General features: G+C 53.6%; 5 protein-coding genes across 18 annotated transcripts in view; 2 read left to right on the top strand and 3 right to left on the bottom strand.

The window, feature by feature from the left end:
* HSPB6 (heat shock protein family B (small) member 6) overlaps positions 1 to 867 on the bottom strand; it is a 2,438-nt gene extending 1,571 nt beyond the window's left edge. Inside the window, exon 1 of the mRNA XM_032249543.1 lies at positions 641 to 867. Coding sequence (XP_032105434.1) covers positions 641 to 838 — 198 coding nt within the window. The 5' untranslated portion in view covers positions 839 to 867. The remainder of the gene's footprint in view (positions 1 to 640) is intronic.
* Positions 868 to 1,877: 1,010 nt separating this feature from the next.
* Positions 1,878 to 12,672, top strand: PROSER3 (proline and serine rich 3). Of its 6 annotated transcripts, XM_032249493.1 has the most exons (12): positions 1,880 to 2,031; positions 2,813 to 2,909; positions 3,214 to 3,416; positions 6,324 to 6,448; positions 6,555 to 6,658; positions 8,630 to 8,712; positions 8,818 to 8,960; positions 10,521 to 10,708; positions 10,824 to 11,441; positions 11,553 to 11,721; positions 11,818 to 11,899; positions 12,072 to 12,672. In XM_032249493.1, the coding sequence occupies exons 1-12, from the start codon at positions 2,021 to 2,023 to the stop codon at positions 12,211 to 12,213; spliced, it is 1,965 nt and encodes a 654-aa protein (XP_032105384.1). In that variant the 5' UTR covers positions 1,880 to 2,020; the 3' UTR covers positions 12,214 to 12,672. The 6 variants fall into 6 exon arrangements, with proteins under 6 accessions (XP_032105387.1, XP_032105384.1, XP_032105386.1 ...); XM_032249490.1 differs by having other exon boundaries at positions 1,882 to 2,031; positions 10,824 to 11,721; XM_032249491.1 differs by having other exon boundaries at positions 1,883 to 2,031; positions 6,558 to 6,658; positions 10,824 to 11,721.
* Positions 12,673 to 18,371: 5,699 nt separating this feature from the next.
* On the top strand, positions 18,372 to 31,876 carry ARHGAP33 (Rho GTPase activating protein 33). 6 transcript variants are annotated; one of them, XM_032249480.1, is made up of 23 exons: positions 19,002 to 19,770; positions 19,905 to 20,071; positions 20,529 to 20,626; positions 20,707 to 20,791; positions 21,165 to 21,245; positions 21,349 to 21,486; positions 21,921 to 22,013; positions 23,268 to 23,390; positions 23,481 to 23,558; positions 23,642 to 23,708; positions 23,806 to 23,865; positions 23,962 to 24,114; positions 24,195 to 24,297; positions 25,040 to 25,184; positions 25,259 to 25,341; positions 25,425 to 25,532; positions 27,109 to 27,254; positions 27,916 to 28,069; positions 28,159 to 28,304; positions 28,378 to 28,452; positions 29,392 to 30,042; positions 30,151 to 30,542; positions 30,705 to 31,876. In XM_032249480.1, exons 2-23 carry the CDS (start codon positions 20,054 to 20,056, stop codon positions 31,491 to 31,493), a joined length of 3,786 nt encoding a protein of 1,261 aa, XP_032105371.1. In that variant the 5' UTR covers positions 19,002 to 19,770; positions 19,905 to 20,053; the 3' UTR covers positions 31,494 to 31,876. The 6 variants fall into 6 exon arrangements, with proteins under 6 accessions (XP_032105372.1, XP_032105371.1, XP_032105370.1 ...); XM_032249481.1 differs by lacking the exons at positions 19,002 to 19,770; positions 19,905 to 20,071 and adding an exon at positions 18,372 to 18,518; XM_032249479.1 differs by having other exon boundaries at positions 19,002 to 20,071.
* Positions 31,877 to 31,890: 14 nt separating this feature from the next.
* Positions 31,891 to 34,745, bottom strand: LOC116530827 (inactive serine/threonine-protein kinase TEX14-like). The gene is made up of 9 exons (XM_032249210.1): positions 34,672 to 34,745; positions 34,284 to 34,414; positions 33,640 to 34,131; positions 33,374 to 33,567; positions 33,216 to 33,288; positions 33,039 to 33,127; positions 32,794 to 32,949; positions 32,218 to 32,267; positions 31,891 to 32,126 (listed from the first exon to the last, which is right to left on the bottom strand). Exons 1-9 carry the CDS (start codon positions 34,743 to 34,745, stop codon positions 31,976 to 31,978), a joined length of 1,410 nt encoding a protein of 469 aa, XP_032105101.1. The 3' UTR covers positions 31,891 to 31,975.
* Positions 34,746 to 42,144: 7,399 nt separating this feature from the next.
* PRODH2 (proline dehydrogenase 2) lies at positions 42,145 to 65,569 on the bottom strand. 4 transcript variants are annotated; one of them, XM_032249514.1, is made up of 11 exons: positions 65,479 to 65,569; positions 62,260 to 62,367; positions 54,462 to 54,658; positions 54,243 to 54,375; positions 54,072 to 54,158; positions 48,343 to 48,423; positions 48,104 to 48,259; positions 47,859 to 48,025; positions 46,457 to 46,567; positions 45,154 to 45,239; positions 42,145 to 42,378 (listed from the first exon to the last, which is right to left on the bottom strand). In XM_032249514.1, the coding sequence occupies exons 2-11, from the start codon at positions 62,332 to 62,334 to the stop codon at positions 42,194 to 42,196; spliced, it is 1,278 nt and encodes a 425-aa protein (XP_032105405.1). In that variant the 5' UTR covers positions 62,335 to 62,367; positions 65,479 to 65,569; the 3' UTR covers positions 42,145 to 42,193. The 4 variants fall into 4 exon arrangements, with proteins under 4 accessions (XP_032105405.1, XP_032105406.1, XP_032105404.1 ...); XM_032249515.1 differs by lacking the exon at positions 65,479 to 65,569 and adding an exon at positions 63,148 to 63,240; XM_032249513.1 differs by lacking the exons at positions 62,260 to 62,367; positions 65,479 to 65,569 and adding an exon at positions 54,733 to 55,030.
* Between the last annotated feature and the right edge of the window lie 484 nt (positions 65,570 to 66,053).

The raw sequence follows: 66,053 nt of genomic DNA, 5'->3' as shown, positions 1-66,053 counted from the left end.
AATCCGAAATCACCATGCATCCCAGGGCACTGATTCCCCAGCTCCCTCTTCAGAGCCTCAGGTCCCTTCTCCCCAGCCCCGACAAACTCCCCGAGATGCCCCTTCCTCCGTCTCCAGAATCCTCTGCCTGCTTTCCCACTAGGGTCAAGGGACTTCGGCAGCGACTGGTAGCCTTCTCCCACTTCATAGTGGCCAGGACCCCTTCCTCAAGTCTCAGGGCTTTCCCCTTCTCTTCTGGAGACATGGAACCACCGCATACAGTCTCTCAACTCTTCCCCAGACTAGTAACATTCCTTCCCCTCAGGCGACCTTTAACGCCTCCTTTTACCCAGATTTCCCGGGTCACCAGCCTCCTTCAGATTCAGCAAAATTCCCCTTAGAGCGACCCAGGCCTTTCACTCCCTGGGAAGCTAATGAGACCCCCCCCGATGCACATACACCTAAGAGCGACCGGGACCTCCCACCCGATGCAGTGAGCTGGCCTCCGAGATTCCCAGGAACTCCGGAAGCCCCTCGGAGCTGCCGGACTCCCCACCCTGCCCAAGGCCAAAGAACATTCTGTCACACGCCCCCACCCCAGGCTGACCCAGACGCCCCCCCCACGGCATTGCTCGAGTTCGCCCCTCCCCAGGCCTGGCACCTGGGCGACCGGCAGAGCCACGCTGGGTGCGCGCAGGTAGTAGGGGGCGAGCGTGGTGGGGCAGAGCGCAGCCAGTTCGGCCTCCAGCAGCCCCTCGCCGAAGCGCTGGTCAAAGAGACGTCCGGGCGCCGAAAGTCCGGGCAGTGGGGCCGAGGCGCGGCGCAGCCAAGACGGCTGCACAGGTACCGGGATCTCCATCCTGCTCCTCGCGTTGCAGTGCCCCTGCGTGCGCAGCCGCCGATTTATAGTGAGCCCTGTGCCGGCCCCTCGGAGGGCTGCCCAGGGACACTGGGACCGTGGCCAGACTCAGCCATTAGGAAAGCCTTATTTAGAAACCCAAACAATGACTTTGCCATTTATTAAGCGCCTGCTGAATGCCTGGCAAGGCTGTCAAGAAGGTGTCATGAAGATTCCCCAATTTCCAGGGGGGAAACTAAGGCTGAGGTGGGGGGGGCTGCCGGTGTGGGGAGCACAGCGCTGTCATTGGGGCCCAGGGCCCAAGAGGCCCATGGAAGAGTTTCCAGTCCCTTTAATCCACTGTCGCCGCCCTGGCAACTCTGAGGATGACGCAGATGGAGGTCTTAGGAGCAGATTCCTGGAGAATGCGGTAGCCTGGCCAGGATGTCAGGAGGACATAGAACAGGCCCTCCCTACTCTCATCCTCAGCCGGGCTTTGGGCCCAGTCTCCCAGCAGGCCGGGCCTAAATCTGTGCCTCTGACTCAGCCTCAGGTGCGCAGCGGCCAGGGGGCGCGAGCATGAACAGTTTAGGCTGGCCCCCCGGGGCCGCGCCCTGGGGCTCGAAATAGCTCATTTTGATCCTGCTACCTCGGCCAGGAGCCCAGACCTGGCAACTGATGCAACCAGCTGCTCCTGCAGCAAGAAGGAAGTGGTTAGATGACAATCGGGATGAACTGATTGGCCCAACTGATGGAAGAATGGCGGTCAGAGAGGGGGAAGAGTCCCCGCATTGTCCCTGCAACTGAAAGAACGGTAACTAGACCGGAATCGGGACAGGACTTCTGCAACAAGGTCTTAAAAAGCCGGACTCTTAGGTGAAGATACTTTAGATCACCTCTTAACTGCAAGCCCAGCCTCAAATCCTTCCCATTGGTGCACGGTCTTGCCAATTACTACTACACGCCGCAGATTCTCCAATCAAACGCGCTCTATCGGGCAGGCAGGCGTTCCAACCAATCGTGAGACACCTCCTTCCGGTTACTTTTATTTTCTCTCTTTCATTGGTGGCCTTGGAGGCCGCTCGCTTCCTGCGCGGGCACTAAGAGGGGCGGGCTGATAGGGCGTTGCTAAGCGACGGAGATGCGCACGGGGCCTGTTTGGTGACTGCGCAGAGCAGGAGGAAGTGCAGTAGGAGCCGCGGGATGGACCGCAGGTGAGGTCGATCCCTCTTAGCAGCACAGCCTGGGGGGCGGGCCAGGTAGGGTCTGGAGTCGCTAGGGCTCCAACGCACTGAAACTACAGCTCCCAACAGCCTTTGGACGTTCCAGCCGTAGCCTTCAGCATCCCGGGGATCCCTTAGAGTCTTAGGTTCCTCTTTAAGGGGCCCCAAGGGATTATTTCCTCTAAAGGTGTCCAAGGAGAGCTTGAGATCTGAATTTTTAAATTTTGAAATGGCCCCCAAACACGCCTGGGCGTTGTCTTTGAACTTTCTCTCGGAGGCGGAGCCCAGTGGATCCTGGGGCTTGTAGTCCATCTACCCTTCGCCTTCGTGTCCCCAGGAATTTATGGGAAATGCTCGGTGACAGAGTCCAGCCGCGGTTCTTAACCTGAGCTCCACCTCACAGTCACCTGGGACGCTGCGGAAAAGACCCGGAGGCTGAGCCCCCACTAACAGATATTCTGATTCTGTTGGTCTGGAATGGGAACCGCGCGTCTGTAACGTAGAAAAGCCCCTCCTAGACTGCATCCAGGGTTGGGAACCACCGGCTGCCAGTTCCTGAGTTGCTCCCTGTTAAGACTCCTCCAAGGGCCGTCTCCCAGGACTCACGCTTCCACTGTTGCTATCCTGAACGTGCAGCGGTGCTTCATGGGAATAACAGTCCCTCTCCTCCAGGAATCTATGGGAATTGTCTGGTTCTGCCCTCCTCTAGTGTTCCCCTCCCCAAGGCTGCAGCGAAACCACTTGCTGCCTGAACCCCACTTTCCTCTTGCAGCCTGCCAGTTTTCTCCATTCAAGAGAATCCCTTTGGAGGTGCGCCCTTGGGTAGAAGCCACTACTGGCCATCCCGGAGTCAGACCTCGTGTCCCAAGGTGAGGACACCCCTCAAAGAGTGCTGAGTGCCAGCCCAGTAGCAAGAGAATGACCTCTAGAGGGTAGGAAGACATGTGATGAGAGATTTAAGAGACAGGCCCTTCTCCCCTCCCTATGGCCCTGGCCTTGTCTGCCTCTCTACCACCTGGATTCCCTTCTGAGCCCCCATCACTCTAGGTCATTATCATTATTGGATGAGTTTCCTCCCCTCTGGACTGAGAATTCTTGTGTGTCTTGGCTTCCCTGTAGGGATGACCCATCAGACCTCACACTTTTTCTTCTTCTGCTCTTCTCCCATCTTAGACCCTGAGCCCATCCAGGTCTCAGAGATCCAGGCTCCCACAAGCTCCCAAGCCTCCAGCCACAAGTCCCAACTCCCCTGAGCTGTCTGAGGAGTCCTGGCCATCCAGTTCAGGGACCCCTTCCCCATCCAGCACCACTGAGGGACAGATGGGGGCCTCCCCATCACCCACCCTAATTGACAGTGGGGACTCCGTGGTGGCCAAGTAAGTACCAGCAGCCCTGGGGAAAAGGAGAGTTTGGGTTAGAGGGAGGGAGAAGACACACAGCAATAATCATCGTGGCCAGAGCTGTTTTCATGCAGCGCTTTTTTAGGACCAGGCACTTTATGTGTGTTATTTTTTTTATTTTTATTTTTTTGTTGTTTTTTTTTGTTTATTTCTTTGTGTGTGTTATTAAGAACTCTGGAACTAGACTGCCTGAGTTCAAATCCCAGCTCTGTCACTTACTCTCTGTATGATCTTGGCCTCAGTTTATTTATTTCTTTTTATTTATTTATTTAGAGACAGGGTCTCACTCTGTCACTCAGGCTAGAGGTCAGTGTTGCAATCACAGCTCACTATAACTTCAAGCTTCTGGGCTCACGTCATCCTCCCACCTCAGCTCCCTCAGTCTCTGAGGTTACAGGCGCATATCACCACACCCAGCAATCCTCCCACCTTGGCCTCCAAAAAGTGCTGTGATTACAGGCCGGACCTACCATGCCCTGCCTCTGTTTCTGTTTTTTTTTTTTTTTTTTTTTTTTCCTGAGACGGAGTTTCGCCCTTGTTACCCAGGCTGGAGTGCAATGGCGCCATCTCGGCTCACCGCAACCTCCGCCTCCTGGGTTCAGGCAATTCTCCTGCCTCAGCCTCCTGAGTAGCTGGGATTACAGGCACGCACCACCATGCCCAGCTAATTTTTTGTAGTTTTAGTAGAGACGGGGTTTCACCATGTTGACCAGGATGGTCTCGATCTCTTGACCTCATGATCCACCCGCCTCGGCCTCCCAAAGTGCTGGGATTACAGGCGTGAGCCACCGCGCCCGGCGCCTCTGTTTCTTTATCTCTAAATTGGTTTGTTTGTTTTTTTTTTGGACGGAGTTTCATTCTTGTTGTCCAGGCTGTAGTGCAGTGGTGTGATCTTGGCTCACTGTAACCTCTTCCTCCTGGGTTCAAGTGATTCTCCTGCCTCAACCTCCTGTGTAGCTGGGATTATAGGTACTCACCACCATGCCTGGCTAATTTTTTTGTAGTTTAGTAGAGATGGGGTTTCACCATGTTGGCCAGGCTGGTCTCGAGCTCCTGGCTTCAGGTGATCCACCCCCCTCAGCCTCCAGAAGTGCTGGAACTACAGGTGTGAGCCACTGTACCTGACCTAAATCGGGCATATGAATAGTATATATCTCCTAGGGCTGTTTTGAGCTTTCTTTTTTTTTTTTTTTTTTTTTTTTTTTTGAGATGAAATCTCTGTTAGCCAAGGCTGGAGTGTAATGGCAAGGTCTCAGCTCACTGCAACCTCTGCCTCCCAGGTTCAAGCAATTCTTCTGCCTCAGCCTCCTGAGTAGCTGGGATTATAGGTCCCCACCACCATGCCCAGCTCATTTTTTGTTTTTTAAATAGAGACCATGTTGGCCAGGCTGGTCTCAAACTCCTGATCTCCTTGGCCTCCCAAAGTATTGGGATTATAGGTGTGAGCAACCGTGCCCAGCCTGTTTCCAGCTTTCAGTGAGTTACTCTATGTAATGATCTCTAGCAATGCCCCTCACATGGTGAGCACTTAGATTTGTAGAATACAGGTTCAGGTGCTGTAATAAAGAGTCCCAAGTTAATTATGGCTGAAACAAGATAGCATTTATTCTTCCCTCATCTGCAGTCCAGGCAGAAGCCACCAGGGATGATGTGGCACCCGGTAGTTGTGTCAGGGACACAGGTTTCTTCTGTCTTGTTGCTGTCCTTTCCTTCCTGGTGCAAAATGGCTTTCAACCACATCAGCTTTCCAGAATCACATTTCATACCCTGTTTGTCAAGAGCCTAGTCACGTGGCAACAAGGCTATAAGGGTACTGGTAAATATAGTCCATAGAAGAGCGGCTGTGTGCCCAGCTAAACGTTACTCCTGGGCGGGCACAGTGGCTCATGCCTGTAATCCCAGCACTTTCGGAAGCCCAAGTGGGAGGATCACTTGAACCCAGGAGTTTCCAGACCAGCCTGGGCAACATGCCAAGACCTCGTTTCTACAAAAAATACAAAAATACCACTGTTCGGCCAGGCATGGTGGCGCACGCCTGGGAGACTGAAGTGGGTGGATCACCTGAGGTCAGGAGTTCGAAGCCAGCCTGATCAACATGGTGAAACTCCATCTCTACTGAATTAGCCAGGCGTGGTGTTACACACCTGTAATCCCAGCTACTTGGGAGGCTGAGGCAGGAGAATCGCTTGAACTCCAGAGGCAGAGGTTGCAGTGAGCCGAAATTGCACCATTGCATTCTAGCCTGGGCAACAAGAGCAAAAGTCCATCTCAAAAATAAATAAAACAAAAATTAGCCAAGTGTGGTGGAATACACCTGTGGTCCCAGCTACTCAGGAGGCTGAGGAGGGAGGATTTCTTGAGCCCAGGAGTTGGGGGCTGCAGTGAGCTATGATTGCACAACTGCCCTCCAGCCTGGGTGACAGAGCAAGACCCTATTTCAAAAACAGTTATGTGACTGTAAAAGAAAGAAAAGCTGATATTAAGGGATAGCTACCAGGCTTTGCCATGGTGCTTGGTAAATGGTGGCTGCCAAGATTATTATTTTTTTCTTTTTTTAAGATGGAGTCTTGCTGTGTCACCAGGCTGGAGTACAGTGGCCCGATCTCGGCTCACTGCAACCTCCGCCTCCCAGGTTCAAGCGATTTCCTGCCTCAGCCTCCCAAGGAGCTGGGACTACAGGCGTGTACCACCATGCTCAGCTAATTTTTGTATTTTTAGTAGTGACAGGGTTTCACCATGTTGGCCAGGATGGTCTCAATCTCTTCACCTCGTGATCCACCCGCCTCAGCCTCCCAAAGTGCATAAGCCACTGTGTCTGGCCCAATGATTATTATTATTTGGCTCTCCTCACTCCACTCACCTCGTATCCTCTGATGTTCACAGGTATATAAACAGGTTCCGCCAGGCTCAGCCCACCAGCCGAGAGGAGCGCCAGCCTGCAGGTCCGACCACAGCTGCGGTGGTGCTGCGGCCTGACTCTCCAGACTCCAGCAGTCAAAATGCAGCAGGTACCTCCTTCAGTGCCATCCACCGCCCCCACCCCTAAACCTTTGCGGGTCAGTGCCCCCAGCAGTCACTCCTCCTGGCCCTCATACCTCAACTGGGGCTTCTCAGCAGGAGCCAACAAACCAGAAAGAAGACCCCATACAGCTGTCCCTACTGCGGTCAAGGTGACCAGTGCATCCCAGGCTGTGGCTCCCCTTCAGGAAATAAAGCAGGTGACATCACCATTCACTCCCTCCCTGGTGTGCCTGAACTGACAGCACCAGCCCTGGGATAGAATTAGAAGATCAGGAGCAGTGGCTCACACCTGTAATCCCAGCACTTTGGGAGGCCAAGGTGGGAGGATTGCTTGAGGCCAGTTCAAGACCAGCTTGGGCAACGTGGTGAGATCCTGCCTCCACTAAAAAAAAAAAGGCCGGGCACGGTGGCTCATGCCTGTAAACACTTTGGGAGGCTGAGGCGGGCCAATTATGATGTCAGGAGTTCAAGACCAGCCTGGCCAACATTGTGAAACCCCGTCTTTACTAAAGATACAGAAAATGAGCCAGGCACGGTGGCCGCTTGAACCTAGGAGGCGGAGGTTGCAGTGAGCTGAGAACGCGCTATTGCGCTCCAGCTCGGGCGACAGGGTGAGACTCTGCCTCAAAAAAAAAAAAAAAAAAAAATTAGAGCTGATCCCCATTTCAAGGAAGCTAAAACAGAAAAGGAGGATTTGCTGGCTAATGTAATTGAGAAATCCAAAAGTAGATGTTTCCAGAAATGCCTGGATCCAGGTGTTTGAATAACGTTGGGAGAGATCCAATTCTCTCTGGGCTCCATGCTCTTTTTTTTTTTTTAACTTAGAGACGGAGTCTTGCTCTGTTACTCAGGCTGGAGTGCAGTGGCACCATCTCGGCTCACTACAACCTCCACCTCCTGGGTTCAAGCAATTCTCCTGCCTCAGCTTCCCCAGTAGCTGGTACTACAGGCGCATGCCACCACACCCGGCTAACTTTTTGTATTTTTTTAGTAGAGATGGGGTTTTACTGTATTGCATAGGCTGCTCCCAAACTCCTGAGCTCAGGCAATCTGCCCACCTTGGCCTCCCAAAGTGCTGGGATTACAGGTGTGAGCCTCTGCGCCTGGCCTTTTTTTTTTTTTTTTTAATTATTAGACAAGGTCTTACTCTGTCACCCAGGCTGGAGTGCAGTGGCACAATCATGGCTCACTGCAGCCTTAAATTCTTTGCAGCCTTCACCTCCTGTGTATCTGGGACTACAGGCATGTACCACCGTGCCCAGCTAATTTTTTGTTTTTTTTGTAGAGATGGGGTCTTACTTTGTTGTCCAGGCTGGTCTCAAATTCCTGGACTCAAGCAATTCTCCTGGCTCAGCCTCCTAAAGTGCTGGGATTGCAGGCATGAGCCCTGGCACCCACACCTCTGTGCTCCTCTCTTGGGCTCAGTCCTAGGTGGGCTTTCTCCTCACAGTAGCCAGGGTGGCCCTCGGGTCTCTAGGCACCCATGGTCCTAGCTCAGTGACTCCACTGGAAAGTGAGGGCTTTTCTGATTGCTCCATCCAAAGTCCCAGGGCTCACTGCGATTCACTCATCCTTGAGCCAACCACTGTGAACCAGAAGACAGAATGCTCTGATGAATCAGCTCTGATCTAGAAGGTGGGATCCATCCTACTCCAACTGTGATTTGTCCATGAAAGATACTGATCCACCAGGCGCAGTGTCTCATGCCTGTAATCCCAGTACTTTGAGAGGCCAAGGCAGGCGGATCATATGAGGCCGGGAGTTTGAGACCAGCCTGGCCAACATGGAGAAACCCTGTCTCTACCAAAAATACAAAATTAGCCAGGTATGGTGGTGCATGCCTGTAATCCCAGCTACTCGGGAGGCTGAGGCAGGAGAAACCCTTGAACCTGGGAGGCAGAGGTTGCAGTGAGCTGAGATCCCACTGTTGCAGTCCAGCCTGGGCAACAAGAGCAAAACTCTGCGTCTCAATTAAAAAAAAAAAAAAAAAAAAGGTGTTGATCCAAAGGGGAGAACTGGGTCTCTCCTCCCTGAGGAGGAGGAGCAGATTCTAAGCCGGCACATGAGGTTACCAAGGGCGGTACATCTGCACTCCAGGCCCTCTGTTTAAAACCCCTTTCCCAGCAGCCTTTGGGTGGGGGCTGGCCTCTGACCCTCTCACCCTGCAGAACCTCAACACATGGAACTCATCCCTGCTGGACCTGGAGACGCTGAGCCTACAGAGCAAAGCTGCCAGGCTGCTCAAACGCAGGTGCCTGCACCCCGCCACCAGCACCCTTCCCACCCTTCCCACTGCAGCTCCACCTGGCCCAGGTCTTGAGACCTCCATTGCCTCACTCCTGCCTTCTCCTTGCAGCAAAGCCTCCATCTCCTCCTCCTCCTCCCTCAGCCCCAGAGATGCCAGCATTTCCTCATTCCCCACCAGCTCCTACGAACTCTCTCCCTTCTCAGAGACCTTCATCCCTGACTCAAGCAAGGGCCCTGGCCCCAGGGCACCTGGTAAGGGCTGGGAAGCAAGGGCTGAGGGAAGCCTGGGTGCAAATCCCAGCTCTGCCACTGACCATCTGTGGGACTATGGGGCTCTCTGGGCCTTGTTTCTCCAGCTGTGAAACAGGGATAATAAGGCCGGGTGCAGTGGCTCACGCCTGTAATCTCAGCACTTTGGGAGGCCGAGGTAGGTGGATCACCTGAGGTCAGGAGTTCGAGACCAGCCTGGCCAACATGGGGAAACCCCGTCTCTACTAAAAGAATAACAAGTAGCTGGGCATGGTGGCAGGCAAATGTAATTCCAGCAATTTGGGAGGCTGAGGCAGGAGAATCACTTGAACCCAGGAGGCAGAGGTTACAGTGAGCTGAGATCTCGCCACTGCACTTCAGCCTGGGTGACAGAGCAAGAGTCCATCTCAAAAAAAAAGTGGTGCCATCAGAGTCCAATTCCTGGGCTCAAGCGATCCTCCCACCTCAGCCTCCCAAGTAGCTGGGACTACAGGTATGCACCTCTATGCCTAGCTAATTGTTTTAATTTTTTTATTTGTTGAGATAGGGTCTCACTATGTTGCCCAGGCTGATCTGGAACTCCTGGGCTCAAACGATCCCCCAGCCTTGGCTCCCCAAAGCACTGGGATTACAAGAATGAGCCATTCATTAGGCCCAGCTGGTTGCAGTTTTGAATAGGGAAGCCCGGGAAGGTGCCCAAGATCTGAGGATGTGAGAGAATCCACCATGTGATACATGAAGGAAGAGTGTTCCAGGCAGAGGGAGCCACAGGTGTAAAAGGCAAAGCCTTTGCCTTTCACCAGGAGAGAGGTGCAGCCACGGGAGGGTTCTTAAGCATTGAGGGGCCTGATCCAACTCAAGTATTCACAGGCTCCCTCTGGCTGAGAGTAGGGAACAGATTCAGAGGAGAGGAGAGAGACCAGGGAGGCTGCTTGAGAGTCCAGGTGGAGTGAGTGGGGCTGGAGCAGGGCAAGGGCTATAGGGGGTGGTGAAGTGGGTGGATTCGGGGAGTATGTCGTCTGCTCACTGCTGTAACTCCAGCGTCCAGAACAGCTCAATAAATATTTGTTGAATGAGATCAGGCACTGTGGCTCACACCTGTAATCCCAGCACTTTGGGAGGCCCAGGTGGAACGAAGGCTTGAGCCCAGGAGTTTGAGACCAGCTTGGGCAACAAAGCAAGACCCTTTCTCTACAAAAAACGTAAAAATTACTCCTGTGTGGTGGCGCATGCCTGTAGTCCCAGCTACTCAGTAGGTTAAGGCAGGAGAATCACCTGAGCCCAGGAGGTTGAGCTGGGTGACAGAATAAGACCATATATATATATATATACATAATGAAGAAAGACTTGAACGATGACAGGTGGAGAAACCCAGGAGCGCTCACTCCCCAGACTTTGACCCCTTCCCCTCTTCCCACTCTAGAGTGGAGCTTGGACAGTATCTGGAGAGCCTGTCTGAGTAACCCCTGCACATTCGGTGGGCATGTGTGCAGGCTGTCACAGGGCTGCTGATCTCCCTGGCCCCTGCCTCACCGTCTCCTCTCTACCTCCCTTCCCCTACAGCATCCCCAGCACCAGCCCAGGCACAGACCCCCACCCCTGCTCCAGCCCCAGCCTCCTCCCGAGCACCCCTTCGGCCAGAGGATGACATTCTGTACCAGTGGCGGCAGCGGCGGAAGCTTGAACAGGCTCGGGGAAGCAAGGGTGGTGGAGCCTGGGTGCTGCCTGGGACCCCTGCCCTCCAGACTCTGGTGAGTCGGGGGAAGGAGGAGCCTGGGGGGAGCTGGAGGAGAGGCTGGGTCTGAGGGGAACGAAGGACCCTTGGCCGTCTCTCCATCTCGGATCTCTCTTCCTATCTGTCCACAGACCTGTCCTGCTCCAGCGGAGACCCTTGGTTCTCTGGGAAACCAGCCTAACCACATCCCACCGTGGAGCAGTGTGGTGCAGCCTGGTCCACCTGAGGTCTTCTATGTGGAGAGGCCTCCCTTTCCCTCTGTGTCCTCTCCACATATCTTTTGGGCCCCTAGCCCCCATGGGTTCTGGGCCCCACAATCTGGGCCTTGGGTATCCCTCGGGGCTGTTCCTCCCATGCATCTGGCCTCCACCCTAGTGCCTCTGGCCTCCACCCTCCAATCCCCAGCCTCCACCCCGGCTCCTCTGGTCTCTACCCCAGCACCTCCAACCTCCACCCTCACACCCCCAGCCGTCCCCCAAGGCTTTCCCATCCCTGAGCCAAGCAGCTCCGCCCAACCTAAAAGCCTGGGGCCCAAGTCTAGGAGGAGCAGAGCCCTTCCCCAGGAGGCTGCCAAGCCGGTCACTGAAGCTGGCCAGGGGCCTGGCCCTCAGCTCAGGGGTGTCCTGGGCCAGGTAGTGGCAGCTCGGCTGTTCCCTGACAGCCTGGAGGACCCGCCTCCTCACCTCAAGGCCCCACTTCCACCCGAGGCTGGATCTCCGAAAGTCAAGACCACACAACCCCAAACCAAGGTCACTCCCCCTCCATCAGAATCCCAGCGTCGGGCTGAGGCCATGCCACCCGCAGCAGGGTCAGTGACCTGGAAGGCCGAAGCCACTCCTTCCCTTGGAGCATGCCCACAGGCCGAGGTCCCACCCACTGCAGCAGAGCTGACATCCACAGTCAAGGCCACGCTGCCAGCCTTCCAGGCTGGGTCTCCGGAGGCCCTGGCCCAGCCCCCGCCTGCTGCTCACCATCCCCCCTCGGAGGCCCTGCTCGCCCAGGCAGCCCGGCTGCTGGAGGCTGCAGAAGGTGATGCCCACGCCCTCCGGGATGTTAGTGGTGGGCCAACCTGTGAAGTGGCCGGCCCCCTTGAGCTCATTCTTCTCCCTGCGACCGCCCCCTCAGACTCTGATGGCAGCGAGTTCCAGGACGATCCTGTGCTCCAGGTGCTAAGAGCACAGAGGGCAGAGCTGAGCCGGCAGAAAAGGTGACCGACCCGACCCTCCCTCCCCAGAGTCTATGACACTGGGCCCCTGAGTCCTCCGAGACCCAGTTAGGCGCCCACCCTTCCTCATCCCCTGTCCCAGCACTCCATCCACAGCCCCAGATCCTAAGCCCGAGCACCTACTCCAGTCTCTGCTCTCCCGGCTTTTCTCCAGGGAAGCAGACGCCCTATTATCGTTCCTGTTGGACCAGGCCAAAGACCCGGGATCTTGGTGCCCTCCAGCCAGGTCACCCCCCAGATCCCCAGGGAGGCTGCTGCAAAGGGAAGGAGCTTCCCTGGATGCCAGACGACTTTGAATTGTACAGATTCTAGATTCTATTTTACCCAGTGAGGTCTTTTTTTGTTGTTGTTGTTACTGATTATCTGTGAGAAAGGGTTTGTTTTGGAAAGGCCAAGGGGTCGTACCAATTTAAGGAAATGCCCCCTGCCCTCTGCTGCCCTGTGGCTCTGTCCTCCCCCATCCCTACTCTCTTTCTTGACCACGGAAACAAGATCTCCCTTCTGGTTTTATCCTCCTTGGGGGAGAGGTTTCAGGCAAGACTTCGGGCAAGACTGGGACTCACCTTATCTGACTTCACTTAGGATTCCTGGCTCAAATGGGACCAAAGGACTGTCCTCTGGCGAAGAAGCTACTAGGGTCATCGGAGTGTTGGATGATGGTCAGTCCGCAGCCCACACCAGCTTGAGCAGCAGTAGTATCTACTGCAGCTCACCCCTCCCTCCTTGAAGCACTTTCTCTCTTACTTCCAGAACTTCCGTGCACCCCTCTGGTTGGGCCTCGTCACTGGCCCAGCGTGTCAACTTTGCCATGACCCAGAGCCACGGTGCTGACTTCTCATCTATACCCACCTGTAGATTCTCCTGCCTATTTTCATGACTCTAAACCCCATCTCCATTCTGATGGTCCCCAAATTTCTATCTGTAACCTAGAGCTGGCCATGGAATCTTGGGCTCCTACCTCATCACCATTTCTACCCAAGGGCTTGAAAGACATCTCCAATTCCATAGGTCCTAAATGGAGCCAGTCTTTCCCCCTAAGCATGGCCCTCCCAACTTACTTCAGCTCTGTCCTTTGCCATTAGAGTTGCCTTTGGCTTCTGTCTTTCCCTTCCACCCACAGTTAACCTGCAAATCCTGCCATCTCCAACTTTATCTTGTTTTATTTTGAGACAGTGTCACTCATGTTGCCCGGGCTGGAGTGCAGTGGCGCAATCTTGGCTCACTTCAATTTCCACTTCCCAGGTTCAAGCGAGTCTCCTGCCTCAGCCTTCTGAGTAGCTGGGATTACAGGCTCCCACCATGCCTGGCTGATTTTTTTTTTTTTTTTTTTTTTTTTTTTTTTTTTTGAGAGGAAGTCTCGCTCTGTCACCCAGGCTGGAGTGCAGTGGCTCAATCTCAGCTTACTGCAACCTCCGCCTCCCAGGTTGAAGCGATTCTTCTGCCTCAGTCAAAAGGGAGAAGCAGTTGAATTCTGGATAGATTTTAAAGGTGGAGGCCAGGCATGGTGGCTCACACCTATAATCCCAGCACTTTGAAAGGCCGAGGCTGGTGGATCACCTGAGGTCAGGAGTTCGAGACCAGCCTGGCCAACATGGTGAAACCCCGTTTCTACTAAAAATACAAAACAAAAACAAATACTGGGCAGGGTGGCTCACGCCTGTAATCCCAGTACTTTGCGAGGCTGAAGTGGGCAGATTACTTGAGGTCAGGAGTTCAAGACCAGCCTGGCCAACATGGTAAAACCTTGTCTCTACTAAAAATACAAAAATTAGCTGGGCATGGTGGTGGGTGCCTGTAATCCCAGCTACTCAGGAGGCTGAGGCAGGAGAATCTCTTGAACTCAGGAGGCAGAGGTTGCGGTGAGCTGAGATTGCACCACTGCACTCCAGCCTAGGTGACAGAATGAGACTCCACCTAAAAAAAAAAAATTAAGTTTTCTCTCTCTCTCTCTCTCTTTCTCTCTCTTTGTCTGTCTCTGACACTTTAGAGGCCACGTTTAAAAAACTAGTTGCCATGCTGGGGAGAGGTTTGGGTTACACAGGTGTATGCACTTATCAAACTTAGTGAAGTGTGTGAATTTCATTGTATGTAAAGTTTACCTCAAAAGCAAATATTGAACTCCAGTTAAAGATAATGCCTGTAATCCCACTTCTTTGGGAGGCTGAGGCAGGAGGATCACTTAAGGACCACCCTGGGCAACACAGCAAGACCCCATCTCTACAAAAATAAATTAGTAAATAAATAGGTTTGGGGGCACATGATGTGTAGTCCCAGCTACTTGGGGTCGAGGCGGGGCATGCTGAGGTGAGAGGTTTACTTGAGCCCAGGAGTTAGGGCTGCATTGTACTGAGCTTAAGATTAGGCAACTGCACTCCAGGCTGAGCTATAGAACTACACCCTGTCTTTAAAAAAAAAAAAAAGTATGTACACTGAAATATTTAGGGAGCAATGTACCAATGTCTGCAATGTATGTTGAAATGTATCCAGAGATGAGTTGGGTTGATAGACAAATAGGGTAATAGGAAGGTGTGAGATAATGTAACTGTAGCAAAATGCTCATGGCAGAACCTAAGTAGTAGATAAGCGGGTGTCCACTGTAAAACTTTTCAACTTCGCTGTATGTTAGAAACGTTTCATAGTAAAATGACGGGGAATATATGACTGGGGTTGTTTGATATCTGCATTTACAAAACGGAGGGGTAAGATGGATTTCTAGTAACTTCTGTATGGCACAGACATGGTAGATATCTGTTTGTAACCTTTCTTTTTTTTTGGAGACAGAGTCTCTGTCACCCAGGCTGGAATGCAGTGGTGTGATCTCGGCTCACTGCAACATACGCCTCCCAGGTTCAAGTGATTCTCCTGCTTCAGCCTCCTGAGTAGCTGGGATTACAGGCACACGCCACCATCCCCAGCTAATTTTGTGTGTGTGTGTGTGTATTTTTAGTAGAGACAGTGTTTTACCACGTTGGTGAGGCTGGTCTCAAACTCCTGACCTTGTGATCCGCTTACCTCAGCCTCCCAAAGTGTTGGGATTACAGGTGTGAGCCACCACACCCGGCCTGTTTCCAACCTTTCTAAACAAACCATACATTTTTTTTTTTTTTTTTTCAAATATATCCATAGTCACCTTTATTCTGAATTAACCATTTATCAAGAGTGCACCTTTGGCGGGGGGGGGGGGGGGGGGGGGGGCGCGTGGTGGCTCACGTCTGTAATCTCAGCACCTTGGGAGGCTGAGGTGGGCAGATCACAAGGTCAGGAGATCGAGACCATCCTAGCCAACATGGTGAAACCCCGTCTCTACTCAAAATGCAAAAAGTAGTCAGGCATGGTGGCACACGCCTGTAATCCCAGCTACTGGGGAAGCTGAGGCAGGAGAATCACTTGAACCCAGGAGGTGAAGGTTACAGTGAGCCGAGATCATGCCACTGCACTCCAGCCTGGCAACCGAGCAAGACTCCGTCTCAAAAAAAAAAAAAAAAAAAGTGCACCTGAAAAGAGTAGAAAAAATAAAGGAGCACTACAGCCGTGGGTTGCTAAAGGAGCCTTGACCAAGGCTGCCAGCTAGTCCACGTAGTAGAACGCTGGCCCTTCATGCTCATCATAGCCAGCCAGGAGGAGGTTCACATGATATGGGGTCCGACTCCAAGGACAGCCAGGTTTGTGTGTGTGAAGTTAGTTGCTGCTGTGGGAGACAGTTCATACCCATTTCGCATCTTATAAAGTAGCACTTTTTTCTGAATATATTCTGCAAACTGTGAAAATATTACACAGGAGTAATATTTTCTCACTCATCTTAAACATCTTGTCATGATTGTCCTTCATCTGGACAATATTGCTGGCAGCCACCCGGTCGGAGGTGACAAGAGCATGGTCGGGGCCTTGGATACAGATGAGGTACTCCACAGTGGCAGGAGGCCAGGGGCTGCTGGTCAGACAGAGTGCGACACTCGCCAACTTCCTGGTCTCACCAGTGAGACATCACCTCTGAGTGAAGCTTGGTGGGCCACATGACTTACAAATGATACATTTAAATGAAAGCAGGGTGGTCACAGTGGCTCACACCTGTAATCTCAGCACTTTCAGAGGCTGAGGTGGGCAGGTCACTTGAGGTCAGGAGTTCGAGACCAGCCTGGGTAACATAGTGAAACTTTGTGTCTACTAAAAATACAAAAATTAGCTGGGCGTGGTGGTGGGTGCCTGTAGTCCCAGATACTCGAGAGGCTGAGGCACGAGGAGGATCGCTTGAACCCGGGAGGTGGAGGTTGCAGTGAGCCAAGATTGCTCCACTGCACTCCAGCCTGGGTGACAGAGTGAGATTCTGTCTCAAAAAAAAAAAGCAGTCATAGATTCCATGTCTTAATAAGAAGAGTGTCAGAGAATTTGCAAATTTTTAAAATCACTGCAGGACCCCATTCTCCATGATGTGATCATTACACATTGCATGCCTATATCAAAACATCTCATGTACCCCCACAATATATATTCCTAAATATACCTATTATGTACACTGAAAAATTAAAAAATAGAAAATCATTGCAGCGGTGGATGGGGAAACACTGCAGGCAGAGGGAAGATCATGTGGGAAATCCCTGTGATGGGAGTGAGGTCAGCAAATTCAGTATATAAGTAACTGCACATTCACGCCTCCAGCACTCCCTTTCCCCAGCCCCTGCTTAGTTATTCTCCAAAGAATGACTCATCTTCTTCTTTTTTTTTTTTCCCCATTTATTTATTTTATTGCATTTTAGGTTTTGGAGAATGACTCATCTTCTAATATTCCTTTTTTTTTTTTTTTTTTTTAGATGAAGCCTTGCTCTGTCACTGGAGTGCAGTGGCATGACTTTGGCCCACTGCAACCTCTGCTCCTGGGTTCAAGCGATTCACCTGCCTCAACCTCCCAAGTAGCTGGGACTACAGGCTCCTGCCACCATGCCAGGCTAATTTTTGTATTTTTAGTAGAGAAGGGGTTTTATCATGCTGACCGGGCTGGTATTGAACTCCTGACCTCAAGTGATCTGCCTGCCTCGGCCTCCCAAAGTGTTGGGATTACAGGCGTGAGCCACCATGCCTGGCCTGATATTCTACATTTTTTAATGTTAATTTTGTTCATTGTCTTCTTTCAGTAGCTTTTGAGCTCCACTGTGGGCAGGGCATGTTTTTTCCTGCTTTGGTGTATCTACAAATTGATCGGAGTTTGAGTGAGTGAATGAATGAATGAATGAACAGACCAAGACCCTCTGAGGTGAGAGTCTTGTGGAGGGCATGACCAAGAAGAGACCCTCTTGTGAAGGGCATTTTTGCAGTGTTATCTGAGCATGCTTAGTAATATTAGGATCCACTGGGATTGGCTTTATGGGGGCATAACCATGCTGTGGCATTTCTCCCTAAACCTTTTCTTAGGAAAAAAAAAACCATCAAGGCTGGAGGCTGGCCCATAATAAACAGTAGGAGACAAGAAAATGTCCAGTGGGCAGGGGGAGGCCAAGTCGCAGAAACCCTAGGTTTATGTCCCAGGCAAGGTGTCTGAGGCCATGAGAAACGTCCATGGGCAGAGCGTCCTCGGGATGATGTGAGCAGGGTTGGGATCAGGACTGAAAAGGTGGGACTTCGGACTGGGACTTTGAAAAGCCAATTGAGGAATGGATCACTGCTCTGAGGCCGTGGGAGAACCCAATTAAGAATATCAGGGCCTGGTGTGGTGGTTCATGCCTGTCATCTCAGGGCTTTGAAAGGAGGCTGAGGCAGAAGGATCTCTTGAGCCCCGGAGATCAAGACCAGCCTGGGTAACATAGTGAGACCCCATGTCTAGAAAAATTAGCCAGGCGTGGTGGCGTGCGCCTGTAGTCCCAGCTACTTGGGAGGTATCGCTTGAGCCCAGGAGACTGAAGCTGCAGTAAGCCACGATTGCAAGACTGCTCTCCAGCCTGAGCGACAGAGCGACACTATGTCTCTAAAAAAAAAAAAAAAAAAAAGGCAAAAAGTCTGGGCGCAGTGGCTCACGCCTGTAATCCCAGCACTTTGGGAGGCCGAGATGGGCGGATCACCTGAGGTCAGGAGTTCGAGACCAGCCTGGCCAACATGGTGACACCCCATCTCTATTTATAAAATTTAAAAATAAAAATTAATAAAAAAAAGAAGAATGGCCACTGTGAGTGGACGAAGGGAAGGGTCCATTGCGTGTTGGAAGTGTCGGAAGCAAAGCATAAAGAACCTGGGGGCGTGTCTCAGAAGGGCGATGACAGCCAATGAAAAGCAGTCATAGGCGTCGCGCTGTCAAACTTCGGGGGGTGGGACTGAAGATACCGAGCCAGGGCGGAGACCAAGGAGAAGCCAATGAGAAGCCGCCTGGTGGGCGGGGCATTGACCTAAGGCCAAGGGCAGAGCCAATGAGAAGCAGCGTCGCGCCCCCTCTGCCCCCCGCCCCCGTGGGGCGCGCGCCGGAGCCTCGGGTAGCCGTTAGGGGCGGGGCCTGCAGCCGCCCGCGCGCGGCTCGCGCCCTCCCTTTTGTGTCGCCATGGCGGCGGCAGCGGCGACGAGAACGGCGAGCAAGGGGTCGAGCGCGGCCGGGGCCTGAGGAGGCTACGCGACCATGGTGGTGAGGGGCCCACGCGGCCGTCAGCCTGTCCGTCCGCGTGTCAGTCTGTCCGCGCGCAGCCCCGCCCCGCGCGCCCCGCCCCCGGCCCCGCCCGAGCCCTCGGCCTTTGCCTCCGTCTTGGTCCTTCCAGTCCAGCGGCCGCGTCCCGGGTCCCAGTCCGTACCTCGACCCCGCCCCCTCGACGCTCATCCCCTTCTTCCACGCCCTGGATGGGGTGACAGGGGCCGAGGACCCGGGCTGGGAGGAGGCGGGGCTGGTCCAGAAGGGACCCGCGCCACCCGAGCGGCCCCCGCTGGGGCCTCCAGAGGCTCCTGGGTCCTTCCCCAGCCCCCATCCCAGCACCTTCCTGGGCATCCTTCTCCCAGCCCTTAGCCTTCCCGGTCCGAGCCCCCTCCTCCCCACAGCCCCTTTCTCATTCCTGAGCCCCACCCCCACCCGCTCCATCCCCAGCCTGACCCTTTTCTTCTCCTTCTCCCTCATTTTCACCCCATCCCGCTTACTATCAGTGCCCCCCCTGCATCAGTCTGAGCCTCTGCCTTGTCTCTCCAGCCACTCCCTCCTTACTCCACCCCAACAGGCCAGCACTGTACCTCCCTTGATCCTCGGATCCTCTCCATCTCCTTTTCCTCATCCCCTTCCCCCACCATCTCCCTCTCCCACCATGCTGCTCTGGCTTATTCATCCATTCATTCCCTCACTTAGCAGACATTGACTGAGACCGCCTCTGTGCAGGCCCCATGCTCCAGGCACAGAGAGTCAGCTCTCATCCTGCCTTGTGAAGCCTCATGGGCTGGAGGGGGACAGACCCTGAGGGTGAGACCCAGGGGTGCCTCAGGATTGCAGGGACCTGGAGGAGGGAGATGCTATAGCCAAGTCTGGCAAATCCGTCTGGCCGCTGGTTAATTTATTCAGATTTTACCCAGCCCCTGCTGTGTGACTGGGCTGGCACTAGGCACTGGGGACCCAGAAAAGAATCAGGAACAATCCTGTCTTCGAACACCAACTCAGTGCCCAGCTCTGAGCTGGGGAGCTCAGCCTGGGGCTCTCCTCTGGGGGGGCCAGTCATAGTCCAGTGAGAGAGATGAATTTGTCACCACCAGTGGCATCTCAGAGTGATCAGAGCTGTGAAGGGAGAAGCTCAGGTTGAGGCATGGAGCCTGAGATGGGGTAACCTCAGGGGTTGGAGAGAGTCCAGAAGAGATGCCAGGCACAGCCTGAAGGGTCAGGGAGAACTTCCTGGAGGAGGGCACATGTGAGTTGAGACCTGAGGGGTGGGAGGGAGGATGAATGAACCCAGGGAAAGGTGGGGCGAGTGTTCCAGGCTGAGGAAACAGCCTTTGCAAAGGCATAGAAGGAAATGAGAAGGTGTGTTTTTTTGACTGTTAGAAGTTCAAGAGCTCTGAGAGTGGGGGCAATGGAAAGAGATGGGACTGGAGAGGTAAATAGAAATCAGCTCAGGGAAGCCTCGGATATCAGACCAGAGAATTCAGACTTCATCATGAAGACAACAGGGAGTCATTGAAGGCCCAGGATCTATGGAGAAACAGAGCCAGATCTGTGTTTTGTGAAAATGATCCAGGCTCTTTCGGAAAAGCTGGTAGGAGGGGAGAGGTTGGAAGCAGGAAGGCTGATGAGATGGGAGCTGTGATTGTCTAGACGGTGGTAGGAGGTGACTGTACGCTGCAGGGTCTACGGAAGGGTTTTCATCAGGGAGACATGGGACCAGCATGCTGTCCGTCCTGCTGCCCGCCCTGCCTCATGCCTGGCCCCTGCTTCCCCAGTCCCCTGCTCTCCCAGTCCCCCACCCCAGACCACACACGAAGAAGCAGGCCTGTCCTCAGCCCAGCCCTCACCACCCCCGACGTTCCCTCCTACTTCATGCTCAGGGCGGTGTGTGGTGTGTGGAGCACCAGGGCCTCTGGGCCCGAGCTGCGCTGACAGATAACAATGCTCTCGTTGTCTGTTTGCTCCCATCTCTGGGGGCCTCTGATTCTTCTCTCTGCTCTACAGGCACGCAGCACTGACAGCCTGGATGGCCCAGGGGAGGGCTCAGTGCAGCCCCTACCCACTGCTGGGGGGCCCAGTGTGAAGGGGAAGCCTGGGAAGAGGTGAGGGTGAGGGAGGAAAGGGCTCAGCTTAGTAGCTGGGGAGGCTCAAGGGGTTGCTGGTGACATCCCTTGTCTCCCAGGCTCTCAGCTCCTCGAGGCCCCTTCCCCCGGCTGGCTGACTGTGCCCATTTCCACTATGAGAATGTCGACTTTGGCCACATTCAGGTATGGGGGCTTTGCACCCAGGAGGAAAGACAATATCCTACCCAACCTTGCAATGATATCAGCTGCGTTGCTTCAGAAACCTGTCCCTGTGACTGGCTGCTGCACGCATCTGAGCAGTAAGCAGCTAAAGTTGCAGGAGAGAGCAGATGGGGAGAGCTGCTCATTCATTCATCCGTTTGTTCTTTTATTCATTAAACGACAACTTTTGTTAGGTATGTGCTCTGTGCCAGGGTCCTTTACTGTGACCAGCACATCACCAGGCCCTGTCCTTGGAGAGGTCCATTAGGGGACACAAGCCCATCCCTAGTAGTGCCATCCCGGGGAGGTCAGGACTGGGACAAAAGTCCACCTGGGCCTTGCTTTCCCTCTGCAGCTCCTGCTGTCTCCAGACCGTGAAGGGCCCAGCCTCTCTGGAGAGAACGAGCTGGTGTTCGGGGTGCAGGTGACCTGTCAGGTGAGGCCACACCGCCTCTCATCTAGCCTGAGAGACTCGCCACCATAGTCTTCAGCTCAGTGTCATGGGGCCCCTGCTCCCTTCTGTCCCTCTGCTCCCACAGGGCCGTTCCTGGCCAGTTCTCCGGAGTTACGATGACTTTCGTTCCCTGGACGCCCACCTCCACCGGTGCATATTTGACCGAAGGTTCTCCTGCCTTCCTGAGCTTCCCCCGCCCCCCGAGGGTGCCAGGGCTGCCCAGGTAATCTGCTTGTTGTCTCAGCCCCTGCCTCATGAGTGTGTCTTCATTCGCAGTGCGTGAAATCACCAAGGCAGGGAGACAAAGAAATATTTAAATACTGGCATGGCCCAAGTCCCAACCAATCTGAGTGAATGAAGAAGCCTTGGAAACGTAGTAGGCTTCTGCTTCTGCTACATTCCACTTTGATAAGTTTTAGGATCATGGGAGGTCCAGGGTCCCATGGGAGGGTCACCATGGCCATACCAACCAGGGCACTGAAGAGCCTGGCCCAGCCTATTATTCATTCACATGCCAATAGCTCAGTGCCTAACAGCTGAGCAGCACCCATGGGTTCAGGATGAACTTCAGCCCAGAGATGAGCTACGACCGTGTGGGAGGGCAGTGGGCTCTCTCACTGCCACTCACAGAGGCCCACCCTGACAACCTGCCCCCAGATGCTGGTGCCACTGCTGCTGCAGTACCTGGAGACGCTGTCAGGACTGGTGGACAGTAACCTCAACTGCGGGCCTGTGCTCACCTGGATGGAGGTGGGCTTGGGCAGAGGGCTTGGAGTTCAGAGTGGGCAAGGGGTATCTGAGGGGCAAGAACCAGCCTGGGAGCATGTGTGGGCACAGAAAAGAAAGAAGCCAGAGTGGAGGAGGCATTGATATTTTAGTGTCTGTGTGGGCGCATGCCTGTGAGAGAATATGTGTGAGTGTGTTAGCAGGTGTTTGGCTGTGAGGATACAAAGATTTAAATGTATGTCAATTAGAAATGGTTGGGCTGTAACTCACAGAACACCTGCCTAGGAGTGGCTTAAACCAGAGAGGTTTTTTGGTTTTGGTTTTGTTTTATAAGGGACAGGATCTTGCTCTGTCACTCAGGCTGGAATGCAGTGGTGCCATCATTGCTCACTGCAGCCTTTAACTCCTGGGCTTGAGCTATGCTCCCACGTCAACCTCTTGAGTAGCTAGAATGACAGACATGTGTCACCATGCCCAGCTAATTTTTTATCTTATTTCATTTATGTATTTATGTATTTATTTATTTATTTTGAGACAGAATCTTGCTCTGTTGCCCAGGCTAGAGTGCAGTGGTACAATCTTGGCTCACTGCAACCTCTGCCTCCCGGGTTCAAACGATTCTCCTGCCTCAGCCTCCTGAGTAGTTGGGATTAGAGGCACCTGCCACCATGCCTGGCTGATTTTTATATTTTTAGTAGAGACAGGGTTTCACCATGTTGGCCAGGCGGGTCTCAAACTCCTGACCTCAGGTGATCCGCCCTACTTGCCTCCTAAAGTGCTGGGATAACAGGCGTGAGCCACTGCGCCCAGCCTCTGGCTAATTAAAAAAAAAAATGTTTTGTAGAGACAGTTTTGCTATGTTGGCCAGGCTGGCCTCAAACTCCTGGACTCAAGCAATTCTCCAGCCTCAGCCTCCCAAAGTGCTGGGATTACAGGTGTGTGCCACCACGCCCAGCACAGAGAGTTTTTAGATGGTATCCATGCAGTATCTGCTGTGGAGGATGAAGGTGCAGAGGTGGATGGGGAAGCTTTGGGTGGGAGAATCCTGGGATATGTGAGGGAAATAAAGGGGTTTGTCTTAGAGGTTTCCCCACCCCCAAAGGGTGCCAAGGCTGCACCCCTACAAACAGGAATTTAGGTGTTTGACCAATAGCTCTGAGTGACAGGAGGTCTTAGGTGGGGGACAGGCAGTGGCCTCACTGGGCGCGGAGCAGCCTGGTATGCCTGTACTAACACCATCTTCTGACCTCTCCTTGCCACATCCTGCCTCCATTTCAGCTGGACAATCACGGCCGGCGACTGCTCCTCAGTGAGGAGGCGTCGCTCAATATCCCTGCAGTGGCAGCCGCCCACGTGATCAAACGGTACACGGCCCAGGCACCAGATGAGCTGTCCTTTGAGGTGAGGCTGTGGTTCGGAAGCAGACTCCAGCTGGGCTCCCCATGCCCCCTGCTCCTTCTGACCCTTCTCCTCCCGTCCGCTCACTCCCAGGTGGGAGACATTGTCTCCGTAATCGACATGCCGCCCACGGAGGATCGCAGCTGGTGGCGGGGCAAGCGAGGCTTCCAGGTGAGCCCCATTGGGTGTGGACAGGTGGGGCTAGGGCACCTGCCAACTGGGGTGTTGTAGCCACTGACCCTGACGTTCCTCAGGTTGGGTTCTTCCCCAGTGAATGTGTGGAACTCTTCACAGAGCGACCAGGTCCAGGCTTGAAGGCTGGTAAGTGCCATGGACGGATGGGAGGGGTGGGGAGGGTGGGGGCTGCTTCGTCCTTTGCCTCCCATTCGTCTCTTCCACCCCGTTGTTCACCCTGCAGATGCCGATGGCACCCCATGTGGCATCCCGGCTCCCCAGGGTATCTCGCCTCTGACCTCAGGTACTAGAAATAGGCAGTCAGATCCCTGCCCCTGCCCCGCCAGGCCCCTGGCCGTGCTGACCCCACGTGGCCTGCCTTTGCCCTTTGCCCCCGCAGCTGTGCCTCGGCCTCGTGGGAAGCTGGCCGGCCTGCTCCGAACCTTCATGCGCTCCCGCCCTTCTCGGCAGCGGCTGCGGCAGCGGGGAATCCTGCGGCAGAGGGTGTTTGGCTGTGACCTTGGCGAGCACCTCAGCAACTCAGGCCAGGACGGTGAGGCCCAGGCCCACCTACCCACCCACCTGTCGCGCCAGGGCTGCGGCCCACCCAGCCCTGACCCTGCTTTCTCCCAGTGCCCCAGGTGCTGCGCTGCTGCTCCGAATTCATTGAGGCCCACGGGGTGGTGGATGGGATCTACCGGCTCTCAGGCGTGTCTTCCAACATCCAGAGGCTGCGGTGAGGGCCTAGAGGAGGGGAGGGCCAGGCCATACAGAGGGAGCAGCAGGGCAAAGGGAACAGCGACAGGAGGCCACTGCCAAGGAGTCCCCCTGCCAGCGCGCTGGGACTTCGCCTCAGGGTTTTGGCTTTTACTCTGAGTGAAGGGGGAACTGCTGGGACTTCGCCTCAGGGTTTTGGCTTTTACTCTGAGTGAAGGGGGAACTGCAGGAGGCTCCAAGCCAGGGCGTGGTGTGGGGGGGGGAGGAGCCAGGCAAGAGCTTGGCCTGCAGGAAGCGGAGAGGGGAGTGCTTGAAGCCTGCAGAGACTGAGAGCGGAGGACGAGAGGGGAGTCCCAGAGGGAGGCAGGAGGTAGCAGTGGGTGGGAGATTTTACCACAGGCAGTGGGGCCCTACCAGAGAATTGGGAGCAGCGGGGTGCTGGGATTTTGTCCACATTTTCCAGTGCTCTCTTACGGCCAGGAGAATGGCAGCTGCGTGGTAGGAGCTGCTCACACTTTGGAGTCAGACAGTCCCAGGTAGCTGTGGGCTGAGGTGCCTCTGCCTGAGCCTCAGCATCCTCCTCTGCCACACAGGCTTGTTGGGGAGTTCAGTAAGGTTCTGCCTCTAAAAAGCCCAGTGTAGGACCTGGGGAAGACGGTTCTATCCACCTGTGGGCACTTGCGAGTAGGGGCAGGGGGGGCACGGCCAGGTGAGCAAGCCCCCTCTGACCTGGATCTTCCTCCTTGATGCGGTGGTCTCAGGCATGAGTTTGACAGCGAGAGGATCCCGGAGCTGTCTGGCCCTGCCTTCCTGCAGGACATCCACAGCGTGTCCTCCCTCTGCAAGCTCTACTTCCGAGAGCTGCCGAACCCCCTGCTTACCTACCAGCTCTACGGAAAGTTCAGTGTGAGTAAGGGAGCTGGCGGGACGGAGGGGCCGGGACGCCTCTGGCCCAGACCTCATCACGCCCACCATCTCAGGAGGCCATGTCAGTGCCTGGGGAGGAGGAGCGTCTGGTGCGGGTCCACGACGTCATCCAGCAGCTGCCCCCACCACATTACAGGTAAACCAGGAGGGGCAGGGTGGGACTCGGTGGGGTTCCAAGGGGGTTGAGGCTCAGGTGTCCCCCTCTGCTTTCACCCCCAGGACCCTGGAGTACCTGCTGAGGCACCTGGCCCGCATGGCAAGACACAGTGCCAACACCAGCATGCATGCCCGCAACCTGGCCATTGTCTGGGCACCCAACCTGCTACGGTGAGCTGTCTGCTCGCCTGCCTGCCCCTCAGCTCCCTCCCAGGGCAGGCCTCACGTCTCTCCCCAAAAACCACCCCAGGAACCTGCCCAGCTTTTCTCTTTTTCGTTCGTTTGATACATATCTATCAAATACCTCCCATGAACCCGGCCCTGTCCCCAGCACTGGGGACACAGCACTGAGCACGGCCCTGTCCTTCTGGGACTCATGTTCTCGTGGAGGAGATGGAGCATGAACATCAACAGGAAAAACACAGAATACAGTCTGATGTGATGAGCGCCAGGAGAGAGGAGGGAAGGCCGGCGTGCAGGGTCAGGGAAGAGTAAGGATTTTAGCAAGAGTGGCAGGGGAGGCTTCGGCAGCCCATCTATGGCCAGCAGCAGAGTAAGCTGGGAGGACTTGATGATGACTGAGACAGGCATGATCTCTGTCCTGCAGGAGTTCACATTTTCCTGGGGGCATAGATACGTAAACAAGTAAAACAGGTGGCATGTCAGGGCTGGCATAAGATATAGGAAGAAAAATAAAGGTCTGGGCTACAGAGGAGGGGGTGAACAGCTTTGAATAAAGTGGGTGAGAAAGACTGCATTAAGAATGCACCACTGGTTGGGCGCGGCAGCTCACACCTGTAATCCTAGCACTTTGGAAGGCCAAGCCTGGCGGATTGCCTGAGCACAGGCGTTCAAGACCAGCCTGTGCAACATGGCGAAACCCCATCTCTACTAGAAATACAGGTGCATGCCATTAGAGGCACGAGAATCGCTTGGACCTGAGAGGTGGAAGTTGCAGCGAGCGAGATGGTGCCATTGCACTGCAGCCTGGGCGACAGAACGAGATTCTGTCTCAAAAAAAAAAAAAAAAAAGGAACCATTTGAGTTAAGACCTGCAGAGGATGAGGGAGGGCCCCAGGTGCACATCTGGGGAGCACCAGGCTGAGAGAATGGCAGGTGCAGACGTCTGGGCCTGTGCCAGTGCCCGGTGTGATGGAGGAGTCACACTCCGGGAGGCTGGTGTGGCTGGAGCTGAATGAGTGAGGGGTTGAGGGAGAGGAAATGATGAGGTCAGAGATGTGACAGGAACCAGATAGAGGGGTGATTCAGATCATGGGTCACAGTGAGGACTTTGCCTTTCTCCAGAGTCAGGTGCAGCCAGGGCAGGGCTCTGAGCCAGGCAGGTCCTAACAGGACTCAGGTGGTCCCAGGCTCCATCTGGCTGCAGGTGGGAACATACTTTGGGGCAGGGTTGGGAGCAGGAGGCAAGGAGAAGGCTCTGGGACATCCAGGCTGGAGGCTGGGCCAGGCGAGGGGCAGTGCAGGGAGTGACAGATTGATTGAGGGAGTTAAAGAGGGGGGCTCCAAGATATTTGTCCTGAGCCACAGGAAGAACTGCAGGGACTGAGAAGGGGAAGGCAGGAGGGGGCGGATCTGGGGGAAGGCTGAGAGCCCAGCTAGGCGTGATCAGTTTGAGAAGGTCAGAGGTGTTAATAGACAGTCACTGCCTCCCCTGGCTTCCCGAATTGCCCTGCCAGAACCTGCCAGCTGGGCTCAAGGCACCCAACCTCCCTCCTGCTCCTCCCAGGTCCATGGAGCTGGAGTCGGTGGGGATGGGTGGTGCGGCAGCCTTCCGGGAAGTTAGAGTGCAGTCGGTGGTGGTGGAGTTTCTGCTCACCCACGTGGACGTCCTGTTCAGCGACACCTTCACCTCTGCAGGCCTCGACCCTGCAGGTATGCTTTCCCACCCCCTGAGGACCTGGCTGCTGCCTCCCACGGTCAGGGCTGCAGGGGAGGGCAGGTGGGCTCCCAGTCCCATCCCTACCCTACTGAAGCTGGGCCTCCCTCCCGGCTCCCTGAGGACCCCGCGCCCCGGCCTCTCCCTCCCCGCGCCCCCCTCCTTCTCATTTCAGCTCCTCCGCTCAGGATTCCCACCTCTTGGCCCGGACGCCGCTCTTTCTTCATCCCTTGTAGCTCCTGGGGGCGCTTGGGGCCATGGGTCCACCAGGGAGGAGGTGGGAGGTCCCCAGACTTGACCCCGCCCAGGCCCCACCCAGACACCCCGCCCTGCCCCGGACCCACCCAGACTCCCCGCCCTGCCCCGGACCCCAGCCCAGTCAGGACTCAGCACGTCGGAGGGCCCTCTGGCCCGAGGTAACTGAAGCCAGAGCCGCTGCCCTCGCTGGCTGCTGGGAGCTGCCTCCTCATCAGCTCGTCCTGCTCCACCCTCCTCCCACCTGCCTGCTGCCCCCGCCCACTCCTGCCTGTTCCGTCCCGCCTTGCCAGCCCGGGTGGGCACGCTGCGGGGCCGGGGGCTTGGGCTGTGGCGCTTGGCTTTGCCTGTGGCATTAGGTGGCCTCAGGGCTGACAGCTCCTCCCTTTCCACACTCCCCAGGCCGCTGCCTGCTCCCCAGGCCCAAGTCCCTTGCGGGCAGCTGCCCCTCCACCCGCCTGCTGACGCTGGAGGAAGCCCAGGCACGCACCCAGGGCCGGCTGGGGACACCCACGGAGCCCACAACTCCCAAGGCCCCAGCCTCACCTGTGGAAAGGTGAGTGGGATGCTGGATTCTAGGGGTGGCAAGGGGTAGGTGGAGGCCTGGTTCCTCAGATGGCCTCCCATTTCTCCTCCAAACCGCAGGAGGAAAGGGGAGAGAGGGGAGAAACAGCGGAAGCCAGGGGGCAGCAGCTGGAAGACATTCTTTGCACTGGGCCGGGGCCCCAGTGTCCCTCGAAAGAAGCCCCTGCCTTGGCTAGGGGGCACCCGTGCCCCACCACAGCCTTCAGGTGAGAGGCTGGGCCATGGGCTGGTGGGCATTGGGAGTCGCTGGAGTGCCTCCTACCTCTCCCTCTCCTGCAGGTGGCAGACCCGACACCGTCACACTGAGATCTGCCAAGAGCGAGGAGTCTCTGTCATCGCAGGCCAGCGGGGCTGGTGAGCAAGGCGGGGCGAGTGGGGGTGCGACCTGTGCCCAAGTGGAGCCGGGAGGACATGGGGCCCTGGTTTGGCCTCCAGATTTTGTACTTCATGTTTTGGGGTCCTGGGGCTTTTAAAAAATTTAACCCGGTCTTTATGTACAATGAGTTGGATACAGTATCACTTTTGGTTCATTACACACTGAACTTAACTTACTCATTGTTCCACGATGGGCCCTTTAAAAGTCTTTATTATTCCTGCTTAACATTTTTAAATAATATTATGGACATCCATGAACCCACCAGGCAAAACTAGAGCAGCCTGTTCCTTCTTCCCTTTGAGGTTCCCCCCCACCAGAGGCATCCTCTCCATTCCAAGGCCACCATGCCCTTGCTCTCCGGGTTTGATTACACACGGGTGTGTATAAGGAACACACTGCTCATTCAGTTTGAGTCATTTTGGAAACTTTATTTAAAGAGCGTTGTAATGAAAGGGGCATCACCCTGCATGGGGAGCTTGGCTTTTTCCCCATCGCTACCTGGAAGTCCACAGTGCCGCTGGGTTCTGCCCTCTGGCCTCTTTGGGGGCTGCTTATCCACCACACCCAGCCATGGTTCAGGGGGCTCTTCTGAGCCAGTGCGCCGTCCTCCTGTCCTCGTACTCCTGGGGTACTGCTCTCTACATATCCAGGAGCAGAGGCGCTGTCCTGCCGGCTCGTCAGCCACGTGTGAGTCTGTCTCGTGCTTACAGCGTGTGGGGTGGCCACAGGGCCTTTGTGCGTGGGGCCAAAAGTGTCCTCTTCATGGTCTCCTTCGCCATGAAACTGAACAGCTCTTCCTGGCTTCGCAGCCACTGTGGCCCTTTCTGGGGAGGTGCCTCTTTATGTCCTTTCCCCAGCTTTCTGTGGGGCTGTGCACCCTATTCTAAGCAATGGTCTCACTGACTCCATCCCTCCAGGCCTCCAGAGGCTGCACAGGCTGCGGCGACCCCACTCCAGCAGTGACGCTTTCCCTGTGGGCCCAGCACCTGCCGGTTCCTGCGAGAGCCTGTCTTCGTCCTCCTCAGAGTCCTCCGAGTCCTCCTCTTCATCCTCCGAGTCCTCAGCAGCTGGGCTGGGGGCACTCTCTGGGTCCCCCTCGCACCGTACCTCAGCCTGGCTAGATGATGGTGATGAGCTGGACTTCAGCCCACCACGCTGCCTGGAGGGACTCCGGGGGCTGGACTTTGATCCATTAACCTTCCGCTGCAGCAGCCCTACCCCAGGGGATCCTGCACCTCCAGCAAGCCCAGCACCCCCCGCCCCTGCCTCTGCCTTCCCACCCAGGGTGGCCCCCCAGGCCATCTCACCTCGAGGGACCACCAGCCCCGCTTCACCTGCTGCACTGGACATCTCTGAACCATTGGCTGTATCAGTGCCACCCGCTGTCCTAGAATTGCTAGGGGCTGGAGGAGCACCTGCCTCAGCCACCACAACACCAGCTCTCAGCCCCAACCGGACCCTGCGCCCACATCTCATCCCCCTGCTGCTGCGTGGAGCTGAGGCCCCACTGACTGACACCTGCCAGCAGGAGTCGTGCAGCAAGCTCCGGGGAGCCCAGGGCCCGCTCGGTGAGTCCTGCTCAGCCTTCCCACCCCTGCCCTGCCTGTCCTCACTGACTCTGAGGGCCTGGACCCAGCTGAACCCCTCTCAACCCCTCTCTTCCTTCCTTGATATAGGTCCTGATACAGAGTCACCATTGCCACCCCCTCCCTTGTCTCTCCTGCGACCTGGGGGTGCCCCACCCCCGCCCCCCAAGAACCCAGCACGCCTCATGGCTCTGGCCCTGGCTGAGCGGGCTCAGCAGGTAGCCGAGCAACAGAGCCAGCAGGAGTGCGGGGGCACCCCGCCTGCTGCCCAATCCCCCTTCCGCCGCTCGCTGTCTCTGGAGGTGGGCGGGGAGCCACCAGGAACCTCAGGGAGTGTACCAGCCCCCAACTCCCTAGCCCACCCGGGTGCCTGGGTGCCAGGACCCCCACCCTACTTACCAAGGCAACAAAGTGATGGGAGCCTGCTGAGGAGCCAGCGGCCCATGGGGACCTCAAGGAGGGGAATCCGAGGCCCCACACAGGTCAGTGCCCAGCTCGGAGCAGGGGGAGGGAGCAGGGGGAGGGAGCAGGGGGAGGGAGCAGGGGGAGGGAGCAGGGGGAGGGAGCAGGGGGAGGGAGCAGGGGGAGGGAGCAGGGATGCGCCAGAGGCAGCAGCCCAGTCCCCATGTTCTGTCCCCTTACAGGTTCCTGCCCCCGGCTTCTTCTCCCCAGCCCCCAGGGAGTGCCTGCCACCCTTCCTTGGGGTCCCCAAGCCAGGCTTGTACCCTCTGGGCCCCCCATCCTTCCAGCCCAGTTCCCCAGCCCCAGTCTGGAGGAGCTCCCTGGGGCCCCCTGCACGCCTCGACAGGGGAGAGAACCTGTACTATGAGATCGGGGCAGGTGAGGGGTCCCCCTATTCTGGCCCCGCCTGCTCCTGGAGTCCCTTTCGCTCCATGCCCCCTGACAGGCTCAATGCCTCCTACGGCATGCTAGGCCAATCGCCCCCACTCCACAGGTCCCCCGACTTCCTGCTCAGCTACCCACCCGCCCCCTCCTGCTTTCCCCCCGACCACCTTGGCTACTCAGCCCCCCAGCACACTGCCCGGCGCCCGACCCAGCCCGAGCCCCTGTACGTCAACCTAGCCCTAGGGCCCAGGGGTCCCTCACCTGCCTCTTCCTCCTCCTCTTCCCCTCCTCCTGCCCACCCCCGAAGCCGTTCAGATCCCGGTCCCCCAGTTCCCCGCCTTCCCCAGAAACAACGGGCACCCTGGGGCCCCCGAACCCCTCACAGGGTGCCCAGTCCCTGGGGCACCCCCGAGCCTCTCCTGCTCTACAGGGCAGCCCCACCGGCCTACGGGACGGGGGGTGAGCTCCACCGAGGGTCCTTGTACAGAAATGGAGGACAAAGAGGGGAGGGGGCTGGACCCCCACCCCCCTACCCCACTCCCAGCTGGTCCCTCCACTCTGAGGGCCAGACCCGAAGCTACTGCTGAGCGCCAGCTGGGAGGGGGCCGTCCTTGCTTCCCTTCATCCTCACTGGATCTTGGCCCAGACAAATCCCTTGTTTTGTATTTTCTTGAGCCCTGACCCCTACCCCAGGTTTCTAACTTTCTAACTTGTTTCTGATGTGGGTTTCTAACCTGTAATCCCAGCTTCCCTATCCTGGGCTGAAGGGTCTGCCCATCCCCCACCTCCCTCCATCCTCGCACAAATCTGGGGAGGGGGCGCTAGGCTGACCCCATCCTCCTCTCCCTCCAGGAGCCCCCAGCATGTCCTAACCTGTGCATGGGGGTGGAGGGACAGTTCCTGCCCTTCTCTCCCCACACGCCCCACTAAACCATCTGACAACATTAATGAATAAAACGGTGAAAATGTGGCTGCTGGTGTCGTGCTGGGGCCAAACTCAGTGAGGGAAGAGAGACGGAGGAGGTGCTCTATCATTCTATTTCCTTTTGGGGAGGCACCATGGTGGGAGTTACTCCTGGGAAGCTCTGAGAGGCGGTATCTCAGAGAGGGAACCATGGGTACCCTGGGAGTCTGGGTCAGGAGTGGGGCTCAGGCTGGGCTTTTCTCCGAGCTGACATCCTTTTTGCAGCTCTGCCATGATCTCCTCCAGCAGGTCCATCCTGGCGAGCAGGGAGGCAAGGGTAGACCGAGGGTTACCTCAGGGATAAAGAAGGGCCTCGGGGTCCTCCCATGCAAGGTCTCAGGTCTCACTTCTGCAGGCTGGGGAAAAGACCTCCTCCAGTCAGCTCAGCACCGGGTGTCTGCAGGAGAGAAGGCTGCAGCTGCCACCTGCTAGCCATGGCGCTCCAGTGGGCCTGGGAGTGTGGGATGGGGCACAGGCTGGGCTCGGGGTCCTCTGCTTAGCCTGCCCGTGGCCTTCTGTGCCGGCAGCCTCCCAGTGTGTGGGAAGCCTCCCTGTGGTTCAGCAGGCTGGGGGTGGGCTCACAGGGCTGGGGGTCCGGCAGGGTAACCCTGTGTGTGTGCCGCAGCAGCCCCTGCAGGGCCGGAGTCTTGGCCGAGCGCTTCCTCAAAGTGCTCCGCAGAGCCCGGGGTCCCCAGCAGGGAGGCTGAGTCCTGGAGGCTGGAGTTGGAGTGCAGGGAAGGGCCCTGGGGAAGCAGGGTTGGTTAAGGGTCACAGGTGAGAGAGGGGACAGTTTGGCGTCCCTGAAGTTCCCTGGTCAAAGGAGGGCAGCCAGGGAACTCGGGGTTGGTGACTACTGGAGGGCGGGCGGAGGGGGCCACAGGTTAGCAATGGGACAGCGGTGCAGGGCTCTGGGGTATCCGTACCGTTGAGCCGGGCTCTCCGCAGCACTGCAGGTAGGCCCTGGCTGTGGGGCTGTGGCCAGGCCCGGGGCTGCTGCCTAGAGTCAAACTGCTGCCCGAGTTCCAAGCTACGCCCCTCGGGACCCTGCTGTGGCCTGTGACCTCAGGAGTCTCCGGGGCCTGCAGAGAGGAATGGCAGAGAGCTGCCGTGGCTTGCCCAGGTGTCCCACAGCTCCCCTGGCCCCCCACAGCCCCATCCTGGCTCCCACCTGGGATGGGATGGGGCCTGGAGACGTCAGAGTGGGCACAGGCCTGGGTGTGCTCTTGGCTCTGTGAGCCATTTCACAGTACAGTTTCTCTGTGGGGGCAAACCAGTTGGTCGGATGGGGGGCACAGCTCAGCTGTGCCCAGCACCCGCCATTGTCTCCTCCTCCTTGCCCTCTAACCTGGTGGGGAAGCCTGGGATGCAGGGGACAGCGTGGTCCACTCCATCGGGGAGCCCACCTCAGGAGCCATGTCCTGTGGACCAGAGGCTGGGTATGGGGACATGGGCCTGCCTGGGGTCCCACGGCCACCACCCACGCCCTGCCGACCTGCCCTGTACCTGGGCCGTGGCCTCCCGCAGCAGGTATCGGGTACTCTGCAGGCTGCCCCAGCGGTCGGCAGGTGCCAGGCCTAGCCCAGCTTGAACCAGGGCCTGGTAGGGCGCCGGCACCCGAGGGTCCAGGGCCGGGCTCTCCCCTGCCTCCAGCTTGGCCTTCACCTCGGGTCCCCCTCTACCAGCCCAGGGCAGCTCTCCTGCCAGGAAGCACAGTTAGGGACCCAAGCAGGAGGGTGCCTCCCTGGGGCAGGGCACAGCCACTCACTGACCAGTGAAGACCTCCTGGGCCAGGGTGCAGAAGCTGTAGAGGTCCGAGGTGGTGGTGGGAGTGTCCCTGCAGATCAGCTCAAGTGGCAGCCATGGGTACAGTTCAGGGGGTGGGGGAAGCCCTGGGCCTGGGCCTCCCCACGGGTAACCCTGCTGTGGCCTGTGGACCCCAAGGAGCCTGGTGAGCCGATGGCTGCTGGACAGGGACCTGCACCCACCACCAGACCGAGGAAAACTGAGACCCCAGGTCACACAGCGGCCCAGCAGTGGGAGGGCCAGCAGTGTTACTCCTGTAACACTCTCAGTGCTCCTCCCCACCCCCACCTCCTTCCTGGGGCCTACAGGACACAGCTGTGCCTGGCCACAGAGGCTGGAGAATGGGGAGGAAGGGAGCGGCGTGCAGGCCCGAGACAAGGGGCAGCAGGTGCGGCAGGGGCTCACCTGGGCCGCAGCCAGCGCTGGTGCAGGGGGCGCCCGTGCTCCAGGTGGCCCACCTTAGCCAGGCCTGGCCGTACCAGCTGCACAGCATGGGAGCTGAGGCCGCCGTGAGCTCGCCAGCGGGCCTGCAGGAACAGCAGGGCCTCCAGCACCTGCAGCAGCAGGGGGCCAGGCGGCAGGCCCGGCACAGTCCGGGGTCCCTCCTCACTTGGTCCCCGAGGGTGCAGCACCCCGTGCAGGGAGCCGAGCCACACAGGCTCAAAGAGAAGGCACAGCCCCGACAGGTCTGCAGAGGGGCTAAGTGCCATCAGCAGCAACAGGCCGGGGTGGTGCAGCGTGCTGGGCAGGAGGAGAGCAGGCCACTCAGGAGTAGGCCCCAGCCACACAGGGTGGGAGCTGCTCCTGGGCACAGACCACCCACCACGTTCTGGGTCAGGTGGTCTGCACCCGCCCCCAGACAGAGGAGAATGACCCTGGGTCACGCAGCCTAGCAGTGGAGGGCCAGCACCCAGCTCCCACCTTGTCCTGGTGCCCTCTCCACCCCCACCTCCTCTCAGGCCTACAGGGCACTGCACACAGAACTGGTACCCACCCACTGTCCAGTGGGGGGATCGCCCCAGCAGGAGAGCTCCATGCCAGGTGCTGGTCCAGAAGTAAAGACTCCAGCCATGGCTACAGCCACACACCCTGGTCTTCCACGGGAGGGCCGGCAGGAGGCTGGGCTGGGGGCTGGCACGGGTACCTGCAGTGCTGAAGGTCAGCCAGGAGCACATCAGGCTGGGTTCCAGGGGACTTCAGCTGCCGCACGGTCACGGGGTGGCCCCTCCACAGGAGGCTGGAGAATGGGGGGGTGGGGGCAGGACAGGTCTGAGACAAGGGGGGTTTTCCCAGGGGGGCCGCAAGAGAGCTGACAAGGGTGTGGCGGGGCTCTCACTTGGCCATGAGGGTGTGGGAGCTGCTCTCGTAGGTGCGGTCGGCCTCTCCCTGGGCTGCCAGCAGCTCCTTGGGGTCCGCAAGGGGGATGCCCGTCACCAGCCCCAGCGGCCACAGGCTACTCAGCTGGGGACAAGGAGCAGGACCATGAGGCACGAAGAAGACGGGTGGTTCCCACTCCCCCAACCGCTCCCGCTTACCTGACCAAACCCCAAGGCCGGAACTTGGGGGGCTCTCCTGATCTGCGCTAGTCTCAGCGCCCTGGGGTGGGGGCAGGCCGAGGATAAGGCTGGGGTGGCCGAGGATAAGGCTGGGGTAGCTGGGCATGGCGGGCGGGTGGGCTTCAGGGTGTGGACAGTTACCTGTCTGCCTGCATCAGCCTCAGGGAGGACACGGAGTCAGGCGGGCTGTTCCCAGATCTGGCCTGCAACTGGCCCAGAGATGCCATGGGTGGCAACTCACCACCATGCAGCAAGGCTGATATGTGGGCCCCGCAGAGCTGGAACAGCTCCAGCACCTGGAGGAGGGCACGTGGGGTGAGGCCCAGTGGGAGCCGGCCCGGAACTCTCCCTCCCACCAAGGCCACTGCTCACCTCCCAGTTCTGCTGGGCCCCACCCTGCTCAGCCCAGTCTCGGGGGGTGCGACCCCGCCGGTCATGCAGTCGCAAGTCACCCCCCGCCTGCAGCAGGGGCAGCATTACCAGGCTTCGGCCAGAGAAGGCGGCTGCGTGTACAGGGGTGCTGCCATCCAGGCAGCGGCTAGAGCAGAACAAGGCAAGTGCGAGTCAATTAGGGAAGGGACTGAAGAGGGACTAAAAGGGGCAGGATGGAGGCCCTGAGGGGTGGGAGGAGTCATATGAGGATAGGCGGGGTCAGGTGAGGACATGATGGGTTCTTTAGGGGGTGACGATCACTGCCAACACGGAGGCACCGGGAGAATGGGAATTGTCAGTGGGGAATGCGAAGGGGTTAACTGAGAGGACAAGGAGGGTCACTGGGGTGACAGGAGGGTCACCAAAGAATGGAAGAGGTGTCACGAGGAAAAGATGCCTCAGGAGAAGAAAGCCCTGGCTCTCAGGCACTCAAAGTCAGGCCCCTAGGATGGCAGGCATCGCTGGCTGGCCACTCACTGGTTGGGGTTGGCACCAAAGGTCAGCAGGAGCTGCACGGCAGAGATGTGACCCAGTAGCGCAGAGAGGAAGAGCGCCGTCTGCCCCTCGGAGTTCTCCCCATCCACCTGGACACCTGAAGGGCGGGCAGGCTTAGGACGCCCCCGGCCCACACTTCTGAGTTGGAGGCCTGAGGGCCGATAGGCAAACACCCTTGCCGATTCCCATCCTCTACAGCCTGTCCTTGACTGGAATGACTGTGGACTCCAGGTTCTATCTCCGTGTCCTGGAACCCCCACCCTCCAGCTGCTGAGAACCATGCCTCGAAATCCACCTCAATACAGTGCTCCTGAAACCATTAAGTCTACAAAGTTGAAACAAGGGGTAACATCTGCCTGCTGTGCAAATATCTATCCCCCATCCCAGGGGGGTCAAAACCATACAAAGGTCCCTAGGGGACTTCAGGGACCTTGACTTCCAGGAGCCTCGTGCACTGGCCAGGACAGGCAGACTCCACCCAGCTGTGACTCAGTGTGGTACACACAGGTCCCATGAAGCCAGCTCTCAGCTCTTGAAGAAAAGCAAACTCTGGATTTTATCAGGAGATCTCTCCAATTTTATTTATTTTAATTTTTAATTTTTTGTAAAGATGGGGTCTCACTATGCTGCCCACACTGGTCTTGACCTCCTAGGCTCAAGCAATTCTCCTGCCTTGGCTTCCCTAAGTACTGAGATTACAGGCACGAGCCACCATGTAGAGGCTCAATTTTATTGTTGAAGCCTGCATATAAGGGCTTGATCCATGTGGCAACCTTCTCCAAGCCCTCACCTCCAGGCCTCTGCCAATTCCCTCCCCAGCCATCTTCCTGCTCCACTCCCCCTCCCAACCACTCACCCCTGCCCAGAGCCCCGGGTCTTCCCACCCATCATTGCCCAGTTCCTCTTTGTCCAGCCCCCTCCCCAGGTAGGGCAAACGCACAGTATCCCTGTCCTTGCACTCCTGTGTCCTTGGCAGACACAGCTAATTATTCATGAACTGGGCTCAACCCAACGTGGTCTCTACCACAAAATCCATCCAAATGTGGACCTTCAAGAGCCTCTGAATATCAGATTCACAGCATTGCATTTAACTCAATAGACCACCATCTTTTACAACAGCCTCTTTTTTTGGGGGGGTGGGTTTTCATGTGAGTATTTCTTTTTTCCCATCTATTTTATTGCCTTTTAGGTTTTGGGGTACCTGTGAAGAACATGCAAGATTGTTGCATAGGTACACATGTGGCAGTGTGATTTGCTGCCTTCCTCCCCATCACCTACATCTGGCATCTCTCCCCTTGCTATCTCTCCCCAGCTCCCCACCCCCCACCGTCCCTCCCTACAACAGCCTCTTTACTGCCTTTCCGCAGAGCACTCATACTGCCCACAGAGGCCTCTTTTTTTTTTTTTTTTTTTGAGACAGGCTCTCACTTTGTTGTCCAGGCTAGAGTGCAATGGTGAGATCTTGACTCACTGCAACCTCCGAATCCCAGGTCCAAGCAATTCTCCTGCTTCAGCCTCTCAACTAGCTGGAATTACAGGTGTGTGCCACCACACCTGGCTAATTTTTTTTGTGTAATTTTAGTAGAGTCAGGATCTCATCATGTTGGCCAGGCTGATCTCGAACTCCTGACCTCAGGTGATCCGTCCTCCTTGGCCTCCCAAAGTGCTGGGATTATAGGCATGAGATATCGCACCTGGCCTTTTTTTTTTTTTTTTTTTTTTTTTTTTAATGGCATGGTGGCTCACACTTGTAATCCCAGCACTTTTGGCCTCCATCAGGAGGCAGAGGCGGGCGGATGACCTGAGGTCAGGAGTTCGAGACCACACTGCCCAACATGGAGAAACCTGTGTCTCTACTAAAAATACAAAATTAGCTGGATGTGGTGGCGCATTACTGTAATCCCAGCTGCTCAGGAGGCTGAGGCAGGAGAATCGCTTGAACCTGGGAGTCGGAGATTGCAGTGAACCAAGATCACATCATTGCACTCCACCCTGGGCAACAAGAGCAAAACTGTCTCTAAAATAAAATAAAATAAAAATAAAGTTGGGGGCTCACTGCATCACCCAGGCTGGAGTGCAGTGGCACAATCACAGCTCACTGTAGCCTCGACCTTCTGAGCTGAAGGGATGCTCCCACCTCAGCCTAATGAGCACCTAGGACTACAGCACACTCCACTGAACCTGGCCCGAGGGCTCTTCTTAAAACACAAATCACTTTAAGGACTAGATAATCTTATATGAGTTGTTCCAAAGAAAAGAAAAATAGAAAAAGAAGACAAAGCTCATTTTATAAGGCTAACAGGATCTTAATTTCAAAACCAGATGAAAGTTTCCGGAAATAGAAAGTAAGATTACATATCAATCACATGTATATGCAAAAACCTTAAATAAAATAAAACAGATTTGTCCTTATAAAGCAAGGATAATTCAACATAAGAAAATCTATTGGCTGGGCTTGGTGGCTTACACCTATCATTTCAACACTTTGGGAGGCCGAGGTGGGCGGATCACAAGGTCAGAAGTTTGAGAACAGCCTGAACAATATGGTGAAACACCCGTCTCTACTAAAAATACAAAAGTTAGCCAAGTGTGGTGGCGAGTGCCTGTGATCCCAGCTATTTGGGAGTCTGAGGCAGGATAACTGCTTGAACTCAGGAGGCGAAGGTTGTAGTGAGCTGAAATCAAGCCACTGCCCTCCAGCCTGGGCAACAGAGTGAGACCCTGTCTCAAAAAAAAAAAAAAAAAAAAATTACAACTAGTAAGCAAGTTCAGAAAGTGGTCTGAAACACAATCAACTTTACAAAAACCAAAACAGAAACGGTAAAATTTTTTTTGAGACATAGTCTCACTTTGTCATCCAGGCTGGAGTGCAGTGGCGAGATCTCAGCTCAGTCCAACCTCCGTCTCACAGGTTCAAGCCATTCTCCTACCTCAACCTCCTGAGTAGCTGGGATTACAGGCACCTGCCACTACACCCAGCTAATTTTTTGTAGTTTTAGTAGAGACGAGGTTTCATCATGTTGGCCAGGCTGGTCTCCATCTCCTGACCTCATGATCCGCCCACCTCAGCCTCTTAGAGTGCTGGGATTACAGGCGTGAGCCACCATGCCCGGTCATCTGTCCCCACTACTTTTCCCCTTTTTTACATAGCTGGCTCTTACACTGTGAGACTCAAGCAACCCCCACCTGAAAGGCCATGCTGTCTAATATCTCATCCTCATCCCACTGCATTTCATTCCCAGTGGATCCAAGGATCATGTTCACCCTTCAATCCCCATCAGGGACCATAGAGCTCAGAGCTCAGCGCACAGCAGGTGATCTGTACCAGTGCTGACTGGCCAACTGAAGCCACACCCTCCGTATAGCTACGTGATCCCGTCCCCACAGATGTACCCGCAACCAGGCCCTCACCTCTCCGCAGGAGTCTGGCCAGGACCCATCCTGGGCCCCCAGCCACCGCCAGGCGGTGCAGACGGCCCACCTGGGTATCTAGATCCCTCTCGGAGCCCAGCTCCACCGGGAAGCAAAAGGGTGGCGAGGGCATCTGTGGGCTGCAACTCAGTCTGCTCTTGGGCAGGGATCCATGGGGGATGTGAAACACCAGAACTTTGGGGACGACAAAACAATAAAGACGGAGCTGGCTAGGGGCCCTGGGGGCGCAGTCTAGACGGGAAGGGGATTCAGGAGGGGTCTGATGGGAAGGGAGGTGGCTGAATGAGAAAAGAGGGTGGCTCTGGGAGAACAACTCACCAGAAGGTCTGGGGTGGAAGGGAGGCTGAGAGCTGAGGGGGATCTAAGGCAATAGGGAGGCTGGGAGGCGGCTTAGGGCTGGGGTCAGGCATGCCAGGGTGGCGAGGATAGGCTCTGAGCCCGGGAAAGGAGTTGCAGGGCTCGGGAGGAGGCTTTGAAGGCTGCAGTGGGAGCAAGAGGCGCCTGTGGTTTAGGATCTGAGAGGCGGTGAGAGGGGTTGTGGGGAGGCTCTGGAGACGTCTGTGGGGTCCACGGAGGGGTCGGGGTCTCAGGGCAGCGGGCAGGCTCTGAAGGAGGAGTGGGCCAACTGTGCGAGGGTCCGCGGGTGGGGCATGTGGACTAAGGACTAGGGAAGGGTCTGTGTTGGGGGTGGGGGCAGCAGGCTGGAGAAAGGGGCTCTGAGGACAGCGTGTGGGTCTGGGGAAGGGGTCAGCGGAATGAGGACAGCGTTTGCTAAAGGAATGGGGGCGGGGTCTGAGGGCGGAAGCGACAGACAGGGTAGGAGGGGCCTGAAAGCTGGGGGAAGGGTCTGAGGGCGATCTGAGGGCCCAGAAAGCTCTGGGAAAGTTCTGGGCCCAGACCCCAGTCCAGGTGGATTTGCACTTACCGTTGAGCTCAGTAGTGGCCGCCTCGTGACTGCCACGTGACCCGGTAGTGTTAGCGGGAATCAAGGCGCTTGCGCACCAATGGCCTCCCACGGAGCCTGCGCACCAATGGCCTCCCGCAGCGCCTGCGCAGTAGCACCCGCTTCCCCAACACAGTCCCTGCTACTCGGCCTGGGACCCACAGCCCTGACCAGTCGTGGCTGTCACTGTCTGAGGATGGGTCTGTCTATCCCCACCGGACTAAGCCCTGTAAGGCAGGGCCTGGGGTCATTCTTGTCACTGTTGTGTTCACAGCGTTGTTCACCCCAGAACCTAGCTCAAAAGATGCCTCATTCAGTGCTTTTATTCTCACTCTGTCGCCCAGGCTGGGGTGCAGTGGCGCCATCTCGGCTCACTGCAACCTCCACCTCCCAGGTTCAAGTGATTCTTCTGTCTCAGCCTCCTGAGGGATCTGGGCTCACAGCAATTTTTGCCTCCAGGGTTAAGCGATTCTCCCGTCTCAGCCTCCGGAATAGCTGGGATTACAGGCGCGTGCCACCAGGCCCAGCTAATTTTTGTATTTTTAGTAAAGACGTGGTTTCACCAAGTTGGCCAGGCTGGTCTCCAACTCCTGACCTCCTCCCGCCTCAGCCTCCCAAAGTGCTGGGATTACGGGCATGAGCCACCGAACCGGGCGTTTTTCTCAGACAGAATCTCACTCTGTTTCCCAGGCTGGTGTGCAGTGGCGAGATCATAGCTCACTCCAGCCTCCACCTCCAGGGTTCAAGCCAACCTCCTGCCTCAGCCTCCCAAGTAGCTGGGACCACAGGCACAGGTCACCCACCACACCGGGCTAATTTTTTTTTCTCCCCCTCCTCCCTTTTTTTTTTTTTTTTTTAAGAGATGAAGTGTCATTATGTTGCCCAGGCTGGTCTCAACCTCCTGACCTCAAGCAATCCACCCACCTTGGTCTCCCAAAGTTCTGGGAGTATAGCCATGAGCCACTGTGCCTAGTTTCATTCAGTGCTTATTAACTGAGAGAGTGGCGTGGCTCTTTCTTCTGTCCCTCCCTGGCCACATGGCCTGTACCTGGCCCCTTGACTTCAGTGCCTTGGTCTCTGCTCCCCATGTGCACCCTTCCTAATTTAGGCATCCCCTGGGATGAAGAAAGTTGTGTGTCAGTCGCTTGCCAGACTCGACTTAGGACAGACAGGCTGCCTCAGAGGTGGGAGAGGCTTCCTTAGTCCTCCATCAATGCCCTGGCTATGCTCAATTTAAAAAAAACCAACCTCTTTCTGTCACCCAGGCTGGAGAGCAGTGGTGCAGTCATAGGTCACTGCAGCCTCAAACCCCTGGGCTCAAGTGACCCTCCCGCCTCAGCCTTCGGTAGCTGGGACCACAGGCATGCACCACCACACAATAATGACTTAATTTTTTGTAGACAAAGAATCTTGCTGTGTTGCCCAAGCTGGTCTTGAACTCCTGGACTGAAGCAAGCCTCCCACCTCGGCCTCCCGAAGTGCTGGGATTCTAGGCATGAGCCACCATGCCCAGCCTAATGATCTCTCTTGTACTACAAAACCCCTAGCATGGGCTGGCTGAGGTCAAGATGAGCCCTTCCCCAAGGAGGTGGCCTTAGTGCAGGACAGCAGCCTAGGCAGTGCCTAAGAACCTTTATTGACCACATGAGCCCCTCAGGGGTGCTAGTGGGGTGCCCTCCGGCATCCAGGCAGCAGCCGTCGCCACAGTTCTTGGGTGAGCAGCTCCTGTTCCCTGCGGGCACCCTGAAGCACACTCCGGTTTTCCTGGGCCCTCCGGATCAGGTAGGGGATCACCTCCTCCAAGGAGCCATAGGGGATAGACTTATACACTGTGTAGCCGGCCTGCCCTGCAGGGAGAGTGGGTTTTGTTTTTTATTTTTTGGTGTTTTTCTTTTTCTTTTCTCTCTTTTTTTTTTTTTTTTTTGAGAAGGAGTCTCGCTCTGTTACCCAGGCTAGAGTGCAATAGCATGATCTCGGCTAACTGCAAACTCCACCTCCTGGGTTTAAATGATTCTTCTGCCTCAGACTCCTGAGTAGCTGGGATTACAGGCGTGCCACACCACACCCAGCTAACTTTTGTATTTTTAGTAGAGACGGGGTTTCACCACTTTGGTCAGGCTGGTCTCCAACTCCTGACCTTGTGATCCGCCTGCCTCGGCCTCCTAAAGTGCTGGGATAACAGGCCACGGTTTTTGGTGTTTTTCTGAGACAGAGTCTCACTCTGTTCCCCAGGCTGGGGTACAATGGCGCGATCTTGGCTCACTACAATCTCCGCCTCCCGGGTTCAAGCAATTCTCGTGCCTCAGCCTCCAGAGTGGCTGGGTTACAGGAGCTCACCACGACACCCTGCTATTTTTTGTATTTTTAGTAGAGATGGGGTTTCACCATGTTGGCCAGACTGATCTCGAACTCCTGACCTCAAGTAATCCTGCTTTGGCCTCACAAAGTGCTGGGATTACAGGTGTGAGCCACCTTGCCCAGCCTGGAGTGTTGACAGGGTATGGGCTTGGGTTGGGGAGAGACTCCCCAGTCCCCACCTGGAACAGAGATTTCTGTTTCTGAGAACATGGCAGATTAAGTGAGTTGGATAAAATTCCTAACTGAAAAAGCTAAAAGCAAGTCCTGGAGCAAACTTTCTTTTCTGAGACATAGTCTTGCTCTGTGGCCCAGGCTGGAGTGCAGTGTTGTTATCATGACTCACTGCTGCCTTGACCTCCCAGGCCCAAGCAGTCCTCCACCTCAGCCTCCTGAATAGCTGGGACCACAGGCATACACCACCACACCCAGCTAACTGTTCTTATTTTATTTATTTATTTTTTTTTATGGAGTCGCGCTCTGTCACCCAGGCTGGAGTGCAGTGTCGAGATCTTGGCTCACTGCAACCTCCACCTCCCAGGTTCAAGTGGTTCTCTTGCCTCAGCCTCCACAGGCGTGCACCACCATGCCGACTAATTTTTGTATTTTTAGTAGAGATGGGCTTTCCCCATGTTGGCCAGGCTGGTCTCAAACTCCTGACCTCAGGTGATCCACCCGGCTCGGCCTCCCAAAGTGCTGGGATTATAGGCATGAACCACCGAGCCTGGCCTATTTATTTTGTTTCTGAGACAGAGTCTTGCTCTGTTGTCCAGGCTGGAGTAGAGTGGCACAATCTCAGTTCCCTACAACCTCTGCCTCTTGGGTTTAAGTGTTTCTTCTGCCTCGGCCTCCCAAGTAGCTGGGATTATAGGCATGCACCATCACGCATGGCCACTTTTTGTATTTTTAGTAGTAGAGATGGGTTTTACCATGTTGGCCAGGCTGGTCTTGAACTCCTGACCTCAAGTGATCCACCCACCTTGGCCTCCCAAAGTGCTGGGATTGCAGTGAGCCACCACGCCCTGCCCCAGCTAATTGTTTTTATTATTTGTAGAGGTGGGCGGGGGGTGGGGGGGGCTCTCACTATCTTGCCCTGGCTGGTCTCAAACTCCTGGGCTCAAGTGATCCTCCTGCCTCAGCTTCCCAAAATGCTGGGATTACAGGTGTGAGCCACTGCACCTGGCCTGCATTTTAAAAAATCTTAGTTATTAGAATGCTGCCAAGAGAGTAAGAAATTTACCAATCTAACAATTAAAAGAAAGTAAGGCTGGGCATGGTGTCTCACGCCCGTAATCCCAGTACTTTGGGAGGCCAAAGCAGGCGGATCAGCTGAGGTCAGGAGTTTGAGATCAGCCTGGCCAACATGGCGATATCCCATCTCTACTAAAAATACAAAATTAACCGGGTGTGGTGGCAGGTGCCTGTAATCCCAGCTACTTAGCAGGCCGAGGCAGGAGAATTGCCTGAATCTGGGAGGCGGAGGTTGCAGTCAGCCGAGATGGCACCACTAGACTCCTGCCTAGGTGACAGAGCAAGACTCCATCTCTAAATAAATGAGTAAATAAATAAATAAGAGAGAATTAGAACCCAGAGAGAGAAGGGACAACCAGTAAGCCACTCCTGCCCTGAAGGCAAAACCAAGCTGCTATCTGATGGCTTCACAGAGTTGTAGGGGTACAGCTGAGTTAGACTTCAAGCCTAACTGAGGTGAGAGGTGTAAGGGAGAACTTCTCCAAATTAAGCTGGAACCCAGAAAAGCCACACCCTCAGAGTAAGAGTTATAAAAAGTCAACCCTCTGACCTTCCCCCAGTCCCAAGGAATTGTCTCAGCCATAAACAGGTCAAGGAAGAAAACAAATAAATCTACTTCTGGGAAGTTGGGGCTATGGGTTAACCTCTTTATGTATTTGCAGCTCAAATTTGCACCAGTGGGGGGTCTCAAGAAACCTCAAGCTGTGAATTTAGGATAAAGTTATTTCATTCCCCTTAGCACCTGGCAGAAGGAAACGTTATTTAGTATCAGACCCTGAGGAGCAGCAGAGCAAAGATAACAAGACACACAAGAAATACTACATCATGATTAAGAATGAGCAGAAACGGCAGACAGCAGACACAGAGACACAGCCTTGGAAGGCTCGCAGACATTGGAATGACAGATCTCTCTTGAAGGATCTGGAGGCTGGGCATTGGTTGGGAATAGAAGAAGGGCTCTGGCTGGGAGGTAGTGACACCTGGGGCTTGGTGGGGTGGGGGAGCCATTCACATACCTAGTGCCAGAGAGATGTGGTCACACATGCCCAGAAGTTGTCCGAAACAGACAGGCCCATCCAGAGGAATGCCCAGCTCCCACATGCTATAGAAAAGGCCACATCATCAGTCCAGACCGTGGCTGCATCTAGAGCTTAAAGTCAGCCACTATGCACCCATATGGTGGCTCCACTAATTTAAAAAAAAAATTTTTTTTTTGAGACAGAGTCTCACTTTGTTGCCCAGGCTGGAGTGCGGTGGTGTGATTTTGGCTCACTGCAACCTCCACCTCCTTGGTTCAAGCAATTCTCCTGCCTCAACCCCCTGAGTAGCTGGGATTACAGGCACCCATCACCATGCCCGGCTAATTTTTGTATTGTTAGTAGTGATGGGATTTTGCCATGTTGGTCAGGCTGGTCTCGAACTCCTGACCTCAGGTGATCCACCGGCTTCAGCCTCCCAAAGTGCTGGGATTACAGGGGTGAACCACTGCGCCCAGCACAATAATTCAAATATTGACGTGTTTCCAAACTCAATGACAAATAATACCGAGTCCTTTGCATTCCTTGAAGCGCCCTTCCTCCCCTCCACCCCCCCGCACTGACTCCCAGCCACTTTCCTGGAGCCCTCAGAACTCCTCATGCCCTAGCAAATAAGGGACAATGTTTTTTGTCCATCTGGGACCTATAAGGACCTACAGGTATAGCAGGGGTTAATGTGTTTTTTGTTTGTTTTAAGAGATAGGGCCTTGCTTTGTTACCCAGGCTGGAGTGCAGTGGCTCAAGCACCGCTCACTGCAGCCTCAACCTCGTGGGCTCAAGCGATCCTTCCACCTCAGCCTCCCAAATAGCTGGGACTACAGGTGTGTGCCGCCGCACCCAGCTGTTTTTTTAAATTTGTTGTGGAGCTGGGTGTAGTGGCTCATGCCTGTAATCCAAGCACTTTGGAGGCCAAGATGGGCAGATCACCTGAGGTCGGGAGTTCAAGACCAGCCTGACCAACATGGTGAAACCCCGTCTTAAAAAAATAAAATAAAAAAGAAATTTGTTGTAGAAATGGGGGTCTTGCTCTAATCTGATTAGATTTAAAGATGCTAATAAAAAAATGGGGTCTTGCTATGTTGCCCAGGCCAGTCTCAAACAATCCTCCACGTCAGCCTCCTAAAGTATTGGGATTATAGGCGTGTGCCAACCGCGCCTGGCTATAAATATTTTTTAAATATTCTGCAGAACACTTCTGTCCATCTCTGGCGTTCAACAAAGGGAGAGAAAGGGAGGGCCCTTTTGTGGGCACCTATTTCCCACCCATCCCTCCATCTCATACCACTTGGTCGCTTGGCGGACAGATTCCTCATTGTGGGAAGCCACCATGAGGTGGCACATGGGGCTATGGCGGGCCACGTGCGTCAGCATCAGTTCCAGGCAGCGGCTGTAACTGAAGGAAGATATACTCTGTTCAGCTCACCTGGTGAGCGAGGGTCAGGCCCCAGGGATTGGGGGTGGGGTGCTCCTAAGTGAGGGATCTCTGGAACCAGTACCCAGTTCTATCTGCACCAGCTGCAAGGGACAAACAACACTTCTCTGAGCCACTTTCATCTTTTGGGTTTTTTTGGGGGGGATTTGTTGGTTGGTTTGTTTTTGAGACAGAGTCTCACTCTTTACCTAAGCTGGAGTGCAGTGGTGATCTCAGCTCACTGCAGCCTCTGCCCCCTGGGTTCAAGCAATTCTCCTGCCTCAGTCACCCGAGCAGCTGGGATTACAGGCATGTGCTACCGTGCCCAGCTAATTTTTGTATATTTAGTAGAGACAGGGTTTCACCATGTTAGCCAAGCTGGTCTCGAACCCCTGACCTCAGGCGATCTGCCTGCCTCAGCCTCCCAAAGTGCTGGGATTACAAGCGTGAGACACCATGCCCGGCCATAATTTTTTATTTTTAATGTTTTTACAGGCAGGGTCTCGCTATGTTGCCCAGATTGGGCTCAAACTCCCGGGCTCAGTCTTCCCACCTCAGCCTCCCAAGTAGCTAGGGTGACAGGCACACACCACTGTGCCTGGCTTGGTGCCAGTTAAGCCGATGGGACACAAATGTGCCCTGGAGCCCTCAAGCATGGCTAGGCCACCTGCTCTGTAACCTGTGTGAGTCCCTGTGGCCCCCAGAGAAGGTACCAGGAAGTAAAGATCTAAGGAGGTGAAGGATGGGGCCATGCTACTGTCTGCAGGGGCAATGTCCCAGGTAGTGGGAACAGGAAAAGCCAAGGCCCTGGGGATCATCAAGGAGGCCAGAGTGTCTGCAGTGGAGGGAGGGAGAGGAAGAGAGTGAGGGAAGTTACGGAAGTGACAGACCAGAGCATGTGTGGCTTAGAGGCCACTGTAAGGATTTCTTTTCGGTTTTTTGTTTGTTTTGAGACAGAATCTCGCTCTATCGCCCAGGGTGGAGTGCACTGGTGTAGGCATGGCTCACTGCAGCCTTGAATTCCTGGCCTCAAGTGATCCTCCCACTTCAGCCTCCTAAGTAGCTGGGACTACAGGCACATACTGCCATGTGCCATTTTTAACATTTGTTTAGAGATGGGGTCTCCCTATGTTGCCCAAGCTGGTCTCCAACTCCTGTTCCCAAGTGAATCTCCAACCTCAGCTCCCAAAGTGCTGGGATTACAGGTACGAGCCACTGCACCCGGCCACCAGGTGTTATTATTTCCTGCAGAGGCCAGCTGGCCCAGGCCTACCTCCGACTGGTGGCCTCATAGTCAAGCTGAGTGGGGTCTTCGGTCCCTTGGAGCCGGGCCACTGCTCTCTCCTTTTCCAGATACGCACCCCGTACCAGCTTCACTCCAAAGGCCAGGCCAGCCCTGTGCGCGGCCTCTGTGTCCCGCTCCAGCCGCTCAAATGTGTCCTGCAGGGCACGCGGGCAGGTTCTGGTAGGTCGGGGTGTGGGGACCCCAGCCTGCACCTCCCGGAACACGCCACACACCTTTAGATAGGCCTGGTAGGTGTTCCACACCCAGGGCCCGCCTTCCCCCGGGCTGTTCCAGCGCACGGCCAGGGCAGCCACAAACAGTGAGAGCGCGGGGTTCAGTGAGGTGTACTCCGCATCCACCAGGAGCCGCACGTGCCGGGCCCGGGCATGCTGAGGGTGACAGAGACAGTGGTCAGCGCCCTCCTGGGCATCCAGCAGGGGCACTGGAGCCAGACCCTGGCAGGAGGGGTTACCTGTGCCACCCGGTACAAGCGGCTGAGGGAGGCCTGGAGGTGCTGGTTCTGCTCCGCATTGAGACAGGAGACTTGGAGGCTCTAGGGGACAGCAGGGGAAGTAGGAAGAAGCTTAGAAGTTGCTAGAAATTTGAAAATGAAGAATATCAGATAGGTACTATTTATTGAGGTGGTTATGAGCCCAGAATCAGGGTTTGAATCCAGGCTCCGCCACACTATTGTGTGACCTTGGGCAAGTTGTATAATCTTTCTGGGCCTCAGTTTTTTGTTTTTTGCTTTTCTTTTTGAGACAGAGTCTTGCTCTGTGGCCCAAGCTGGAGTGCAGTGGTGTGATCTCATCTCACTGCAACCTCCGCCCCCTGGGCGCAAGCAATTCTCCTGCCTCAGCCTTCTGAGTAACTAGGATTACAGGCTCACGCCGCCACACCAGGCTAATTTTTGTGTTTTTAGTAGAGACGGGGTTTCACCATGTTGACCAGGCTGGTCTCGAACTCTTGACCTCAAATGATCTGTCCACCTCAGCCTCCCAAAGTGGTGGGATTACAAGCACGAGCCACCGTGCTCAGCCCTCCCTTCTACTCTTTGAACACAGCACGTACCTTACCACCTCCAGGCCTTCATCTGCTCGCACTTCTTCAAGTCTTTGTTCTAATGTCACTTTCTCAGCATGGTTTTCCCTGCCATACATTGGCAACTTCTTTTCCTATTCCTCAGCCTTATTTTTCCTTACTTGTTACATGCTGACTTTTTTTTTTTTTTTTTGAGACAGAATTTTGCTGTGTTCCCAAGCTGGAATGCAGTGGCATGATCGTGGCTTAGTGCAGTCTCCACCTCTCCAACTCAAGCAGTTCTCCTGCTTCAGCCTCCCAAGTACCTAGGACCACAGGCACCCAGCACCAGGCCTGGCTAATTTTTCGCTATTGTAGAGTCAGGGACTCCCTATGTTGCTCAGGCTGGTCTCAAACTCCTGAGCTCAAGCGATCCTTCCACTTCAGCCTCCCGAAGTGCTGGGATTCTGACTTTGATCTTAACTATTGTCTCTTGCCCCTAACTAGCACGTGCGTGCCTCGAGGTCAGGGATTTTGCCTTCATGCCTCCTTGGCCCCTAGCGCCGTATCTGGAGCAACATAGATGTTCAGCAAGCACTTCGGGAGTGGATACACTTGTAATGGGGAAATAAGAACCGTTTCTAACTCACAGTCTTGTTATGCGGATTCATCGGTTCAATGTGAGCTGCTGGTGACGCCAGGGAGTCTGGCTGGGTTCAAAGAAATTGGGAAATGGAAGAAAGAGGAACAGGTGGGGCTGAAAGCTTCATTACATCCAACAGGGTCAATACGGATGACGCAGGTGTAGGCTTGCTCATGGAACCCCACCTGGAGTCAGGTTGGGCTGGAAGCTGCAACCCTCCCCATTGAGGGGGAGAATGCTTCCTTCTGGGGCAGGGAAGAGCTGGGGGCAGCAGCCTAGTTACCTCTTCCCCCGTCAGAGGACTGTCTCCCCCTTGACTTGGGGCATAGTCTCAGTCCCTCAGGGAGCTATTTCAGACGGCCACCAAACACTTAACTCGTTTAATCTTTACCACCTTCCGACGTAGCAGCTGTTGTTATCCCCCATTCTCTAGATGGGGCAAGTGAGGCACAGAGCAGTGAAGTCACTGGTTGAAAGTCACACAGCTAACTCAGGGCAGAACTGAGGTTTGAACTTCAGCCTTTCCAGAGCCTGGATCTTTCTTTCTTTAATCTTTTCCCTCCCTCCCTCTCCCTCCCTCTCCCTCCCTTCTTCTTTTTTTTTTTTTTTTTCTGGTGAGACAGGGTCTTACTCTGTCTCCCAGGCAACAGTGCAGTTGTGCGATTTTGCCTCCCGGGTTCAAGTGATTCTTCTGCTTCAGCCTCTGAGTAACCGGGACTACAGACGCACACCACCACTTCTGGATAATTTTTATATTTTTAGTAGAGATGGGGTTTCACCATGTTGCCCAGGCTGGTCTCAAACTCCTGACCTTAGGTGATCCACCTTCACTTAGCCTCCCAAAGTGCTGGGATTACAGGTGTGAGCTATGGCACCCGGCCCTCTTTCTTTCTTTCTTTGAAACAGGGTCTCATTCTGTCACCTAGGCTGGAGTAAAGTGGTGCGATTTTAGCTCACTGCAGCCTCAAACTTGCCAGCTCAAGCAATCCTCCCACCTTAGCCTCCCGAGTAGCCAGGATTACAGGTACCTGCCACCACATGCAGCTAATTTTAAGAATTTTTTTGTAGAAACGAAGGCTTACTATATTACCCAGGCTGGTATTGACCTCCTGGGCTCAAGTAATTCTCCTGCCTTAGCCTCCTGAGTAGCTGGAACTACAGGTGTGCTCCACCACGCAGCTAATTTTTAAATTTTTTGTAGATATGGGGTCTCACTATGTTGCCCAGGGAGGTCTCGAACTCCTGGGCTCAAGGGAGCCTCCCATATTAGCCTCCCAAAATGCTGATTACAGGTGTGAGCCACTGCACCCAGCCTGTTTCAATCCTTAAAACCACTGAGAAGTTGCTGTCACTCTCCCCACAGGAATAAACTAAAGCTTATGAAGAGGTGAACCCCTTACTTGCCAAAGCAGATTTTCTAAACCATTTCTATGTGTTCTCTGATACAGTATAAAGATTACGAATAGGCCGGGCGCGGTGGCTCAAACCTGTAATCCCAGCACTTTGGGAGGCCGAGGCGGGTGGATCACGAGGTCAAGAGATCGAGACCATCCTGGTCAACATGGTGAAACCCCATCTCTACTAAAAATACAAAAAATTAGCTGGGCAAAAAATTACAGGCGCGTGCCTATAGTCCCAGCTACTCAGGAGGCTGAGGCAGGAGAATTGCCTGAACCCGGGAGGCGGAGGTTGCGGTGAGCCAAGATCGCGCCATTGCACTCCAGCCTGGGTAACAAGAGCGAAACTCCGTCCCAAAAAAAAAAAAAAAAAAAAAAAAAGGAATACGAAAAGGGGCCAGGTGTGATGGCTCACACCTATAATCCCAGCACTTTGGGTGGCTGAGGTGGGTGGATCACTTGAGGCCAGGAGTTTGAGACCAGCCTGGCCAACATGGTGAAACCTTGTCTCTACTAAAAATACAAAAATTAGCTGGGTGTGGTGGTGGGTGCTTATAATCCCAGCTACTCGGGAGGCTGAGGCAGGAGAATCACTTGAACCCGGGAGGTGGAGGTTGCAGTGAGCCGAGATCGTGCCACTGCACTGTAGCCTGGTGACAGAGTGAGACTCTGTATCAAAATAATAATAATAATAAATACATAGACAAATAAAAATTACAAATAAAAAAAAAGATTAGAAAGAAGTGTCATCATGTCCACTGTAGCATTGTTTGGAGGGGTAGAGACTCAGAGGCCACCAGGAGTCCACCCCGGGAGTGGTAAACCATGCAGCTAGAAGCAACTATTGGAAACAGTGGGGGCTGGGCGTGGTGGCTCAGCCTGTAATCCCAACAACTTGGGAGGCTGAGGCAAGAGGATTCTTGTGGCCAGGAGTTAGAGACCAGCCTGTGCAACATAATGAGACCCCTTCTTTACAAAAATTTTAAAAATTAGCCAGACATGGTGGCTTATGCCTGTAATCCCAGCTACTTGGGAGGCTGAGGCAGGAGAATCGCTTGAACCCAGAAGTTTGAGGCTATAGTGAGCTGTGATCACGCCACTGCACTCCAGCCTGGGTGACAAAAAGAGACTCTGTCTAAAAACAAAAACTAAAACAAAACAAAACTTTGTGTGGATCTTAATATCAATGGAAAAAATAAGTAGAATGAGAAAGCTGATATAATGCTTTCGTGTAAATTTAAAACATTCTCTCAACTGACAGAGATGGGCAGGAGGGAACTTCACAGTGATGGAAATGTTCTAAATCTTTTTTTTTTTTTTTTTTTTTTTTTGAGTCATAGTCTCACTCTCGTCACCGAGGTTAGAGTACAGTGGTGTGATCTCAGCTCACTTCAACCTCTGCTTCCCGGGTTCAAATGATTCTCTTGCCTCAGCCTCCCAAGTAGCTGGAATTATAAGTGCCCACCACCATGCCCAGCTAATTTTTGTATTTTTAGTAGATACCATATTTTGGTAAGTATCACATTGGAGAAAATAAAAGATAAACAAAAATAAGAAACAAACAAAAATATCACATTGGTCAAGCTGGTCTCGAACTCCTGACCTCAGGTGATCAACTGCCTTGGCCTCCCAAAGTGCTGGATTACAGGTGTGAGCCACTGCACCCAGCTGGAAATGTTCTAAATCTTTTTTTTTTTTTTTTTTCTTAATTTGAGGCAGAGTTTCGCTCTTTTTGTGCAGGCTGGAGTAGAGTGGTGCGATCTTGGCTCACTGCAACCTCCACCTCCTGGGTTCAAGTGATTCTCCTACCTCAGCCTCCCGAGTAGCTGCAATTACAGGTGCACGCCAACTCATCCAGCTAATTTTCTATTTTAGTAGAGATGGGGTTTTGCCATGTTGGCTAGGCTGGTCTTGAAGTCCTGACCTCCAGTAATCTGCCTGCCTTGGCCTCCCCAAGTGCTGGGATTATAGGTGTGAGCCACCATGCCTGCCCATGTTTGAAATCTTGATAGGGATTTGGATTGCTCAAGTGTGTCTGTTTGTCGAGGTTCATCATGGGACACATTTACAATGTGTGTAGTTTTACCTACAAAGAAAATAAATGCTGCAAATAATCATTGGGCTCTAATTAATGAACCCATTATTCACATCCTGAAGCATTTAGGGGTAAAATGTACTGATGTCCACAATTTACTTTGAAATGCATCAAAAAATCAGATGGATTGATGGATGGAGAGAAGAGAGGGATGGAATGAAGAGAGGGATAGATATGATTTAAAGCGAGTATAGTTAAAGGTGGCAGGTATGTGGATGTTCACTGTACAATTCTTTTGACTTTTCTGTATATTTGAAAATTTTTATAATGGCACATTGGGGAAATCATGCCCCCCACGGATGGTATACACCTGGCAAAACAAAATCATAGGAACAAAAAGATATACATTATACAAGATGGAAGGCTGGGCGTGGTGGCTCACACCTGTGATCCCAGTACTTTGGGAAGCTGAGGCTGGAGGATTGCTTGAGGCCAGGAGTTAGAGACCAGCCTGTGCAACACAGTAAGACAAAGAGAGAGACAGAATGAAAGGGAGGGAGGGAAGAGGGAGGAGAGAGGGAAGGAGGGAAGGAGGGAAGGGAAGGAGGAACGGAGAGAGAAGGAAAGAAAAAAGAAGGGAGGAAGGAAGGGAGGGGAAAGAGAAAGAGGAAGGAAGGAAAGAGAAAGAAAAGGGAAGGAGAGAGAGAAAGAAAGATGGAGTAAGGTTGAAATAGAATATAGAGATGAAAAGGAATGAATGATTGAATGAACAAAGATCCCATTGGCCTAATCAGAGCTTACACGCAGCCAGCTGTCACCCATGTGGCTTTGTTGACTGAAGACACATTGATGTACCTCCTTCCAGTTCATAAACAGCTTCTATCCCAATCCCGCCTCTGAGAGCCTCCAGCCTCCAGGTCCCTCCCTGAGAACTCCAGAGGATCCTGATTCCATCCATTTCAGCCATGCCCTGGAGCTACAGCTGCATTTCTGCTGGCTGTTCCAAGCCCAGAGGTGGCCTGAGCATTTTGAACATCTGGCTTGCAGTGAGGCCGCATCCGAAGCCAGAGCACTCTGTTCCCGACACTCCCGCTTGAGATCTTTACCTGCCCAGAGTCCATGGCTTCGGCCAGCCTCTCAGGGCTCAGCTCCGAGGAGGCCCCTGGCCTTCTGACCCACAAGGATAGCTCCTTCTGAAATGGGTTGGTTGGTGGGGTGGTGAGGGGAGCCCGGTGGGCAGCTGCCCTTCCCCGCACCCCCATCTTTGTACCCCTTACACAGAGCCGAGTGCTGGTCAGCGCCGTCACCTTCAGCTGCATGAAGCTGGGCTGGCTGAGGGACTCCAGGAGGCTCCGTGACAGGTCCACACACCGCAGCATAACGCCGAGGTTCCCCTCGTAGCAGGCCTCACTGCCCAGCCAGCAGCCGTCAGGGCCCGACCTGCGAAGCCCCTTCCTGCGTCCTCCCAGCCTCCCTGGGCCCTGCCCCTTACTCACCCAGTCTTGGCAGCAGAGTCCGGCTCCTCCTCAGTGGGCACTGCCAGCAGCGGTCGGAGGCCGAGGGTCCGCAGCTGCTGCACGCAGTCCCTCACCTCCTCTGCTGTCTCACCAGCCACAAACTGCCCATAGAAGGATGCTCGGAGAAGCGCTCCTGAGAGCCGGGAGCCCAGGAGTCGCTGAGACCAGGCCTGGAGCTGGGTGACAGGGAACGAAGGCTCAGCGCAGGTTGCGGGGAGCCTTCAGGCTGGTCCTCGGGGTCACTGCTTACCGCCAACCCGTGGGTGACTAGCGGGGGCCAGGCACACAGCCGGAGAACCAGCAAGGCCCGTGTCAGCTCTTTCGTGTGCTTGAGTTGGAAGGCCCCGCCATCAAATCTCAGGGGCAGAAAGCCCCTGGAGGGGGGACCGGCCTGGGAACAGAGTGCGCGGCAGGTCTGGAGCATCTTGGGTTCCTGGCTGCATCCACACCAGGTGAAGGGGCTCTGGAGGCAGCAGGTTCACCAACTGCCCCTTGCCCAGGCTGGGGGCAGTGACTGATGGCAAAGCTTCAGGATCACAGGCTTTTTGGCGGGGCAGGGGGGCGGGCAATTAATTATTAACCAATGGGGACAGAGTTCAGAGTAACGGTAACAGGAGGTGAACCCCCAGTAATAGCCTCCACAACCCTCAGCACAACAGCCTGCACTTATTAGGTGACTGCCATGTGCTGGGGAGAGCAGGGGCTCTGGGGCAAGGGTCCCTGGGTTCAGGACATTGGGCTTTGTGATCCGGGGCAAGCTACTTAACTACTTTTGTGGCAACTGCTTCCTCTTAAAATTGAAAATGCTGTAGTGTCATTGAATACATTTGAAAATATGGCTCTCACATTTATAATCTCAGCACTTTAGGAGGCCAAGATCAAGGAGTTGGAGGCTACCCTGGGCAACCTAGTGAGACCCCGTCTCTACAAAAAATACAGATGGCTGGGCATGATGGCATGCACCTGTGTTCCCAGCTACTCGGGAGGCCGAGGAAGGAGGATCTCTTGAGCCGGGAGGTCAAGGGTGCAGTGAGATGTGATTGCACCACTGAACTCCAACCTGGGTGACAAAGTGAGGCTCTGTCTCTAAAAAAAGAAAAAAGAAAAGACAAATAACCTATATAACCCAGTGGTTTCATGCTAACTACATATCCTGGAGACCTTGAACACGGATAGCAGGAAACATGTACAGGAAAGAATGTTCAAAGGAGCACTGTCTGAACCATCCAAACGTCCATCAAAAGGATGATGGATACATACACGGTGGTGTAGTTACGCAGTGGCGTACTATACAGTAATGAAAAATAATGGATACTGATACACACAGCTGTGTGGCTGAATCTCACAATGTCAAGTGAAAGAAGCCAGGCACCAAACAGAGCAAGCTGTGTTATTCTTTTCAATAGCTATAAAAGCAAGGAAAATGAAACTACAGTAAAATTTTGGGAATACTTGTATGGGTGGTCAAACCATAAAGATAAGAAAAGTAAGGAGGCGATTATCACAGAGGTCAGTGAGGTGGTTGATTTCCTGTGGGGATGGGAGGAGTTGTAACTGGATAGAGGCTTATGGGGGCTTCCATGTCCTATTTTCTTTTTTAAAAATGAAAACCATATGTCCTAGGTCTGTTTTGTTTTGTTAGAGTGATCATTGCTCTGTCGCCCAGGCTGGAATGCAGTGGTGTGATCTCGGCTCACCGCAACCCCCAACCCGCAGGTTCAAGTGATACACACCTGCCTCAGCCTCCTAAGTAGCTGGCATTACAGGCACCCACCACCACTCCCCGCTAATTTGTGTATTTTTGTATAGATGGGGTTTCACCGTGTTGGCCAGGCTCGTCTCCAACTCCTGACCTCAAGCGATCCACCTTCCTCCCCCTCCCAAAGTGCTGGGATTACAGGCGTGAAGTCCTCGGTCTTAACATGGATGATAATTCACAGTTGTTCACATTGTAAGGTTTTGTTTTGTTTTGAGACAGAGTCTTGCTCTGTCTTCCAGGCTGGAGTGCAGTGGGGTGATCACTGCTCCCTACAGCCTCCAACTTCTGGGCTCAAGCAATCCCCCCGCCACCTCCACCTCCCAAGTAGCTGGGATTACAGGTGCGTGTGCTCACACCCAGGACAATTTTGACTGGGGTCTGTCACATGGGCATGGCTGACTGCTCGAATGACTGGCCTTGTCTCTAGCTCCTCCAGAGCTCTAGCTGATACTACATGGCCCAAGGTCCCCAGATAAACAAAGACATGGGGTTTCACCGTGTTGGTCAGCCTGGTCTTGAACTCCCGACCTCAGGTGATCTGCCCGCCTTGGCCTCCAAAGTGCTTAGATTACAGGCGTGAGCCACCATGCCCGGCCTAAACAAAGATATACTTTTTTTTTTTTTTTTTTTTTAGAGATGGAGTCTCGCTCTGTTACCCAGGCTAGAGTGCAGTGGTGTGATCTTGGCTCACTGAAACCTCCACCTCCCAGGTTCAAGCAATTCTCCTGCCTCAGCCTCCCAAACATAAATACACTTATCAAGAAGGATAGTACAAGGGCTTAGTGTTTCCTCTCAGGAACTGAGCAATGTTAATCCTTTACTACACAACCCCCAATTCACAGATGTTAAAAGTGGAGGCTTAGGCTGGGTGCGGTGGCTCACGCCTGTAATCCTAGCACTTTGGGAGGCTGAGGCGGGCAGATCACCTGAGGTCAGGAGTTCGAGACCAGCCTGACCAATATGGTGAAACCCTGTCTTAAAAAAAAAAAAAGTAGAGGCTCAGCCGGGCACGGTGCCTCACGCCTGTAATCCCAGCACTTTGGGAGGCGAAGGCAGAGGGATCACCTAAGGTCAGGAATTCAAGACCAGTCCAGCCAACATGGTGAAATCCAGTCTCTACTAAAAATACAAAACTTAGCTGGGTGTGGTAGCGGGCACCTGTAATCCCAGCTACTCAGGAGGCTGAGGCAGGAGAATTGCTTGAACCCCGGAGGTGGAGGTTGCAGTGAGCTGAGATCATGCCACTGCACGCCAGCCTAGGCGGCAAGAGTGAAATTCTGTCTCAAAAAAAACAAAAAGTGGAGGCTCAGAGAGATGGAGACACCTGCCTGAAGTCGCATAGCCAGTTGGCAGCCAAGTGCTGATTTAAGACCTCTTTCCCCCAGACACCAGACTGTAACTTTTTTTTTTTTGAGAAGGAGTCTCACTCTGTCACCCAGGCCGGAGTGGAATAGTGCGATCTTGGCTCACTGCAACCTGTGCCTCCTGGCTTCAAGGGATTCTCCTGCCTCAGCCTCCTGAGTAGCTGGGATTACAGGTTTATATGCACCCACCACCATGCCCAGCTAATTTTTGTATTTTTAGTAGAGATGGGGTTTCACCAGGTTGGCCAGGCTGGCCTCAAACTCTTGACCTCAAGTGATCCGCCAGTCTTGGCCTCCTAAAGTACTGGGATTACAGGCATGAGCCACCACGCCCAGCCTGTAAGATTTTTACGACCTCTTTCTGCTGTCTTTTCTTTAGTACACGATCCACAGAGCTGATGGACAACAGCCAGAGTTAGAATCCAGCAAAACCTGAGCTAAAAAAGCCTTTTAATTTTTTTTTTTCTCTAGAGACAGGGTCTTGCTATATTGCCCAGGCTGGTCTCAAACTCCTGGCCTCAAGGAATTCTCGCACCTTAGCCTCCCAACGTACTGGGATTACAGGTGTGAGCCATCATGCCCAGCCCTGAAAATGAAGCATTTAAGCTTTTATTTATTTATTTATTTTTTGAGACGGAGTCTCACTCTGTTGCCAGGCTAGAGTGCAGTGGCACAATCTCAGCTCACTACAACCTTGAATCCCAGGTTTCAAGCGATTCTCCTGCCTCAGCCTCCTGAGTAGCTGGGACTACAGGCGCCTGCCACCACGCACAGCTAATTTTTATATTTTTAGTAGAGATGGGGTTTTACCAGTTTGGCCAGGATGGTCTCAATCTCTTCTTGACCTTGTGATCCGACCACCCTGGCCTCCTGAAGTGCTGGGATTACAAGCCTGAGCCACCCCGCTCAGCTGCCTTTAAGCTTTTTTTGTTTGTTTTTTAAATTACATACATGGTTCATATTTTAAAAAATTAAAATACAAAAGGAAGCAGAGTGAAAAGTTAGTCTTTCTCTCACTCCTGAATTTCTGCGCACCAATCTCTTCTCTCTAAGGCAACAGGGTATGCTTGCAGAGATGGTTTATGCATAGAAAGTTTATGCATAAACTTTCTAGAAGTTGCATAAACTTTCTAGTTTCTTTCTTTCTATTTTTTTTTTTTTTTTTTTTTTTTTTGAGACAGAGTCTCTGTCACCCAGGCTGGAGTGCAGTGGTGGAATCGTGGCTCATTGCAACCTCCACCTCCCGGGTTCAAACAATTCTCTGCCTCAGCCTCCCAAGTAGCTGAGATTACAGGCGCCGACCACCACGCCCAGCTAATTTTTGTATTTTTAGTAGAGGCAGGGTTTCACCGTGTTGGCCAGGCTGGCCTTGAACTCCTGACCTTGTGATCCACCTGCCTCAGCCTCCCAAAGTGCTGGAATTACAGGCTTGAGCCACTGCGCCCGGCCAAACTTTCTAGTTTCTATAGCAGCTATATCTCTCCAGCACCTTTACGTCACCTTTATTTATTTATTTATTATTATTTTTTAAAGACGGGGTTTCACCATGTTGGTCAGGCTGGTCTTGAACTCCCGACCTCAGGTGATCTGCCCACCTTGGCCTCCAAAGTGCTTGGATTACAGGCGTGAGCCACCGCGCCCGGCCCTTTTTTTTTTTTTTTGTCACCTTTATTTATTACACGAATTATAAAATACTACTTGTGCTTTTGCACACTGCTTTTAAAATTTTTTACTTATTTCATTTATTTGTTTTTGAGACAGTGTCTCACTCTGTTGCCCAGGCTGGAGTGTGGTGGCATGATTTCGGCTCACTGCAGCCTCAACCTCCCAGGCTCAAATGATCCTCCTACCTCAACCTCCCAAGAAGCTGGGACTACAGGCACATGCCACTATGCACAACTAAATTTTTTTTTTTTTTTCCTTTTCTTTTTTTCTTTTTTTTTGAGATTGGGGAGGGTCTCACTCTGTCACCCAGGCTGGAGTGCTGCAGCATGATCATGGCTCACTGCAGCCTCAAACTCCTAGGCTCAAACAATCCTCCTACCTTGGCCTCCCAAATGCTGAGTTTACAGGCATGAGCCTGCATATTCAGCCTTTTATTTTATTTTATTTTATTTATTTATTTATTGAGATAAAGTCTTGCTCTGTCACCCAGGCTGGAGTGCAATGACGTGATCTCGGCTCACTGGAACCTCCATCTCCCAGGTTCAAGCAATTCTCCTGGCTCAGCTTCCTGAGTAGCTGGGATTATAGGCATGTGCCACCATGCCTGGCTAACTTTTGTATTTTTAGTAGAGGGGGGTTTCAACATGTTAGCCAGGCTGGTCTCGAACTCCTGGCCTCAAGTGATCTACCCACTTCGGCCTCCCAAAGTGCTGGGATTACAGGTGTGGGCCAGTGCTCCTGGCCTTTTTTTTTTTTTAAACAGTTATTTTGAAGGATCATTGCCATCTCAGCACATATAACTCTGTCTCAAATTTGAAAGATTTTGTTATTTCTTCCTTTCGTCTTTGATAATTCACCAGTGAAGCCATCTAGACCTGGAATTTTTCTTTGTGGGAAGGTTTTTAATAATGAGTTCCATTTCTTCCTTTTTTTTTTTTTGAGATGGAGTTTTGCCCTTGTTACCCAGGCTGGAGTGCAATGTTGCGATCTCGGCTCACCGCAACCTCCGCCTCCTGGGTTCAGGCAATTCTCCTGCCTCAGCCGCCTGAGTAGCTGGGACTACAGGCACGCGCCACCATGCCCAGCTAAGTTTTTGTATTTTTTAGTAGAGACGGGGTTTCACCATGTTGACCAGGATGGTCTCGATCTCTTGACCTCGTGATCCACCCGCCTCAGCCTCCCAAAGTGCTGGGATTACAGGCTTGAGCCACCGCGCCCGGCCTTGTATGTTGTGTTTTTCTTTTTTCTTTCTTTCTTTTTTTTTTTTTTTAAAAGATGGGGTTTCACCATGTTGGTCAGGCTGATCTTGAACTCCCAACCTCAGGTGATCAGCGCGCCTTTGCCTCCTAGAGTGCTAGGATTACAGGCATGAGCCACCATGCCCAGCTTTTTATTTTATTTATTAAAAAAATTGGCCGGGCGCGGTGGCTCAAGCCTGTAATCCCAGCACTTTGGGAGGCTGAGGCGGGTGGATCACAAGGTCAAGAGATCAAGACCATCCTGGTCAACATGGTGAAACCCCGTCTCTACTAAAACTACAAAAAATTAGCTGGGCATGGTGGCGCGTGCCTGTAGTCCCAGCTACTCAGGAGGCTGAGGCAGGAGAATTGCCTGAACCCAGGAGGCGGAGGTTGCGGTGAGCCGAGATTGCGCCATTGCACTCCAGCCTGGGTAACAAGAGCGAAACTCCGTCTCCAAAAAAAAAAAAAAAAAAAAAATTTTTTTGTATGTTGTGTTTTTCAAAGAAATGTCATTTTGTCAAATCTGTTGATGCTAAATTGTTCATAATATCCTCTATGTTCTTTTAATGATTCCAGAATTTGTAGTGATAACCTTTCTTCCATTCTTAATACTGGTAATCCCTACTCTCTCTCTTTTTTACTCTAATGGGAAATTTTATCAATCTTATTTACCTTTTAAAAAAACCAATATTGGTTGTTTGCTTTTTGTGTTTTGAAACAGAGTTTCTCTCTGTTGCCCAGGCTAAAGTACAGTGGCACGATCTGGCTGACCGCAACCGCAACCTCCGCCTCCCGGGTCCAGGCGATTCTCCTGCCTCAGCCTCCCAAGAAGCTGGGAGTACAGGCATGTGCCACCACACCCAGCTAATTTTTATATTTTTAGGAGAGACGGGATTTCACCTTGTTGCCCAGGCTGGTCTTGAACTCCTGAACTCAAGTGATCAGTCTGCCTCGGCCTCCCAAAGTGCTGGGATTATCACCGCCCCCTGCCCAACATTGGCTTCTTTAAAAAGCCCAGGCCGGTCATCTTGTAGAATGCCTCCTGTATTGGATTTGTCTGATTATATCCTTATGATGTCATTTAATGTATTCCTTTATCCTGTATTTCCTGTAAACCAGAGTTTCAGTCTAGAGCATGATCTATTAGATCACCTACTGGTGACCACTGTGTTGCCTCCAGAGTCCCCGGTGCCTGGTTCCTAATGACCATAGTACTGGGACTGCCAGGCTCATGAATGGCTTCAACAGGAGAGCAGCAGACAGGGTGATGGGCTGGGTTCTAAGCCCCCACACACTCACCATTGGGAGGCCACAAGCAGCTGGAGTGGAGAGAGATACCTGCTGGGAGAGGAGAGAAGCCTGAGGCAAAACAGTCTTTTGGGACTAGCTTATAAGCGACCTTGATTATTTATTAGGAAGGGCTGCTGTTGGCCCAGCGTGGTGGCTCACGCCTGTAACCCCAGCACTTTGGGAGGCTGAGGTGGGTGGATCACTTGAGGTCAGGAGTTTGAGACCAGCCTGGCCAACATGGTGACACCCTGTCTCTACTAAAAATACAAAAATTAGCCAGGCATGGTGGCGCCTGTAATCTCAGCTACAAAATTGCCTGAACCTGGGAGGCGGAGGTTGTAGTGAGTCAAGATCTCGACACTGCACTCCAGCGTGGTTGACAAAGCGAGACTTCTTCTAAAAAAAAAAAAGAAAGAAAGAAAGAAAGAAAAAGAAATGAATTAAGAGTGATGTCTTACCCTCTGACACTTTCCCACGAGTGAGTGTCCCCTCCATGTCCCAGGCTCACCAATGGTTCCCAGAAGGGCTCCCATCCCAGCAGTGCTCCACCTGTGCTCCCCAGTGCTCTGAGAATAAAGGAAAAACTCCTTGAAATGCTCTGCCACCCCGGCATCATTGTCCCACCTGGGCTGCTCACTGAGATCCCCTGGGGAGCCTCTTTCTTGTTACCTTTTTAATGATTATGCAATAAAAATGACTTTTTTCCCCTTTGCTGTACAATTCAATGAATTTTAGAACATGTATACATTCCTTTAGATACTGCCCTCAATTGTAATCAAGATAAGAACAGTTCTATCACTCACAAAACTTCTTTTACAGTCCTACCGTCTCCCCATCTCTAACCTCCAACAACCGCTGGTCTATTTTCCATCACTGTAGTTTAGTCTTTTTGAGATTGTGAAATATATGGAATCACACAATGAGGAGGCTAAAGCGACTGCATTTTTTTCTTTAAGAGACAGTGTTTCGCTCTGTCACCCAGGCTGGAGTGCAGCGGCACGATCATGGCTCACTGTGACCTTGAACTCCTGGCCTCGAGTGATCCTCCTGCTTCAGCCACCTGAGTAGTTGAGACTACAGGTGCATGCCACCATTCCTGGCTAATTTTTAAATTTTTGTAGAAACGGGGTTGCCCAGGCTGGTCTTTTACTCCTGGCTCCAAGAGGCGATCCTCCCGCCTCAGCCTCCCAAATTGTTGGGGTTACAGGCGTGAGCCACCACCCCCCACCAGCAGCCCTATCTTGGATGCTAATCCATTTTATTGGCTTCTGATTACCCCAGGTTCTGATAGGGTCTCTAAGATTTCTAGTTCATTTACTGACCCTTGTGTAAAAGCATGTACTTACTGGAAATCCTGCCCTCAGGTCAAAGCAAGCTTGATGTTATTTTGCTTTTCAATTGTCCTTCACATCTCCTCTGAAGAAGGTATGCACTTTCCTGCTGGTCTGCAAGCCCTGCCCCTCGGGTAATGATAGGGACCAACCATCTGGTCTTGTTACCGGAAGAGAGGATTCTTGGATCTCAAGCAAGCAAGAATTCAGGGCGAGTCCACAGTACAAAGTAAAAGCAAGTTAATTAGGAAAGTAAAGGAATAGGCCAGGTGTGGTGGCTCAGGCCTACAATCCCAGCACTTTGAGAGGCTGAGGCAGGTGGATCATGAGATCAGGAATTCGAGACCAGCCTGACCAAGTGAAACCCAGTCTCAATGGAGCGTGTCCAGTCACATTGTAAGAAGAGCAAATCTTTGAGAAATACAATCTCCCACAACAAAAAAAGATTAGAGACTTGCAAAATTTTGGACACTGAAATTGTCAAAATCACACTATAAACTAGCCTTTAAGTACTGTCTAAAAAAAAAAAGAAAGAAATATAACACAAAATCACAAATAAGCAAGCAAGAAGAGAGGATCAGGAATGAAAAAGTAAGTTTGAAAAAGAAAATGATAGGTGGAACTTCTAAAGATGAAAAATGTAATAAACCTAATTTCCAAAATAAAAATAAAAACTCAGTGGATTGGACATAATGGAAGACAGAACAATTGAAGTGGAAGCTATGTCCAATCATCATACCCCCAAATACATCAAATTTTTGTAGGAGTTATTAAGAAATTATTTTAGGTAGATAGAGAGGAAAAGGGTCTTTGGGAAGTTTTTGTTTTTAAAGCAGCTCTTAGAGCCAGGCCAGCAACCTTTAATGTCCAAATGCCGGCCATTAGAAACTGGGTCCACCCAAACATGGTGATTCCAGCACGGCCTTCTTGCCCTTGCCCCACATGTTCCTGGCAACATGGTCACTCCCACATATCCCTATGTGTGTAGAACATCATGGCCCCTTCATTTGCATATCAAAAGACTAGGGTGGGAGGCCCCCAGCTTTTTTTTTTTTTTTGAGACAGAGTCTCACTCTGTCACCAGGTGCCAGGCTGGAGTGCAGTGGCGAGGCCTCGGCTCACTGCAACCTCCGCCTCCCAGGTTCAAGCAATTCTCCTGCCTCAGCCTCCCGAGTAGCTGGGACTACAGGCACACGCCACCCCACCACGCCTAGCTAATTTTTTTGTATTTTCAGTAGAGACGGGGTTTCACTATGTTGGCCAGGATGGTCTCGATCTCTTGACCTTGTGATCCGCCGGCCTTGGCCTCCCAAAGTGTGAGGCCCCCAGCTTTTAAGTGGGCTACATGAATGACATGCCTGGTCAAACCAATCCCCTGAACCCTATGCAAATCAGACACCACCCTCCAGACTCTAAACAAACCTGGCTGGTTTCCACCCCAGCTGGGGGTCTCTTCTTTGGGTTTTGAAGCCCCCCTCCCTCTGTTTCTGTACAGAGGAGCTTCTTTCTTCTGCCTTCTCCCTTCTTTATGGCCTGTTAAACTCTCCACTCCTTAAAACCACCTCACGTGTGTCCATGTCATTTTATCTAATTGGACTCCAGAAAAAGAACCTTGTGTTCCTCCACTCATTGGAGCCATATCAGAGAGACAGAGATGGATATATGAAAGTGGGGCATATATCAGGTATTAATCAGTCTCAAAAGTAGAAATTAGGTCAGGTGCAGTGGCTCACACGTGTAATCCCAGCACTTTGGGAGACTGAGGCGGGTGGATCACCTGAGGTCAGGAGTCCGAGACCAGCCTGACCAACGTGGAGAAACCCAGTCTCTGCTAAAAATACAAAAATTAGCTGGGCATGGGCGCCTGTGATCCCAGCTACTGGGGAGGCTGTGGCACAAGAATCTCTTGAACCCGGGAGACAGAGGTTGCAGTGGGCCGAGATCGCACAACTGCACTCCAGCAGCGACACAGGTGGGCTCTGTCTCAAAATAAATAAATAAATGAATAAAAATTAAACACAAAACAAAGCAAAAAACTGGACTCATGCATGACTCCGACGGTTCCGGGAGGCGACATGTACACAGAACGTAGAGTGTGGGCAGGCGTGAGCAGCTCAGAAATGCTGTCCCTGCTGCTGGCATGACTCAGTGGTTTCCTGTCACCCACAGGATAAAGCTCAAACCCATAAGGTGACCTTTGTGGTTTGTCTTCGGCCATCCCATTAGCCTTAATTCCTGCCACTCCCTGCCTCGGGGGTTATTCGCCAGCAACAGTTTTAGGAAAATCCCTTCCTGCACTGTGCTCCTGGAGTCCTTTCTGCCTCAATGCCCTGCACAGCTACTTACCTCTTAATACTGGAGTTTGGCGACAGCTTAGATGCAGAGGACATGTCGGCCAGTTTTAATCTCCAGCACAGACCAGACCTCTCCCATGAGCTCAGGAACCCAGTGTATACACACACACACACACACACACACACACACACACACACACTCACTCACTCTCTCTCTCTCTCCCTCTCTCTCTCACGAGTGTCATTCAGAATCCCCTCATGGATTAGCTCCTCTCAAACAGGACACTACCGCACCCTGGTGGGAACTTGGGAAATTTGCACAATCGATTTTGGCTGCTGCAAAGATTGGAGAGGGCGGTACAGGCGTCTGGAGGTCAGGGACCAGGAATGCAGGACGCTGAAATCTGCATCCAGAAGTTTGTAAATGTCTTTACAGGCACTTCTGTGGGTTCGAAAAGTTTAGAGTTATCTGAAATTATTAATATAACACATATACACATATGTACAAAATTTTGATACGCTTTAAAATATATTGACATTTTCTGAAATGAAACTGTGATGTAAATTTATTTTTAATTTTTTTTTTTTTTTTGGAGACAGAATCTTGCTCTGTTGCCCAGGCTGGAG

Source organism: Sapajus apella, unplaced genomic scaffold (assembly GCF_009761245.1).
Source record: "Sapajus apella isolate SASKATOON/1434 unplaced genomic scaffold, GSC_monkey_1.0 scaffold68, whole genome shotgun sequence".
NCBI classification, from domain to species: domain Eukaryota; kingdom Metazoa; phylum Chordata; class Mammalia; order Primates; family Cebidae; genus Sapajus; species Sapajus apella.
The sequence above is the reverse complement of the archived record's forward strand: the minus strand, read 5'-3'. Positions and strand labels throughout refer to the sequence as shown.

Coding starts and splice junctions, on each gene's coding strand:
- LOC116530827 (XM_032249210.1), bottom strand. CDS start 34,745: ATGGCTGGAGTCTTTACTTCTGGACCAGCACCTGGCATGGAGCTCTCC. Junction 33,568..33,639: donor GGCCCAGGAGGTCTTCACTG/GTCAGTGAGTGG, acceptor GCTTCCTGGCAG/GAGAGCTGCCCTGGGCTGGT. Junction 32,127..32,217: donor CTTTTCCCCAGCCTGCAGAA/GTGAGACCTGAG, acceptor CCTGCTCGCCAG/GATGGACCTGCTGGAGGAGA.
- PROSER3 (XM_032249490.1), top strand. Junction 3,417..6,323: donor GGGGACTCCGTGGTGGCCAA/GTAAGTACCAGC, acceptor TGATGTTCACAG/GTATATAAACAGGTTCCGCC. Junction 11,900..12,071: donor GAGCTGAGCCGGCAGAAAAG/GTGACCGACCCG, acceptor GCTTTTCTCCAG/GGAAGCAGACGCCCTATTAT.
- PRODH2 (XM_032249513.1), bottom strand. CDS start 54,906: ATGCTCCAGACCTGCCGCGCACTCTGTTCCCAGGCCGGTCCCCCCTCC. Junction 48,260..48,342: donor GCTTGTACCGGGTGGCACAG/GTAACCCCTCCT, acceptor TGTCACCCTCAG/CATGCCCGGGCCCGGCACGT. Junction 45,240..46,456: donor GTCCGCCAAGCGACCAAGTG/GTATGAGATGGA, acceptor CCTTTTCTATAG/CATGTGGGAGCTGGGCATTC.
- ARHGAP33 (XM_032249480.1), top strand. Junction 20,792..21,164: donor TCGACTTTGGCCACATTCAG/GTATGGGGGCTT, acceptor TTCCCTCTGCAG/CTCCTGCTGTCTCCAGACCG. Junction 25,185..25,258: donor AGCTCTACGGAAAGTTCAGT/GTGAGTAAGGGA, acceptor CCACCATCTCAG/GAGGCCATGTCAGTGCCTGG.